The sequence below is a fragment of the Tasmannia lanceolata genome, unplaced genomic scaffold (assembly GCF_043159265.1).
Source record: "Tasmannia lanceolata isolate RefF3 unplaced genomic scaffold, GAP_Taslan_0.1 ptg000037l, whole genome shotgun sequence".
NCBI lineage: Eukaryota > Viridiplantae > Streptophyta > Magnoliopsida > Canellales > Winteraceae > Tasmannia > Tasmannia lanceolata.
In genome coordinates this window covers 45,958,301-46,030,389 of record NW_027518714.1, presented here as the reverse complement: position 1 = coordinate 46,030,389, position 72,089 = coordinate 45,958,301, and the positions used below count along the sequence as shown (strand labels likewise).

At 38.8% G+C, this 72,089-nt stretch overlaps 2 protein-coding genes across 4 annotated transcripts; both read left to right on the top strand.

The window, feature by feature from the left end:
* The first annotated feature begins 22,011 nt into the window (after positions 1–22,011).
* On the top strand, positions 22,012–63,356 carry LOC143860544 (protein PECTIC ARABINOGALACTAN SYNTHESIS-RELATED-like). Its single transcript, XM_077371227.1, has 11 exons — positions 22,012–22,668; positions 24,007–24,057; positions 24,195–24,285; positions 37,087–37,163; positions 38,637–38,725; positions 52,241–52,360; positions 61,018–61,134; positions 61,320–61,463; positions 61,909–62,032; positions 62,113–62,304; positions 62,800–63,356. The coding sequence occupies exons 1-11, from the start codon at positions 22,375–22,377 to the stop codon at positions 63,157–63,159; spliced, it is 1,659 nt and encodes a 552-aa protein (XP_077227342.1). The 5' UTR covers positions 22,012–22,374; the 3' UTR covers positions 63,160–63,356.
* On the top strand, positions 28,581–31,664 carry LOC143860545 (uncharacterized). 3 transcript variants are annotated; one of them, XM_077371230.1, is made up of 3 exons: positions 28,581–30,763; positions 30,854–31,058; positions 31,155–31,664. In XM_077371230.1, exon 1 carries the CDS (start codon positions 29,493–29,495, stop codon positions 30,600–30,602), a length of 1,110 nt encoding a protein of 369 aa, XP_077227345.1. In that variant the 5' UTR covers positions 28,581–29,492; the 3' UTR covers positions 30,603–30,763; positions 30,854–31,058; positions 31,155–31,664. The 3 variants fall into 3 exon arrangements, with proteins under 3 accessions (XP_077227345.1, XP_077227346.1, XP_077227344.1); XM_077371231.1 differs by having other exon boundaries at positions 30,854–31,067; XM_077371229.1 differs by lacking the exon at positions 31,155–31,664 and having other exon boundaries at positions 30,854–31,119.
* Positions 63,357–72,089: the final 8,733 nt, after the last annotated feature.

Sequence of the window (72,089 nt, the reverse complement as noted above, 5' to 3'; positions counted from 1 at the left end):
TTTGATTTGCATAACATCTAATGATACACAGAAAGCTACTATATTACTTACGTGGAATACACACACACACACACACACACACACACACATATATATATATATATATACATATATATATATATATACATATATATATATATATATATATATATATATATAAACACACTATATCTCATCCAATCCTTGTCAAGCATGTCTTTTATTCACTTAGTTTGCATAACAAAATATGCACACTGAAAGATATTATATCACTTATTGGAATACATATTTAACTTTCTTATCAATCATGTCTTTTATTAACTAGGTTTGCGTAACAAAATATGCACAAAAAAAGATACTGGATCACTTACTGGAATACATATATAACTTTCTTATTACTCATGTCTTTTATTAACTAAGTTTGCATAACAAAATATGCACACGGAAAGATACTGAATTACATACCAGAAAACACTTTGCCTTTTCCTTTTCTCTCACTTTCTTCTTTCTTTCTCCTCTTGTTACCATCCTACATATTAGGAGTCTCATATCAATGCCAAACCCATGTCATATGTATCATGCACAACCCATTCGAAGTGGAAAATCAGGATTCAAAACTCAAAACGTAAGTGTGAATTTTGCAAATACTTTTATACATCTTAAATGACAAAATCACAGAATATCTTGCACATAAAAGTTGTTACATGTAAAGTAAGAAATAACTTTCCAGTTATCATCTCCAGCCAATTCTCATTGGAAATAGCCGGAAAACACAAAATTCTGATCAGACACTAAACTGCCCTTTTTACATGAAATCTGAAATCTTAAGATACACATAACTTACTATCCTTTTTGAACTGGCCTTAGAACCAAACATAACAGTTATTATATGTACATTAAGCAACAACTTTACAGTTATCCACTCCAGCCATTTCCCACCGGAGATAGCCGAAAAAGTGACTTCTTCGATCAAATTTGAAAAGAGGGTTTTAAGTAAAAACTAAAATATTATAACTCATTTTTAACCTACAAAATCTTATAATCAAGCAAAGTGGTAAACATAAATGTTGTTTATTATAAATATATTAACAACTTCCTAGTTATATGCTTTGGCCAAATCTCACTGGAGATGGCTGAAAAAACTCAAAATTCTGATCAGACACATAAATTCAGGTTTATTATGAATACTGAAATCTTCAAGCTTAAATAACTTTTTATCCACTTGGAACTGGACTTATCACAAAACACAAAAGTTGTTCGATAAATTACTTCAAACAACTTTTATGTTGAACATCCGGCCAAATCTTTTTGGAGGTGGCTGGAAAACTCACCTTTCAGATCTGGTTCTTTAAAAGAGGGTTTAATACTTAACTGAAATCTAAGACTTAATGTATCTCTTTATAAACTCAAAACTAGGTAAAGTCACGAACATAAAAGTTAGTCCAAATATTAATACCAACAATTCTTATGTTCAAATCGCCGGCCAAATCACACCAGAGATGGCCGGAAAACATAGCAATTACCATTTTAATTCCTTTTTAAAACTGAAATCTTATAAATTATATATGTTATTCAATACTTCACTAAATTACAAATATGTTATATGAATTTGGATCTGCAGAAAAATATCTACAACTTTTATGTTTAATAGTTTGGCCAATTCTCGCCGAAAAATCTCAGAACAATCCAATCAGTTACAAATAATAGGGAATTTTCGGATTTCAATTTTTTACCTTAAGTTTTCTTCCACTTTTCCGTCTCCATTTCAATCCTTTCACCAAATCTTTTCAAAATCCTTTGATTTACACAAGTTAAATCCAATCACCAAGCTTCTCTCATCTTTCTTTCTTTTTCTCTCATTTTTCTTTGATTTTCTTGATTTTTTTCTTATCTTTTATATTAAACCTATAAAAGAGTTGTAGGGAGCTTGACATCTACTAACTAGATGTAAAGTCTGCTCATAACCATCTCACCCAGCTCAGCTGGGCTGAGAATCCTCTGGAATTCACCAATTTACCCATGTTCATCTATAGTAATGACATTCATTTCTCTTGATGTTGTACTTTGGGTTAGGGGAAACACAAAATTTGGTTATTTCATGTCTCTTAAAGCTATGAAGTATGGGCGAATGCCCAGAAAGTAGCCAACTAGGCATACCCAAAACTTGTCACAACAATACAGATAGAATGACACTAATTCAATGGCTAATGTTATTAATTAAGAGATTGTCAACCATCATAGCCTATTTTTAATAATAATCCAGCAAATGCCAGCCCTCGTACCCTCACCTAACAAAGAATGTAGTCTGAACCTCGGTGGTAAGCATAGGACTCTCTTCAAGGATCTAATTAGAAAATATGTCATCAAGCCCCACATGATCTAATGGGTTTCATAAATCTTCCCATGGCTACGCACTATAGGACTTTGTCACTCTTATTCCATTGTTCAGTATAGTTTTCCCCAAAAATTCATTCATCTTCTTATACGACTTATGTCGCTCACCAAAATATTTGCTTGACTCTTTGCGAGCCTATAACAAAATGGAGAAAATTTATAAGAATGTATATCATAATTCTTTTCCATCAATTAATGGTACATTCAGATTGTACTACCGCAATGTTGGTGTTGTAGACTTCTTGATTAACAAATTCTTTTCTCTACATTATCCCAAGTAAATCCACTTTAGCTAACAAAGTCTATTGATCTAGTTGTAGGTCGCTTTTTGGATCTTCACCCAGTGTTTCAGATTTTCTTTCTCGAGTTCTAACCTTAATTGATGGTTAACTCCATTGACTACTAATCGTTTAGCTAGTCCTTAGTTTTTTGGAAACTTGCGGGATTCGGAGAAAATAATTTCCAGTAATCTTGAAATCATTTTATCTAGTTCCTAATATTTTGCTCACTTTAGTTGATATTTTTTTCTTTTTTATGGACTTTCCTTGTTTGTAGGCTAATACTTTACCATATTTCTATTTTGTAGGAATTTTGCGTTTAGAGTTTATTTTTGGAGAATGTATGGATGTTTTTGGGTGAGTTTTAAAAAAGATTGAATAAAAGTTCTACCTTCACGTTTTGGCACACGTGAGAATTTTATACTTTTCTTATTTTGTCTACTTGTTCTTGGTTTGTGGTGGATTGTTTGTGTTTTTGGGTTGCACCATATTGGTATAAGAGCACATAGTTCCTACGGTTGGCGGCAAATCGATCATGCCACCAAAAAGAAGAGATACTCGCACTCTTCTGATGGCAGAGGTTGAAGCAAGAGAAGAACTACTAATGCTTCAAAGACGAGTTGAAGACTTTGACGGCCATGATTTTTCACTTGGAAACGTATGCCCATGAGGAAGAAACCAAAGAGGAAGATGAAACCCACCCGAACCCTCCCCATGACAGAGTGCGGATTGAGGTTCCAGTGAACCAGCGTGAAAGAGACTGCCGCAGTTTGGAATCCGAACTGAGAATAGAGATGCTCGAGTCCCATGATAAATTGTCTGCGAAAGAGTTATTGGATTGGTTATGCCTGGTAGAAAGAATTTTTGAGTTCAAAGGGGTTCCAAACCACTAGCAGGTCCAACTTGAGGATTTGAAGCTGAGGGGGCAAGCTTTAGCATGGTGGATATAACTAGAATTGATACAGTATTGTCGAGAGAAGTACAAAATCAATACCTGCGAGAAGAAATACTCGTAAGCCAGAAGGGGCCGGTTCTTGAGAAGCAAAATCAACAAGGAACGTTGTGAGGAGTACTCCGAATCCATACCCAAATCATATTGCACCAGTGCCTATGGAACGAACCCAATCAAGGTGGAAGCCACGTGAAGGGAGTGAACATGCTAAAATTCGATCAGGTCCCTCTACATCAATCCAGTGCTTCAAGTGCGGGGAATCTAATCATATGCCATCAGACTGTCGAAAATGAGTCAAGAGGGCAAGCAATTGCTTATCGACGCAAACGATGAAGACTAAGGTGATCCCTCTTTGATGAGTACAAGGATGAGGAGAAAGTAGTAGAACTACAAAGAGATGTTGAGGAAGCCATTTCAGCTCAAGACAATTCTAACGACTCGCTCAGAAATAAAATTTTCCATACTACGTGTACGATGATTGAAAAAATTTGCTCGTTGGTGATCGATAATAGGAGTTGTGAGAACCACTTATCGGAGTCTGCCACGACCAAGTTACTGATCGACGTCACAGACCACTCAAATCCCTATAAGCTCTCATGGTTAAAATGAGGAAGCAAGGTAAATGTTTAAAAATGCTTCCTTATGAATTCTTCAATTAGTAAATATTATTGTACTATCGTATTGTGTGACGTAGTATGTATGGACGTATGCCATATCTTATTGGGTTGCACGTGGCAGTATGATCAGGGTGTCGTGCGCGATGGGCACAAAAACACTTACACCCTTTGGAAAGATAATTTAAATATTGTGCTTATTCCATCGGGTGAAGTTGATCCCAAGCTAAAATTACAAGGAGTTCCAGCCTATTATCCATGCCTCGATTCATCGATGAAATGAAAGAGTCAGGAGCTCTGCAAGTTTTTCTTTGCAAGGAGAATCTATGGGGTGCTCCAACCCGGTCTAACGATGCCTGTAGGCACCCCCATTTTGCTACGCTTTAAAAAGCGAAATGTTTGGTTGGTCTATCAAATCCCAAGTCACTCTTCTGCATTAGGTTAAGCATTCTCGCATTTTAGGAAGAATTTCATCTCATTTTAAGTGTTTTAATGTTGGTTCGCAATCCCGAAGGTCTCTAGGAGGTTCCATTAGTCTCCAGTTGATGGTATCTTATGTTTGCAATCAAGTGTGAAAACATGCTATTTTTGAAATTTCTCAGGGTTTTTCCCAGTTCTATCATTTTCTGCATCTTAGGAGTATTTTGGTCATTTCCTATATGTCCCAGATTATCCCAAAAGTTTATTTGAAATGATTTCAAGTATTTTGGAAAACCGGCTCATTTTAGAATTTCTCAAGGTTTCTATCTTTCTTGGAAATTTTGTGTTCTAAAGGCATTTGGGCATTTTTCAAGAAATTCCAAATTGTTCTGTTTGATGTCATCCATCATCTTAAGTGAACTTTATTACTTTATATTTTTGAAGTTTCCCTCATACTTGCTATTTTTAACTTCGCCCTTAAAGGGGTATTTCGGCTCAAGGCCATTTTGGTCACTTTTTGATATGTGTTTATCAAACGAGGTCATTTTGGACAAAAAAATAATTTCCAAGGGGTGAATGAGGTTAGGCCATGTGTGTAGGACCCACCATGTGCATCACATGGTGTGGGCCCACCATTATAAATTTTGAATTCTTTGAAATGGATTGGATTTCATAAAAAATGAGAAAGAGAAAAGGCTAATATGATCATATCACTAAAACGACCAAAACGTTTTAACCACTAGTCCAAAAAATTTGTACTTGTACTTATTGGAAACATCTCGAGAAGGGCTATAATTTTTTAGTTCACAACTTTTCATGATTCTTCCACAAAATAAGTAAAAAATGAGCTTTAAAATCAGGTAGTGCCATTTGGATGGGAATTCCAGCCAACAAAAATTGTCATAACTCTTTAACCGATTTGCCAAATTTAAAGAGTAAATATGCGTTGGAAAGATCTTTGAAAGGGCTACAACTTTTTAGTTTGTAACTTTTTGTGATTCTTCCATTAAATAGGTCAAAATGAGCTTTAAAGTTGGACAGTGCTTTTTGGACGAGAATCACCATGATATCTTGCATTGTTTTTTATTTTATTTTGGAAACTACAATATTTAGAAATGCAAAATAGAATGCCTTGGTCATTAAGATAGCGTTTTGTATGGAATTTGGAAACAATTACAATTAGGAAACAAAAGGAAAAGGAAGCCAATAGAAAAAATTAGAAAGAAAACTAGAATGACAACTCTCACATGGGAAATTGCCATTCTTATTTTTTGCCCTAACTTTCTTTATAAAAGGAGATCAAAACAACCTTTTAGGGACTCTTGGATTTTCGTCCACCCTTTCTCCCCTAAAAAAAAATTTGTTCCTCTTTGTGTGGAGGAGTTCACCATATTTCTTTGAATTCAAGTGGAGTTAGCATATCTCTTTTATCTCTTTTCGATTATTATTCGGAGCGGCTCATCTCTTCGTCAAATTTGGGTTTTCTTTTGCTTATCAAAAGGCTTATCAAAGCGTATATCTCGGATTACAAGCCTTAGAGACCTCGAATTTGCGATCAAAGGTTAGTTCTTCAACCCTTTTTAGAGTAGAACTAGTAACATGTTTAGGGGTGTCTTTTTTCTTATTTTTTCATGGTTTTTTTTAGAGAATTCATGAGATATTGTCTTGCATGATCATAATATGATTTATGATGAGCCAATTCATATTATTACTGATTTTGATTGAAGAATAACCGTTTTACATATAGAAAATAGGATGTTCAATGAATTAGGGTTTCAATTGATCTTTGAGTTGATTTTCAAAGTAACTAGTTCAGAACTAAGGGTTTTTTCTAAGATTATATTTTCTGAGTTTTAATTGAGTTAAAAGAACATTATAAATCCAAAAATTTCAATAAAATTCTTTCATCATTATGATTTAAAAATTCATTTAAAAAATACCTAGAAAAAGATATTTGTCGAATAAAAATTCGTTTACATGTCAAAATAATTCACAATTTGATGAAGTTTTATTGTCAGTAGAATTTTTCTATTTGAAGATCATTCAAAAATTTTGAAAGGATTTTGTGTTTATTTATTATTTTTACTGGATTTTTAATGAAAATTAATTATTTTCCACATGTGTAAAATAGATGTTACGAAATGAACTCCTCGGAAGCTGAAATTCTATAATGAGATGGATTGTCCTAGAAGAATCATATTATGAATTTTTTGGAAATTTTTGTGCGTGATATAATATTTTTAGGGATTTTTATTTGAATTGGCCAGAACATAAATAAATCTATTAAAAATAGTAAATTTCATAAATAATGTGTGAAATGTCTACTATGGTTTACCATTATTATGAACATATTCCAGTATTAATTTGGATCAATTTAAATGATTTTACTATAGTTTGCTTTAGAACTTCAATAAATTGCTTAAATTTATAAAAATCTTTACAAATCACATAAAATTCGTAAAATCATGAAAAATTTCAGAACTTCACAAAATTCTAGAAACATTATAATCCTCATGTTTCTTAGATATAAATTGTTAAAACTCATTAAAAATCTTCACAACTTGCTAAATTGGTCAAAATCCTAGTCTGGGTGAAGTTACCCTTAGAGCCATAGAATACATTAATTTCTAGGTGATAGGAACCCTTTAAAAGATAAAAATCACTAACTTAATAATTTGGGTTGGAAAAACCCAAATTCAAATCAACTTTGGAACCGTCTCATTTAAGCCTTTAGAGCCCTCTTTAGGAACACTTACGACACGTTAAGTTCTAGGACTTAGGGAGTCCTAGAGTTAGGAGTCCAGTTAGCCTCATCACGGTCGGTTGCTATTATTAGCAACTGATCCATATATTAGGATTCACTAGTTAACCCATTTTCTTTATAGGATATGCCTAGTTAACCTAGGATGTAGGGCCAACTTGCATTAGTTTAGGGAGTATCTTGCATTTAGATAGGATCATATAGCATCTTAGATGGAGTCATAGGTTAATAAATAGTAATCAACTTGAACTAATTAATCTCTCTCATAAACTTTCGAAATAATCTGTCCAGTCTAGATCGGTGTCCTAGATGAGTTAGACATGTAGCTTAGTTTATGCCACCGAACTACATTGACTTTAATCCCAGTGAGGCTTCGGTACATAGCCAACTTGGATGGCATTCCAAGCTCAAATCGACCCTACTCACAATCTAGTAGGGTTTTAGGATTTTATTTTGTTTATTTCTTTATCATTTTTTGAACCCTTAATTGAATTGATTAAAACACTTAGGACTTCCCCAAAATTAGATTTTAGGAGAATTCTCACATAGATTGGACCAAACTGAATCAAGAGAATCAAAAGATGCATCTAGGAATCACATTGAAATTAGATCATCTAGGATGTATGTCCCGTAGTTTGACATCAAGAGAGTTTAAATGAGCATTTTAAAAGAAATTCAAGAGAGTTAACTTTTGGAATTGAAGACCGGATTTGTAAGCCCAAGGGTTCCCCAAGGATTCCCCATGGGTTCATTCAATCACCTTGTTTTGATGATTAACAAACACAAATTGATTAGTCGTTTATGGACTGATCAGTTGCCTTGAGTGTTGTGTCTTAGACAGGAACTTGACATGCTTGACATGTCATATCGTCATTACACAATGCAACACAACACATGCTTGAGGATCAACATGCAAAGGAGCTTGAACACATTGGTGGCATCATCCTTGGAAGATGTTAAAGCAAGGAGCTCAAGTGAAGATCCCACAAGCAATCCAAGAACCACATTGAAGATCAAATGAAGATTGGCTCAAGAGTTCATTCAAGAGAGTGTTCAAAAGGGTAGTATGTATCACCTTTCTCTCTTGTGTTTTCTCTTGATCAAGGCACATCTTAAAACCCCTAAAATATGTTTTTCAAAGAGACTAACACACCCTTTAAGGACTTAAATGGATAAGTGAATGGCCATGGTGGTGTACCAACATGTTGGGACCCATATGGCATTCAACACAAGAAAGAACAAAACAGAGTTCCGAAGCAACAACCTGGACCAGCAACTAAATCCTATCAAAACTTATTTCAAATATTTTTAAATATTTTTGAAAATATTTTTAACAGATAGCTCTCATTTTTCTCATATCCGTAGAGTATAAGAACGTCAAAATCCGACGAGAAATGAGGGAGATATGAATTTTACAAGTTAGGAACATCCTGCTGGAAAACCAGTCTCGGAGCTCCGAGAATTTTCTCGGAACTCCGAGAAATCTCTCGGAGCTCCGAGAAAACAGTCAGGGACAAAAAATTATAGCCGTTGCGGCTACAACGGCTAGTGGATTTTTTGACCCTAAAAGTACCACTTTGCCCCTCAAACGGTCATATTGAGTTGGGAACCTATATATACAAGTTGTATGGTTTCAAAACATCAAGATGAACATTGTCCAACTCTAAAAAACCCTAGAAACACACTTGCAATCATTTTTGGGTTAATTTCTCTCAACCAAACTCATTGTGCCTTGATTAGTGAAAATCATTTGAGATTGGTTTAGGCTTAAACTTGTTTATTTCTTAGAGAACATTGTGAGAGCTTCATTGTGCATTGTAGCCTACTTAGAGGCAAAGCTATCTATCTTCTTCGGAAAACGCTTAGATCTCGGCGGTGTAGGAGAGACAAGAAAGGTGGAAGGGCATCCGGTGTTAATTCCCTTGGGTGGAGCGCTTAGAACTCGGCGAAGTAGGAGAGTCATTGTAAAGGTGGAAGGGCATCCTCATTTAATTCCCTTAGAGTGTAAAAGCCTCGGAGCCGGGCGTCGTGGAGGTTTCAATAGTGGAAATCCTCAAGTGCGACCTTGAGTAGAGTGGAGTAGGCCGTTTGCCGAACCACTATAAATCTTTGTGTCACTTGTGTGATTGGTATTTCTCTCACTCCCTCTCACTCTCTTATTTATTTGTGCTTGCATTTTTACATATTTAGAATTGAGTGAGTAGTTAGCATCTTGATTTTAATTAAATAATCTTAACCTTGCTAACTAGGCTATTAAATCACCTAATTAAGTTTGCTAATCAAAAAGGGTTTTGAACTTATATTAATTTGTATTATTGTTTTAAGTTCAACCATTTCAAACTTAATTAAACAAGGGATAAAACTAGGGTGAAATTAGTAAAAGTTTTTAAAAGGTAAAAGTTTTATAAACATCCTATTCACCCCCCCTCTAGGTTGCCAAACCGAGTCACCCCTCGGATTTCAATTGGTATCAGAGCTTGGGCTCTTGATTAAGACCCTAACCGGTTAAGAGTTAAAAGATCAAACTTTTTGGCAACTTAAAATATGGGATCTAGACTACCTATTTTGGATGGTTCGGATTATGGATCATGGTTGATCCATATGAAGACGTACTTAAAAGGTCTAGATAAAGATATGTTAAAGATAATTGAAAATGGTTTTGATTTAAATGTTAAATCTAAAAGATCAAATGATTATGATAAAAAATTATCTTTACTAAATACAAAAGCCCTAATTGCAATATGTTGTGCATTACCACCTAACATTTATGAAAATGTATCCTCTTGTAAAAATGCTAAAAATATTTTGGACTCTATTGAAAATCTTCAAAATCAAAACATGTGCTTAATGGGATTATCTAATGTAGACCCCTTGGATAATGCCGAATTCACACTTGAAGAACTTGTTGAAAATGTCCAAGAATTACATAAGAAACTTGAGGATCAACTAGCTAAAAATTCAAACTTGAAAAACAATTTAGCTAGTATTCACAAGGAGTTTAGGTCACTAGAAATAGATCATGCACATCTTAGTGAAGAAAATGAAAATTTTAAAAAAGATTTTATTGAACTAAGTAATACCATTGCTTCACTAAGAGAGGAAAATCAACTCCTTAAAGAAGAAGAAGAGAAAATCAAAATGTTTTCATCTCTTGAATCAATGAATTTTAAAACGAAAATCAATGATTTGATAATTAAGAATGAAACATTAAAGTTGGATAATCATAAGTTACAAGAGAATGTAAAATTCAATTGCCATCATTATCACTCTTGTAATTCATCATGTTCATCCCGTCCATCTACCTACCCTTATGCATCTTGTGACTATTGTGATAGATTTGGACATTACAAATCTAAATGCATGTTTAGATTTGTAAAAAGTAGTAAGTTTATTTGGGTTAGAAAAGATAAATTAACTAGAACAAACTTGCTTGGAACCAACATGGTTTGGGTTCCAAAATCCCCTACTTGAATCACATCATATGATTAGTAGATTTAGGGGTAATGAGCTTAAAATGAAATATCTTTTGATAGATTTGTTTGTGTAGATACCATGTACTTATTCTTGTTTGATTCTCATGTATCTATACGTTCTACTCTAAGTGCACACACTATGATTTAGATCTTATTGCACTTAGTATTCATCCACATTCATGCCACTATAGAATTTAATGTGAAAACCATAATTTGATCCTAATAGAATATACAACCACATCACTTGCCCATGTGTTCAAATTAAATCTACAAGTATATCCCTAGCATTTGAACCCATATTGGTAGTTGCTAGTAATTACATTAAATGATCACATCTTTCTAGCAAAACCAAAGGAAACTCATAGGTTTAAGACTTGAACCTAAATGGTTTTAAAATCCTTGGTCTCTTCCCAAAATTCATAAAAGGATATAATTTGTAAGGAAGTTGAAAATATGCCTAGATTCAATGTATCACTTGAAATGAAAATATCATAGGAATCTAGAATCATATTTGGGCATTTACTCACTTGAGTAAAATTAAAATTCACTATGGTGGTTGTGTACACTAGATTATGATGGGAACATATATCTCCCACACATCTTGGTTTTCAATGGGCTTATGCACTATGTGCTTAATGCCTTATCTTTACATTTGTGGTATGTGAATGTAGGAAGAAGATGTTTGGACCATGTACCTTATGTATCATGATCATTGTGTCCAAACATGGTAGACTATCCATGGAAGCTTTGATATAGATCATATCTTCCTCATGATTACCCATAGTGGTATACTCTCACTCATGAGCCATGGATGTCTCTCTTAGACATGGTTCTTTAATGTCCATTCTTCTATGTCTAAGTTCTATAGAATCAAGTCAAATTGGAATTCTTATATATATATTCTATAGATATCACCCCTTGGTTGATTATATCTACATGTATGAGATGTCAAACTTTAACTTAAAAGTCACTCAATTGGTGCCCTTAACCTTCTTAGATTCTAAGAGGGAGATGGTACACTCACCGTAATTAAAATATTTAACAAATTGGCATTGTGCCTACCTCTCAAACATGAATAGGTATACATTTACATGTGATCTCCCTGGCTAGTTATATATGTTGCATACTTAGGGAAGTAAAACTTAAATTTGAAAAATATTATATCACATTTAGGGGGAGCATGAGCCAAAGATTGAACATCTTTTGTGCTATGCTTGTTTATCATGATGAGCTAGACTATGACTATCATTTTATCATGATAAACCGACACTTGGAGAGTAAAGTGTCTTCGTAGCCCAAGGGTTGATCTAAAATCATTCATTTGAAGATCCTTAGAGTCTATGTTAGGACTACACTTTGGATTCATGCATTGCATGACTCTCTTTCAAAGGGGGAGCTTAAAGGTCAAGATTTGTCCTTAGTGGCTTATCATATGATACTCAATGTATATATCATTTGGATTATGATAAGTACACCCATTAGGAGCCATGATTGCTCCATATGTGGTTAGTTCGGGCTTGTCTTATGCTCCTAAATTGGTATCATCTAGCATGTGACTGTTTTAAGACAAAAAGCCCATAGCCTAGGACTTAAAGTCATATCTTTTAGGCTTTTAGACTTATCTTGGATGATCTAGATTGGTATCATCTATTCCAAGAATAAGTTTTGATGGCCAAGCATTCAATTGTCATATCTTTGGCCTATTGTGTAATGTCATACCTTGTTTTTATATAAGGCAAATGACAAATACAAAGGGGAGAGATTACCTTTGCTATATTCATGTTTAAAATGACTATAATGACTTGCTTATATAGTTCATTTTTTCATTCCCCACCTATACGTGCTTATATGTTCATACTTTAACAAAAAAAAAAAACAAAAAACAAAAAAAAAAAAACAAAAAAAAGGCTTAAATGTTCATCTTTTTGAATTTTGTGCTCAATCTTGAATATCTTTCTTGTTTCCCATTCATAGGAGAAAATTATACTTTGTAATCTTAATCTCTATGAATTTGATTGCTTATCATGTGTACTTTCACTTGAAAATTTGTATTTTCATGATAAGTTTCACTGTCATGCCATATATCCTAATAGTTAGCCATATTAGGATCAAATGTCCATTTCTATGCATGACAATTTAAGAATATATTTTTAACTTGAAATATATATATTCTTGCTTATCATGATGAGTCTATACTTACACATCACCTCATGATAAGATTCTAATAGGAATTTTAAAAACAAAAGGGGGCTTATCATGCTAAGTCTAAAACTTGCTTAATTTCTTTCATGATAAGTAAAATATAAGCTTTAACTTGCTAATCTATTACTATATTTTGGGTCATAGGGTAGATTTATATTGGAATTATATATATACTAAGATATACCCTAAAAAGTTGTGCTAAATTTGGAATGTCTCTTTGTTTTTCCAACATAGGCTTGATTTGTTTTGTGTCATTCCTTTCCTATGTTGATTATATCTTATCATGCCATATATACATTAATTTAATTGGTAAATCATGATAAGAAACTAGGGGGAGCATCATATTCTCATTGTATATCTTGATGCTTTATGTATTGTGCTTAAGTGCTTAATTCTTCCTTTTTGCTTATGCCAAAAGGGGGAGAATTTGTATAATTGATTAGATCCATTATCATATGCATTCTTGTATTATACCTTGTTGAATATATCTCATGCATATGTTGAGGGGGAGTAGTCATGATTAAATTCTCCATCTAATCCTCATAAGAGGTTCCTCCCACCTATCTAATCAATTTGGTTTGTCATCATCAAAAAGGGGGAGATTGTAAGCCCAAGGGTTCCCCAAGGATTCCCCATGGGTTCATTCAATCACCTTGTTTTGATGATTAACAAACACAAATTGATTAGTCGTTTATGGACTGATCAGTTGCCTTGAGTGTTGTGTCTTAGACAGGAACTTGACATGCTTGACATGTCATATCGTCATTACACAATGCAACACAACACATGCTTGAGGATCAACATGCAAAGGAGCTTGAACACATTGGTGGCATCATCCTTGGAAGATGTTAAAGCAAGGAGCTCAAGTGAAGATCCCACAAGCAATCCAAGAACCACATTGAAGATCAAATGAAGATTGGCTCAAGAGTTCATTCAAGAGAGTGTTCAAAAGGGTAGTATGTATCACCTTTCTCTCTTGTGTTTTCTCTTGATCAAGGCACATCTTAAAACCCCTAAAATATGTTTTTCAAAGAGACTAACACACCCTTTAAGGACTTAAATGGATAAGTGAATGGCCATGGTGGTGTACCAACATGTTGGGACCCATATGGCATTCAACACAAGAAAGAACAAAACAGAGTTCCGAAGCAACAACCTGGACCAGCAACTAAATCCTATCAAAACTTATTTCAAATATTTTTAAATATTTTTGAAAATATTTTTAACAGATAGCTCTCATTTTTCTCATATCCGTAGAGTATAAGAACGTCAAAATCCGACGAGAAATGAGGGAGATATGAATTTTACAAGTTAGGAACATCCTGCTGGAAAACCAGTCTCGGAGCTCCGAGAATTTTCTCGGAACTCCGAGCTCGGAACTCCGAGAAATCTCTCGGAGCTCCGAGAAAACAGTCAGGGACAAAAAATTATAGCCGTTGCGGCTACAACGGCTAGTGGATTTTTTGACCCTAAAAGTACCACTTTGCCCCTCAAACGGTCATATTGAGTTGGGAACCTATATATACAAGTTGTATGGTTTCAAAACATCAAGATGAACATTGTCCAACTCTAAAAAACCCTAGAAACACACTTGCAATCATTTTTGGGTTAATTTCTCTCAACCAAACTCATTGTGCCTTGATTAGTGAAAATCATTTGAGATTGGTTTAGGCTTAAACTTGTTTATTTCTTAGAGAACATTGTGAGAGCTTCATTGTGCATTGTAGCCTACTTAGAGGCAAAGCTATCTATCTTCTTCGGAAAACGCTTAGATCTCGGCGGTGTAGGAGAGACAAGAAAGGTGGAAGGGCATCCGGTGTTAATTCCCTTGGGTGGAGCGCTTAGAACTCGGCGAAGTAGGAGAGTCATTGTAAAGGTGGAAGGGCATCCTCATTTAATTCCCTTAGAGTGTAAAAGCCTCGGAGCCGGGCGTCGTGGAGGTTTCAATAGTGGAAATCCTCAAGTGCGACCTTGAGTAGAGTGGAGTAGGCCGTTTGCCGAACCACTATAAATCTTTGTGTCACTTGTGTGATTGGTATTTCTCTCACTCCCTCTCACTCTCTTATTTATTTGTGCTTGCATTTTTACATATTTAGAATTGAGTGAGTAGTTAGCATCTTGATTTTAATTAAATAATCTTAACCTTGCTAACTAGGCTATTAAATCACCTAATTAAGTTTGCTAATCAAAAAGGGTTTTGAACTTATATTAATTTGTATTATTGTTTTAAGTTCAACCATTTCAAACTTAATTAAACAAGGGATAAAACTAGGGTGAAATTAGTAAAAGTTTTTAAAAGGTAAAAGTTTTATAAACATCCTATTCACCCCCCCTCTAGGTTGCCAAACCGAGTCACCCCTCGGATTTCAGGATTACCGGGCGATAATGGTGCATATGGTGGTAATCCATCATACCTTCCATTCACGTAATCAGGTAACAGATCTAGACTTCTGAGATCGCTGATCATTGCAGTGACACTTATGGGTCCTAGGTCCCTTACCTAGGTGGCGACTCTGGTCGTTCTCTTTTGCGTGAAATTCGGATTGCTTTAGTGATCCCAAGTTAACGAAAAAGATGATTCATATCAATAATCAAAAAGCACACGCCATTCGCATGGGTACAAAGACCAAGAGAGGCGGGTCGTGCCCCTCTCGCAGGATCGGGTCCCACCATGCCCTTATTGGAAGAGTTTAAATATGTATTTCCTGATGAACTACCGTCAGAATTGTCACCCCTTCGAGAGATACAACATCAGATTGATCTGGTACTTGGTGCTAGTCTTTCCAATAAGGCTCACTATCGGGTGAGTCAGAGAGAACATGAAGAACGTAGGAGACAAGTCCCAGAGTTGATCGAGAAGGGATACATCCGAGAAAGATTGATTCCTTGTACAGTGCCTTCCTTACTCGTTCAAAAGAATGATGGAACATGGCGGATGTGTATAAACAGTCAGGCTATCAATAAGATCATAATTAAATATCGCTTTCCCATACCCTAGCTAGATGATCTTCTTGATTAGTTGGAGGGTGCCAGAGTGTTCTCTAAAATTGATCTCAAAAGCAGATATCATCAAATACAAATCCGATAAGGAGATGACTTGAAAACAGCCTTCAAAACAAGGGAAGGGTTGTACAAATGGATGCCGATGCCCTTTGGCTTTCCAACACCCGAAGTACTTTTATATGGTTCATGAACCATGTGCTTAAACCCTACATCGATAACTTTATTGTTGTTTACTTCGACAACATTCTCATTTATAGCACTTGTTTTGATACTCATTCATGACATTTACGCGAGATTTTGTGTACTTTCCGCACGGAAAAGCTTTTTGCTAACCTAAAGAAGTGCATTTTATGGTCAGATAGGGTCATACTCTTAGGCTATGAGGTGTCTGCGATAGAATTCGGTTGGACGAATCCAAAGTTCTTGCTATTGTCGATTGGCACACTCCTACAATTATTTTTGAGGTGCAAAGCTTTCATGGCGTAGCTTTTTTTAATCGGCAATTCATATGAGACTTCAGCAGCATAATGGCTCACATCACATATTGCATGAAAATGCATGGATCTTTTTTATTGGACTCCTGAAGCCGAACGAAGCTTCCAAGTGATCAAGGCCAAACTTTCGACAACCCTTCTACTTGCACTGATCGACTTCGAGCAATTATTTGAAGTATAGTGTGATGCGTAAAAGGTGGGCATCGGTGTTGTGTTGAGCCAAATCTCTCTCTCTCTCTCTCTCTCCCCCCCCCCCCCCCCCCCCACCATTTACTTCTAAGTTTTTTTATGAGTGTTTTACTTTACTTCTAAGTTTGCCCTTCTATTTCTTCTCTTATTTGTTAAAAATCACTTTACAGTTGCCTATTTTGAGAAATCATTTTGGTGTTAACAAAAGTCCCAAATAACCCTCTCATTCTCTCGCTTGATTTGGTAAAAATTCACCACATACTACGCTTTTTGAAATTGAGAGTGCTACAATTAGCCCTAGTAGTTTTTGATAAAGATACCCATCACAAATTCAAATACCCATGCTTTGAACTCACACACTCTATATTTATTAATGACACCCATTAAAGTTTTCCTAATTGGGGTCGGGTATTACAACAATAATCTCTCTGGCTTCAATATTTTAAAAGTTCTCATATTCAACCTTGGTTTCCATTCTAATTTCAATTCCTTCCTCAACTTCAAAGGTTAGTTTGGAACTTTGGATGCACAAAAAAGAGAGAAAGTAAAAGGGAAATAAGCTTTTTTCCTATTGTTGAGATATGCTTTGGGTTACCCGAACCTAATGAACCGACCGCTAGACCTGGCAAATGGGTGGGCCGGGTCGGGTTTCACCCAACCCGTACGGGTCTGGGTCATACAGGCCGGGTAAAAAATGACCCGAAATTTTATTCCCACACTATAATAGGATGATAAAAGCCGTCCATGTGGTGCACCGTAACGTAACGTAAATAGGTTGTGTCCAAAAAAACATTTCCATATGATGATCCTAGCCCTTTGATCTATGGAGGAATTGCATATTATTATTTATGGAAACCTCTATAGATTGGAGGACTTGGATAATCCTGTGGAAATGATTTTGGTGGGTGACCTATTTATGGTGTGTTCCATCACATAGACGGTTTTTGATCATTCTATAATGTGGTTAGTACAGTACTCTCTGAAAATTATGGTACTATAAGGGCTTACACTGTGTAAAATCTTGAACATTTGGGCACCCGCAGGTCCACTTGACCCGGCCCAGTTTTTATGGGTTGGGCTGGGCCAGGTCAAATTTTCAACGGGTCATGATTTAGTGACCTGGACCCGTAAATTACGGGCAGGCCGGGTGGACCCACGGGTCCGGGTCACTTTTTGCCAGGTCTACCGTCCACATAGGTTGGTTGGCCCAACAAGCTAAATGGATAAATTCCAATTAGTTGTGATGAGATGTGAGATTTCTCTTTTGGCTTATCTTGATGAGACATTAGAGTTAAAACTTGTGAGGGATTCTTAGACTCCAATGTAGATAGGGAACCTTAAGATCCTAGACTACTTAAAGGTAGTCATATTCTCTAGAAAATAATAGTATGAGATGTCCAATCTCTCAGCTTTCTCTCCCTCAAGTCCCCCCCTCTCTCTAGAGCAGTCATCCTTAGGCTCTTGGATTTGTGATCGTGAAGAACGAAGGAGCGACTCTAGTAGCCTCTCCTACGACATACAACAAGATCGTTACCATGTTGATTGTGATGTCAACGGGCTCGTAACATCAAGCCAAGATCCAAACTTACGCGTTTGGGTTGCGTACATAAGGTATGACTCGCTAACCTTTTATGTGCAAGGTGCTTAGTGATTGCTTATTTTATAATACATATGTACAATTGGGTATCGATTTATGAAATTTACTTGTCAGTCTACGATTGGTTTACGTGACATGTCCTCCCCATATATTTTCCTCTCGTTTTGGGAGGAAGAGGGTGAGAAAGTTTCTCTCATCTCTATAGAGATTTCCCTTGGTGCAATCATGTATTAGTTGTGCATACAAAATCATTTCCAAAGGACGATCCTAACCCTAGGATCTATAGAGTAACTGCATATTAAGTAAACCCCTATAGATAGGAGGGTTGAGATCATCCTATGGAAATGATTTTTTGCGCACAGTGTATTTATGTCGTGGCCCATCAAATGGACAGTTTGGATCATCTTATGGTGTAAGCCGTATAGTACTTTTTGAAAAACTAGTGGGACAACCCGTGCGGATGCACGGGGTCACAAAGGAAAAAGAAAAATAAATTCATAATATTAAGTATTTAAACTGGTAAAAAATAAAAAATTATTCATTCATCTTATGAACTATAATCCCTTAACCTTAAGACCCTTTTCGTTTGAGATTATGACAATCGAGGGCGAGCCCCCAACTGATTATTGGACTCATACTACATAATTTTGAGTACAATAATAGGTTTGGGTGCTCACCATCGTTATCATAATCTCAAACGAATAGGGCCTAAGTAAGAATTGTCTTCAAAAATTACAGAACCAACCTCCCTCTTAGAAAGTGCAGAAAAATATATAAGAAGGGTTCTTAATGCAGTCTTTTGAATATATGAGGAAAACTCTTAATGCAGTCTTTTGAATATATAAGAAGGTCCTAAGTAGAAACGAACTAAAAAAATGTAAATAAAAGCCAGCGAATAAGTGTAAAATCAGAGACAAAATTAAGAAGAAGGTGTCAATAACATCATGCAAATAGTTGAAAAAAAAGTAGAAAGTAACTAAGAAAACTATAAATAAAAGCATTGAAATGTGTATAAAATCATAATCCAATTGAAAAAAGATATAGATCAAACAAGTAACATCCAAATAATATTTTTCAAAATTTTTATTCGAATTTTAAAAATATTTCAATATTCTCACCAACTCTTGAAAAAGATCAAATGAATTGCAATAAATTAAACCTATTCTATTCATCAAAAAATCTTAAAAAAGATCAAACAAACTATGACCGCAGAAACCATCTCTTAGATGTTATTTGAATTGATCAAGGATAGTATTAGTAGGATTAGTAATCTAATTGAGATATTCCAACTCTGAAAAAGATCAAATGAATCGCAATGAATTAAACCTATTCAATTCATAAAAAAATCTCACCAACTAAAAAAAGATCAAACAAACTGCGATCTGCGACCGCAGAAACCATCTCCTAGATGTTATTGGAATTGATCAAGGATTGTATTAGTAGGATTAGTAATCTAAGTGAGATATTTTCTTAGAAATATAAATTTTCACCTCTTCATGTGGGAAAGATTGGCCGCGACACAAAGATCCAGACCGGATGTAGGTACAAAAGGGTGAAATGCAAATTCAAGTGAATTGGCAGAAATAATGTCTAGGGATGAAAACATGCACAAATAAGGGGCAGATGTGTTCTTCCAGTGGTTTTTTTTTTACATCATCCAATGGTTTTAGAACTGATGAGATTGGTGGTGGATGCTTGGAAAGAAAATAAGCCAATATCTCAAAATTATTAGTCGGTCCTAGAAAGCAAAAGCACAAACTTATATAATTGCCAGGGGAATGAATTTAGTGGGTTATGTAACAGTTAGGGGTGCAGCTCGGGTCAATTTTTTGGAATTCGGGTTGAGCTTTTACCTTAAAATCAGGTCGGGTTCAGGTTCGGGTTTGGGTTGATTCCTATTCATTTTTTAGCAAAAGCTCAACCCAACCCAAGTTGCACTTGTAGTAAGAATGTTGCCAATTTTGGATTAAGAGATGAATAGACGTAAGAGAGGGAGAGTTGCCAATTTGGAAAGAGATTATATATTGTCATATCGTCTTCTTCCTACAAATTGAAATTCAGTGGCGAAATTAGCACTATCTAGTGAAGCATTATCATCAACAACTGAGCATTATCATCAACAACTTCTTAAATTGAAAGTTAAAGAAATTCCCACAATAGATTAAAAAAACCAAGGCTAATTCAGGTTAAAAGGAACTTTGAAATAGGTTAAAAGAATGAGAGAATGGCCCATGTAAATCAAACCGTCAACTTCTTCTATTTTTTGTGTGATGATTATTGGGCTAGAGCTAGCTTTCATCTATTTTATCTATCTCAAAGGTGGGCCAGAGATATAGAGAGATGGGATGATGGTTTTGCAAAATAAGAAAAGGTATGAGGGAAGTGATGAAAAGGAATCTACTGAAAATCCTGGGATAGAAAGTGATTTTGTCTCGGAGAGAGAGAGAGAGAGAGAGAGAGAGAGAGAGAGAGAGAGAGATGAGTTGCCTAAAAAAATGCCTTTGTTTATCAAGAGATAATAAAAAGGAAGAGTGACCATTTTTAAGGCAAGAGAGCCCCAAATAAATAAAAAAAAGCAAGAAAGTAGGAAAACAAATCAGAATACGAAACCAATACGGTTTCTAATGTTTTGTTTGCGTCTTCTGACTTTGGGCGCCATGTTGGATATAACTAGGATGGGGAGGCTGTCCACGTCAGCGTGGTGAACGGTAAAACCCCCACCCTTCCACATTATAATAGATACTCAGACTATACAGTGCAAAGCAGTATAATACTTTTTGAAAAATACTGGACTATACTGGCTTACACCATATAAAAACCGGGCAAAATTATATGAAGAAAGGGCTTACAAACATGTACTCCTCAATCCTCATCAAGGTTTTTAATTTCGACCGAAATCCAAAATCTCGGACCGAAATCCGAAATCTCGGTCAACACCGAAACCGAAACGTTCCGAAACTGAAATTCCCCAAACGTACCAAGTTTCAAAATTTCGGTGAAATTTAAGATAAAATATTATTTTTTTACTCGTTTACAGAATTTCAGCCGAAATTACCGAAATTTTGGCCCAAAAAACGACATTTTGAGCGCCCGTTACTGGCTAAAATTTCGTTTTGGAAAGGCCTAAAATTATCTCCAAAACCTAAATTTAAAACCTTGCTCCTCATCATGGTTTTAAATTTCGACCGAGAAATTTCAGGTTTCGGTCGAGAACGAAACCGAAATTGGAAATACGGAAACCGAAATTGGAAATGCCGGAAATGGTAGTTTATTTGGGCTCGAAATTTCGAAATTTCAATAGAAAGTTCGTTTATCTGGAAATTTCGTCCGAAGTCCGAAATTTAAGGGATTTCACCCAAAAATCTCTAATTTTGATATTTATTTAATATTATTCTGAAAATTTCGGTGGAGATTTTCTATGAGATAAAATAGCGATAAAATAGCCATTAAATTGACCGAAATTTTGGTTTCGGTGGCGACCGAAATGCATTCCGAAACCTAAATTTGAAACCATGCTAATCATCCCATCCATCGGATCCAATAGCAGCTCACTTCTGAGAAGCTGCTGTTGGATTAAATATCAAGGGCAGTACTTCCATCATAGCACCTTTACATGTTTTAGCCCTTATATCATAAAATTTCTCTTAGTTTTACGCCCTCTTTTATAATGTAATTTCTCTAAAAACCCCATTCTCTATCTCTCTCACTCTAGAAATTCTTCTCGAAATCTTCTCACGAAAATTCTCTCTCCCATTCTAATATCACCTCTGCTGTAGTATTCGCCAACATAAATTCTCTCATTCAACTTCTGCCAATCTCTGCGGGTTCAGGAGGGTTTAGATCGCCAAGGGTTCAGGTGGTTTTGTATCGTCAAGGGAGTTCCGGTGGGTGTGCATATCAATTTCCCACTAACTAATTAATGGGTTGATTTCATCTTCACCGTTTTACTCAATCAAATCCCTCTCTCAGATGAGAACTTTCATCTGAACTCAGCTTCAGCTTACAAACAAACCCAAAAATGGCGGAGCTTCGGTATTCGAGTTGGATTGGGAGTAGGGCTTCATCTTCTCCAGTAAAACGAGAAGAAGACGTGCTGCCATTAGTTGGAGAAGATGAGACTGATGAACACGATCGCCATTCTCTTAGAGGCAGAGATAGGGCTTCTATTTGGCCCTTTTCTTTCTTCTTCAAGGATGATATTAGGGTTTCTCCTTCTCATTCCAATGACATTTCATACAAGATCTTTCTCGTATTGCTCTCCATTATCCTGTTTGCTGTTCTCATCTCTATTCCATCCATCTGGAATCGCCTTGTATGTTCTTTTCTCTCTTTATTTTTAAAATTTTTGTACATTTATATGTTTGCGTATTTAATTTACTTGAATTTTCTCCTGTTTTATATGAAATTTGAACAAATTTTCATGTTGAATGTAGGGGTTCTTAAACTGTCAAGATTATTTACTCAAATGGTTGAATGTGGGTTCTTTAATTTTCTATATTAATAGGTGCTGATAGGGATTTGGACTGGGTATTATGAGATATCTATTTTGAGAGGAAAAACCTATCAGTTTTTTTACCGTTCAAAAAAAGAAAGAAAGAGGGGACAAACCTGTCAGTTTATGAATCATATGATGTCTTTTGCACATATATTTAATTTTTTTAAGGGGGTGTGGGGCTTTGATGTTGTCGGTCCATTGTTTTAGTTCTCTCCCACTGTTTTCATTTTCATGAATGGAGGATTTGAAGTAGAAATCTCTAGATTCATCTCTTATGCTGGCAAAATTTTAGTGCTATTAGTTTGAGGAGTCTTGTCAATGGAGCAGAGTGTGGGTGTCATCTTTCGTCACACTTTGGTTGTTTTTCTGCTGTCTAAAGACTCCCCCGGTCAATCGTTGAGTCGCCTGGGTCAGCTCCCTTTTACCTTGGCCATTCTCCCTACTTGGCAAATCAAAATTTTTTTGACGTGCTTGAGTTAATGAAAAATTGACCATGACTTGCCCAAGTAGACTTCCTTTTACGCTGGCTGCGTTCTCATCTGAGTCCAAGTTTTGAAATATTAGTTTTTTTTTTTTAATTCCAGCTTTTGCTTCATTCTCTCTTTCTTCTGAACATATTACATTTTTTGGATTCTCCAACATAGCCCTTGTGTTGTTTTGTAATGTCAATGAGGCAATGACTAACATTAGTTAGGAGTAGGGGAAACTAATGAGAATGTGTCAGAGGCAATTGTCTTTCTTCCTTTTTATGTTGTTTGTTGTCAGCAAGTTTTGATTTACTCCTATTTATTTTACTTTTCATTACTATTAATAAAATCTAAAGGTCCAGCCCATGTCCTAGATTAATTCCGGTTTAAAAAAAAAATTACTTTAAGGGTATTTTGTACTTGCAGTTCATCTTTCTGTGAAAAAATGGTTGGGTAAAGTATTTTGTACTCGAGTTCAACTTGCACTTCATTTTGTACTCGCAGTTCACAATTATTTGTTCTTTGTAAACTGAACTTTTCTTCTTGTTTGTTCTTGCTTTATTTAGTAGCCAATGCCAACACTGAGGGAGATGAAACTATTGGGATGCCACACATTACTTTATATTTAATGCCTATAGTTTTTCTTTCCTTCCATTTACACAGACTAATTTTCATATATTTATGGTAGAATGCACCGTACTTATGCAGCAAAGATGGAATTGTTCTTCGTTGTCCACGTGTAAGTTCTTCACGAACGATCCTATTAATTATTTCTTATCACAATAAATTAACTTGATGGTTTCTCAATGATTTGATTGTTCCTCTTGAATCTTATTTTTTGCGTTAACTTCTTTTCTTATTTGATTATGTTTATAGGTGAAAGAGCCGCCTTCGCTTTGGGAGAACCCGTACTCTGCGACTACCTCATGGAAGCCATGTGCTGAGCGCCGTAACAGTGGAATTTCAGGTAAACTCCGATTTATCTTGAATAAAGTTTCATAATTTGGTACTGTACTCACTAATTATAATGGTCAAGTAGTTTTCGGTTGTTACATGCATGTACCACTATATAAATGATATAGGATTTCATTAATCGTAAAGTAGGGTGTGTAAGAAACTTATTAACTGAACTTGTGAAGGAGTTTTCTGCTCTTAAGGAAGCCACTTTTCTTTTTCTTCAGAAGTGTCCCGTCCTACTATGAACAAATTGAGGGAAATTCTCTTCCCACCCGTTTACCCAAACTAACTGTGCCGCTCAAAGATAGACCGCATTGTCCTCCCTATCGCCATTGGCCCCTAACAACGCGTGATAGCCTTGACCCCTCTGGGCCCTTTCCAACCTTTCCTCCCACCAAAGAGACTAGAGTTTCTTATAAGAACTTCCCCCTCTTCCTCTATAATTGCCCTTTGCCATCCCTTTACCCAAACTAACCGTCCCTCAAAGATAGGCCACCTTGTCCTCCCTATCACCATTGGCCCCTACCGACACGTGATAGGCTGGACCCCTCTACCAGCATTGGGCCCTGTCAACTTTTCCTCCCGTCAATGGGACTAGACTTTCTAATAAAAGCCACGCCTCCTCCCCTATCACCGTCCTAATGCTGGCCCTTCTTGAGATAATCTTCGCTTTACCTTTTTAATCATTTCTCCATGGACACATTTCTAACCCTCCCCCTTTCCTCTTTGCCTAATGATTATTGAATCTTATGTTTTGCCAGTTGGCTGTTAGCCATCTGAATGAACAACCACGATACTTCCACCAAATAATTCTCCACCTCTGATCTGAACTTCCCTATTCGAGAGTTACTTTTTATTCCAATATCTAAGCCCCTTACATCAACCTCTAACACTCTCCATACTATTTGAAAAGACTCTCGCTTCTTGGCAGGACATCCAATCTGTGTGTCTTCTTTCTTCCTTGTCATATTCTCTTTATATATGTATATGATATGTATAGTTATGGAATCTTTGTATAACTGATATCTTATGGTCTCCCTATATGATATTTGTAGAAAAGTTCTAGCTATGGTGCATTCCTGTTCTGAGATCTGCTTCCTTCTTTAGAACCTACTTTAGGTGCGCCCGCTTGAATTATTTTAGCATTTCTACTCTGCTTGTGCACCCAAATTGCTCCCGCTTACTCTGGTGCTCTGAATTAGTGTCCAACACAGACATACTTATCATGTCCAAGTTATAGAGGTTCAAGAAAAAAAGCATGCTACGTGGCTAACCACATACACTGTTGTATATTCAAGCTACCACTGGAGATATCATTTTCTTGAGCTCTTAGTAGGCATTTCTTCACTCCTAGTCTTTTACCAACAAGCAATACAGTGTCAAATTTTAGGAATTTCTGGTCCAATTTAAGCACGGCAATTAAAGTTTTTAAATTTCCACTTGCAAGTACATTGTATTGTTTCTCAGATTAGGATTTAAATGTTTATTGGCTGCAAGCTGCAAGTTTTGTTGAAAAAAAAAATCATATTTATACTGGTGTTATATATGTTGGAACATTAGGAAGCATAGTTCTTCCTTTGTTTTGCTATAGCTTATGGCATAGATCCGTAGCTCATTTGCATTATAGGATTTGGGAGGTTGCTACTCGATATTTGAAAGATTGAGAGCTGGAAAACAGTCGAAATTTAGGCTAGCTCTGTATTCACCTTCAACACCTGATTAGAAGGCTTCGTATTCCAAGTCATATTAGTATTACTCTGTATATCCTTCTGCAACAACGCTAGCCTTGTATCTGTCTTTTTTTAGCTCAGACTTGCATCCAACAACATTCTTGTTTGGAGGCCTAGATGTATTCTTACACATATCATTTTATATCAAACTCATTTCCTCTACAACGGCTTCCATCCACCTCTCATTCTTGATTTGTTGTTCTAGACTGGAGGTTTTGAGTATTTTGTTTCCACTTTGTGTTGCTCTCTTCTTTTTCAAACATATTTGCCATTCAGTTCGATCAATGCATCCAACTTGTGACAATCATCATATGATTTTCTTCACTTGACTATCTCAGGTTGTAATTGTTTGTGGCAATCCTGATTGATAGACATCTGAATTAAGAACTGAGATGGTCTTTCTGATTGTGGCCTTTGACATGGAGAATGCCAGTGAAGGCAAATACGATATCTATTATTTCCATGTATACTTCTTTGAAATGACATCCCTTCTTCTAGGAAAGTCCATTTAATCAATTGGCAGCAAGTATGCCAACCTAAAGTGGCAAGTGGTCTCGGATTAAAAAGTATTGCTGTCCAAAATGCTGCCCACTTGGTCAAGTGGTGGTGTAGACTCTTTTACTAGCAAGGAAGGTTACGGGCCACTTGCCACTTTTTAAGGTGGTGGAGACATACGCAGGGTAAGTAGATTACCCTCAAATGGTTTACCCGGAAATAGGTTACACCCTCATATATACGCTCACTGGAACACAGCCATAGGAAATCCAGGATAAGATAGATTGCTATCAGGTTTCCTTCCGAATCCGACAAGTGAGAAGGTCGGCTACTAGTGACGCTAACCAGCTTGCTCGATTGGGGGATGGACAGAGCCATTATTGAGTTTCTTATTTTCTCCCTCGTGTTTGGTTACATATATCTTGTTTGTATGTCTCTTCTACGCTTGTATCAACCACCACGGTCCCTTATTCTCTAATCTAATGAAACCACCACTATTCAGGAAAAAGAGAAAAACACATTCAACTTCAAGAAGATGCATGTTTTCTCTCAACCTCACCATTCTGTTGTGGGGTCTAGAGAACACGTTCAAATTCAAGAAGATGCATGTTTTTCTCTCAACCTCACCATTTTGTGGTGGGATCTTGACACATGACATTTGATGTTCAATTCCATGCTCAGTGAAATATGATGCAAGACCCCCATTCATATATTCACCTGCATTATCTAAGCAAGACTTTGATGTTAATGTCAAACTGAGTACAAACCAAGATGCAAGACCCTCATTCATATATTCACCTGCATTATCTAAGATAGTGCTTTTATTATCACTGTAAGAAGGTGAAGTACAAGGTTTTGCTGCAAGTTCTCAAATTTCACAATTCAAATCTACGGAAGAGCAACGCACCGAGCAAGACACTCAAGAAACAAACCTTCTAACACCAAAATAGTTAAATGACCGAACTGACTATGCCAAAGCACAAATTGATCTTTATTGGCATGACCGCATGACTACTACTACTGCATTGGAGCGTCTTGTAAACAGTAGCAGATTACTTGTCCAGAAGATAGGGACCACCATTCTCACGCATGCAATTAATTGTCCTCTTCTTCAGGTCCTGAAAAACACTGCTAGTTGGAAAAAAAATTATACCACAATTCAATTTTTTTCGGCATACTACTAACTGGCAAAAGATTTGTAATTAAGTTCAGAACATGTAATGTAAGGGTTGAAGATGGAGATGCAAGGAACAACCTTTCCTTTTCTGGATATGGAAGAAAAGGTCTTATCGGATGTCATAACCATATCCCTACACGAACAAACTCTTGGAGGAGAACAAAGATGGCGTACAGCGTACAGGTCATTTGATCGGGGGCTCCTAATTTGATGATCCAAGATGCGCTGGAGGAACCAAAAGATACAAGATATGCTCATGTGAAGTAACTGTGTTGGCAAATGTGAGGTGTATGCTACCGAATATCCTTCAAGTTGAGCTATCATGCGCCTTTGACTCTCAATATCTTTAGGGTTGTTATCATCTCCCTAGAGGGATTTGTTACATGACAAGATGGATCATTGGTTACAGACTATGTTGCATGGATTCTTTGCCCCCTATGCCGAATCCGTGTCGACAAGTGAATCAGACGTGGATTTGCGCGGGAGTCAAGGTTATAAATTTCGTTTCGTTTCGTCCGAAATTTCGGTCATTTCGTTCGAAATTGAACGAAATTTTGCCGAAATTGGCTATAACGACTACTTTGAACGGATTTTGCAGATTTTACAACAATGCCCCTGGAACGTCTCTTTTTGGTTTTTGACCATTTTAACCTCAAAATGTGACCGTTTATAGCTGTTGGGAAGGGTATTTTAGTCATTTTTAAATGCATAATCAATTAAAAACTCTATAAATAGCCTTTTCCCTACGTTCTTATCCTCCACCTTCACATAAGTGATTCTCCTTCTTTCTCTACTTTCACTTACATAATCTATTCTACTAAATTTCATACAAGTCTACCCGCTTCTTCAACTCAATCCAAGTCTATTTTGGAGTAAAGGGAAGGCATACATTCAACTTACCACTACAAGAAGTCAAGAACTATTTCCAAAGGCTTATTTCAAGTGAGTGAAGGCTAATTTTTTCTTCTCTTCAACTCAAGTTCAACCTCAAGGTTCTCTTTATTTCTTTCCATTTCCTTTCTTTTATTTCTTACTTCATTTGTCCCCTTCTACTTCATTTTGTTGTAATTTGTTTCAATTTTCTTTCTTCTAATTCATTTTTCCCCTTCTTCTACTTCATTTCAGAATGAGTGGGTCGGGCTCGGGACCTTCTGCAGGAGCATCCTCTATTGGTTCGGTACCCGCTAGATCGGATGACCCGGCATGGGCTTACAGTACATTGGTTCCGAGTCAAAAAAATAAAGTAACTTGCATATTCTGTGGCAAAGTCATATCGGGTGGAGGTATAACCCGCTTGAAAGAACATTTAGCGGCTGTTCCTGGTGAAGTAGCATCATACAAAAAAGTGACTGAAGATGTAAAATATCGAATGAAGCAACTTTTAGATGCAAAGAGAAAAGAAAGGGCTAGGATGAGCCTATCTAGAGCAGAGGTTGGAGGTTTTTATGGCACACCAGACGAAGAAGAAGAGCAGGATGAAGAAGACATTGGCACACAATTGCCTCAACGAAGAGGTAAGGAAGTTCTTGTAGAACCGAGTGGTACAAAAAGGAAGAAGAAGGGAATCACAGGAGGGATCAGGAATTTCTTTGCACCACGAACAACCCCTGGAGCCCAGCCAAGCATTAAAAGTGCTTTGGCTACTAAAGAAACAATGGATAGAGCAGACATGGAGGTAAGGAAGTTCTTGTAGAACCGAGTGGTACAAAAAGGAAGAAGAAGGGAATCACAGGAGGGATCAGGAATTTCTTTGCACCACGAACAACCCCTGGAGCCCAACCAAGCATTAAAAGTGCTTTGGCTACTAAAGAAACAATGGATAGAGCAGACATGGCGGTTGGCATGCTTTGCTACGATGCCAATCTCCCTTTCAACGTTGAGAATTCACCTTTCTGGCAACCTATGTTTGATGCTGTGAATGCCGTGGGTTCGGGTTATAAGGCACTTACTTATCATGCTTTAAAGGGTCCCATTTTGAAGAATACAATGAATGAGGTAAACAACTACTTGGTGGAGATTAAGATGTCATGGAGATACACTGGCTGTAGCATTATGGCAGATGGATGGACAGACACCAAACAACGTTCCCTAATCAACTTTTTGGTGTACTGCCCTAAAGGAGTCATATTCCTCAAATCCGTTGATGCATCTGGCATAGTGAAGAATGCCGATGAATTATACAATATCTTTGAAAAGATTGTCGGAGAGGTGAATCCGGAATATGTGGTGCAATTTTTAACTGACAGTGAGCCAAGTTACAAAGCTGCTGGGAAAAGACTAGAAGCCGCGTTTGGTACATTCTTCTGGACTCCGTGCGCAGCTTATTGCTTAGATCTCATCTTGGAGCATCTGTGCAAACCGACTGTATTTCCTCACATAGCAACCACAATTGAGAGGGCTCGAACGATTACAAAGTTCATCTACAACCATGGAAGCCTCTTGAATTTGATGAGGAAGGAGTTCACAGGTGGGAAGGAGTTGTGCCGCCCTGCTGCAACCAGATTTGCTACAAATTTCATTAGCATACAAAGTCTGGTGTTGAATCGGAAAGCACTTCAGCAGATGTTTGTGTCTGATGAGTATAGTACTAGTAGGTTTGTCCAACACCCACTGAGTGAAGGGGTAGTTAGTACTGTGTTGGATAAATCTTTTTGGGACCAATGCAAGTACATTCTAAACATCAGCGAGCCTTTAGTGAGAGTGCTGCGTTTGGTAGATCGGCAGGACAAACCGGCGATGGGTTACCTATATGAGGCCATGGATAAGGCCAAAGAGAACATCAAGGAGAGGTTGAAGAGAAAATCAGATTACAATCCCATCTGGAGGATCATCGACCAAAGATGGGATAAGCAACTCCACAGTCCCCTCCATGAAGCAGGATATTTTCTTAACCCTGCTCTCTCTTTTCACTCCTACCTTCTCTAGGCACAATGAAGTAACCAGAGGCTTGTTGGCATGCATCACTCGACTGGTACCTGATGAAGGTACACAAGACCTCATCACCAATCAGATTGAGGATTATCGAGAGGCTAAGGGTATGTTTGGAATGAAGCTTGCAATCCGCAACCGAACGAAGTTGGGACCAGGTATATTTGAGTTGTTTGTTTAATTAAGTATAATTCATTTTAACTTTCAGTTTCTCAACAAATAATGCTTTACTATTTATTACTTTACAGTTGCATGGTGGAATCAATTTGGAGGTGACGTGGAAGAATTACAGACCTTTGCGACCAGAATCCTCAGTCAGACCTGCAGTGCGACTGGGTGTGAAAGGAATTGGAGCACCTTCGAACACATTCACTCTGCAAAGAGAAATAGGTTGGAGCACCAGAGATTAGATGACTTGGTGTTTGTCCATTACAATCTTAAGTTTCGAGAAAGGTATACAACGTAATATAATGTTTTCAACTCTCACCTCATTACTTTAAGCTTTTAAGTTTAACCTTTGACATTAAACTTAATGTTTTCCTTTTGAAGGACTTGTTGAGGAAATCATCTACCACTAGTGACCCTTTGAGCATAGACCATCTGGATGTCATGATGGATTGGGTTGCAGAAGAAGAATATGTCATATTCACGCCGGAAGACATTGGGTGGAAAAATCTTGAAGCACCTACTGCTGTGGTTGGGGCCGGGGACGACGACGACCACGACGACTTTCTCATGCTTCTTGAAGAAGATGTCCCTACTGGTGGTCCAAGTGGTGATGACGGCGGCGACGACGATGAAGAAGAAGACATTGAGTATGATCATCCGGGTTATGATGACTGAGAGTTGTTGCTACTAGCTATTGTCTATGTTTCACTTTCATGTATATTTTTTTTTATGTTTTTCTATGTATCAGACTATCAGTTGGACTTGTGCAAGACTTTATGTGTTTAACTAATGAATATGCCTTTTGGGACACATATTTTGGACTATTTATTAGTTTTTTATCTTTTTCTATTGATTTTTTATTTATTTGGATTTTTCTCATATTTTTTAATATATTTTTTGTGTGAACGAAAAGTTTTGACCGAAATGCACCGAAATACCACCGAAATTTCGTTTCGGTGGCCGAAACGAAATGGCGACCGAAACGGAATTTACAACTATGCGCGGTACACACCCAGATTCTTGTCGTCGCCGTCTCCCACACGAATCTTGTTTTTTTGGGCGAATCTGACACTCGTTGTCTCTTTTAAAATACAAATCCTATATATCATCCCTTTAGACATGTTTTCTTAACTTTTTTTTTTTTTTAATAAAAGCACTATCCTCCTCTCAATAAAACCTTAGTGCCTTGACCATCCATCCTCGACCCCCTCCCTCCTACTCTCTTAATAAAAGCCCTAACGCCTCGATACACCATCCCCAAATTTTTTTAATGAATATATATATATATATATATATATATATATATATATATATATATATATATAATTAAGAGAAAACGGTTCCTACACACATGTGTAGATAAGTTATCTACACACTAGCTTAAAATACAGTGGGGGCAACATTATTTGGGTGATCCAAACCATTCATTTTTAAGGCCCTCACATAGATAGGGTGTCCACAAAAAATCAGATCCATAGGATTATCCTAACCATTCGAACTGTGGAGGCAAAAAATGGACTAATTTGTGAAGGTTTAAAGACATCCATTTTACCTCCACAAATCGTAGGGTTGGGATGATCCTATGGATCTGATTTTTTGTAGACACCCTATCTATGTGAGGGCCTTTAAAATGGATGGCTTGGATCACCCAAACAATGTGGGCCCCCACTGTATTTTAAGCTAGTGTGTAGAGAACTCTCTACACATATGTGTAGGAACCGTTTCCTCTATAATTAATTAATTTTTTAAAGGGATTTGCTAGGGACCATCACAGAAGACATTTCGAGGGACGGCTGTTGCATGAGAGAGAGCAGTCACATAGGCTCACTTTTCAACAGATTTTGTCATATTCATTTAATTCATCTGAGGTGGCTGCTCTCATGCAACAACCGGCTCTTGAAATGCCTTATGTGATGGTCCCTAGCAAATCCCTCTTTCAAACTTCTATTTTTTATTTTATTTAATAAAAATTATTGAATCCATGAATCCTACTTTTTTGGGTTTGCCGAATCCGACACCTTGAATCTGTGTTGGATCCCGACACACGAATCCTAATCCATGCAACACAGGCTACATATGTAGATAGAAGGCTTGTAGAGCTAGTGCTGGTTTCAGCGACAGTGTGTGCAACATAGATTCGATCTCTTGTTTAATTTGGTTGGTAGTTCATAAAAATCGCAACATGCCTCCTCATTTCAATATGCTCACAATGCTCACACTTTAGCTTATCCTTCTCATCTGAAGCTTTACTAACTCTTTACTCCTCCTCTATTGCATCTATGTGAAACTGTTGCAAGAGCTAATCCATTCTGTCCAAAATTATTCATCATGGTACTCTGCGTACTCTGCACTCTGTATGTAGGATCTCTACAGAGGATGGATCTGTATCTTGGGATGCTCATAATCTCGATTCAAGACGGCCAAGAACTCAATTATCCTTGTTTAGTCCACCAAATTTTTACATGTTGCTGTGGCAATAGGACGAACTGATGTGTATCACTTGTAATGGTTGTATTCCTCCTATTTGCTCCTCAAAGAAGCATCGTATGGCTAAGGCCATCTCCCGTGACAAAGATGAGATATCTGTTGTTGCAACTCAATACACTCTTGCAAAGTTTCCCACCTGCCGATTGAGTCCCTAACTTCCTTTACTGTTTTTAAGAACAGAAAACCTTTACCGATTGTCAGTTCCATAGTAGCAGCTATGACATCACAGTTAAGTTCTTGACCTCCTATTAATCATAAATGGGATCCTATTTATTTGGTTCTTGCATTCTTCCATTGATGTATTCCACCTTTCCTCGTCCACCAATAAACATACAGGCAAATTGTGTCCACTCCTTGCTTCCATCTAACTTTACTATGGTAATCACTAGGTCCAGGTTGTTATCACCATGATTACCCATGTAAGGCACATTCTCCACATTAGATATAGCATTAGACTGACCAACAGCACTACTATCAGACATACTGCTGATTTACTGATGTAGAAAGTATCTAATCATAATAGGAAATGAATGGGATGATGAAATAGGAATATAGAGCACATTGCAAGACCTAGCATCCTTCAGACAAATAATAATCAATTTCTCAGATATGGTTTGTTTGTTTTTGTCTAAAAAAATCATAACTGAAATTGTGGAAGTTTAACTATCCATACCATATTTTGATGAATTCGTCTGGATTTGTTTGTATCTTAGTTGTCAATTTCGTTTCGTTTTGGCCAAAATGGCCAAAACATGCCGGTTTCATTCAAAAGCTGTTAGAAAATGACCAAAATTTCATTTCGTTTCGTTTCGGATTTCGTCCGATTTCGGGAATTTTGGACGAAATTCACCGAAATCCGGAATTTCAGACAAAATTCACATGAAATTCACTGAATTATGGAATTTTCTCTCCTATCATAAACCTGAACCCAATTTAAGAGAATTGAGCAAATATAGAGAAGCCCCAACTAGTTTGGGACAAAGGCTTTGTTGAGTTGAGTTGAGTTGAGCAAATATAGAGAAGATTCTTGTGGGGTAGGGGTGACGAGAAGCGAGGTATTCCTTTAGTGAAATGGGAAAAAGGTGTGCTTGCCCCTTAAGGCGGGTGGATTGGGGATCAGGAAGATTAAAGAAGTAAATCAGTCTTTGTTGGGAAAGTGGTTATGGAGGAACGGAGAGGAAGAATCATCATTGTGGGCCAAGGTCGGATTGGGGATCAGGAAGATTAAAAGAAGTAAATCAGTCTTTGTTGGGTAAGTGGTTATGGAGGAACGGAGAGGAAGAATCATCATTGTGGGCCAAGGTAATTGATAGTAAATACGGGTCGTCAGTGGGAATCAATGGACCAATTTAGTCAGCAGGGCCACACGGTTTGGCATGATATTTTGAGTTTCTTACATCTCTTTTGTGCCAGAACTAGATTTAGAGTGCACGTTGGCGACCTTGTAAGGTTTTGGCTTGATAAATGGTGCTCCCTCCAACCTTTGAGGGAGTTATTCCCAGATTTATTTGTGGTAACCTCTTCTAAGAAAGCATTATCAAAGACTTCTTTGTGCGGGAAGATAATAGGGTTGTTTGGGTGCCTGCTTTCGGAAGAAACTTCTTTGATAGGGAACTTCATTTGGTGACCAGGCTGTCTGAGCTGTTAGAGAGGGATGCTATATTAAGCGGGATGGATCTGATGCAAGGGTTTGGATTTGGAATATGCCAGGGGAGTTTTCCGCCAAATCTTTTTATCATCACCTCGTGTCTTGTCCTGCTTCCCTTGCTATCGCTAGGGTTTGGTTGATCCCTGTTCCTCCAAGAGTCGGCTTTTTTGGTTGGGTTGCTGTTCGAAATCGAGTCAAGACGGATTTTTTAAGGGCCAGGAAGATGTTGATCGTTGATCATTGTGCGCTCTGCATTCAAGATGGGGAATCAGTAAATCATCTTTTTATTCACCGCAAGGTTGCTTGGGAGGTGTGGAGTAGAATCTTGGCAAGGTTTGGAATCTCATGGGTGTTCCCTAAGAATCTATAAGAGGCTTTGGAGTGTTGGCACATTCCTCATGGAGGAATAAAGGCAAGATATTTTGGAATATGTCTTTCCTTGCTGTTTTATGGGTGTTGTGGGAAGAGAGGAATGCTAGATTCTTTAAGTGGCATGCTAAAAGTTCCTCGTTTTTATCGTCTAAGGTGTTGGCTCTTTCTATAGTTTGGGCTAAGTCCCTTCCTAGCTTTAGATTTGTTTCTGCTTTTGAGTTGTGGAACGTTTGGCAGGAAGTTTATTGTAGTTCAGAGATGAGACCTTCAATTGTTCTGTTGTGCGAGGCTTCAGCTAGTGGATTTCTTAAATTTAATTTTGATGGTTCAGTATGGGAAACCCAAGGCCGGCCGGAATCGGGGGGTGTGCTTAGAGACAATGAGGGGGTGGTGAGATGAGTCTTCACAGGTCCTATTGGTGTAGCTGATTCCAATAAAGTGGAGATTCATGCAGTTCACCAAGGTTTGCAGCTTCTAGTGGGAGAAGATCTAAATCGAGTAGTGGTGGTGGGGACTCTCTCAATGTGATTCGATGGCTATCCGGATCCCATTTTTTCCCTTGGCGCTTTGCGGATCAATTTAATGAGATTAAAGACATTGTGGGAAACTATAACGTCTCCTTCCACCATATTAGCTATTAGGAGATCCGCCAACGGTGAGACGGACAAGCGTGCTAGAATCAGGGTTAATTTGGAGGCTTTGGAGCAATTCGATTTTCTTCCGCCTTGATTTTTTCCCTTTTTTGCTTTCATTCTCTTATTGTATAGCCTGTTTATATCCTCTTTGTACTATACTCTTGACCATCTCGGTCTCTTTTAATGAAAATTTTGACGATTAAAAAAAGAAGAAATAGAGAAAAACAGAAGCATAGGAGAAATGGATTTCGTATGGGGAAGAGCAACCCCACAATCAACCCCACAATCTCCTAAACAATATTAATGTAAAACCCAATCTTACTTAATTATAAGAATGCCACTAATAAACGACATTAGTCATGATTGCCCCCATCAACACAGAATTATGTCACGATGAGTCCACGATTGGACCCCTAGCAATATATTCTTCATCTCTTGGCTGTCATGTGTTGAGCTTGAAGCCTTGCTCTCCACGTTGAAACCCTTGATTCTCTAACTGAATAGTAATATTTCAATTCCTTTCTTAGCATAAAAATCTACATAATTCCCTTGGATGCCCCCCCAAACACACATACACATGAATTATTTGCTGTGTTCTGTGCCTAAAGAAATGGTCGACCTATCTGAGGATATATCAACCTTACAATTCCCTATATTTCTCCTGCAAAAAACAGCATGAATAATACTGCTTTGGCCTCTTGCACGGATTCTATTGCTATTTTGAAAGACGAAACACTAATTTCATTTGCATGCAACATCAAATGCTACATGCATAATCTAGTCATGCACTTCTTGCCCTCGCCTATGAGGCAAAGTTATACCATAAAAGCTTAATATCCTCAATGCTTCAATCTATGTTCACTTTGAATTGGTTGCCATTGACTTGCACTTGTTGTTATTTTAAAAGCTTCCGTAGATTACCTATTCGATTTAATTTTTTTATATATGATGCCTTCATTATGTTACCACTCTTTTTTTTTATTTGTTTGTTATGATAAGTATTAAAACACTTTTTTTTTTGCATTAGTTGAATGCTGGTTATGCTTGGCTTGATTGTATTTACGTTCTATGTTTTTTTACCTGAGGTTTTTTCTTGTTTTTTCGATCTCCTTCAATTTGCTTATTTCAATTTTTCTTAGCTGTCTAGTAACTTCTTGAAATATTGTGGCAGATCTTCCACCAGAAAATGAAACAACTGGCTATATATTGATCCATGCTGAGGGTGGCCTAAATCAGCAACGCATAGCTGTATGATTTCTGTTTTGCTTAATAACTTGGTTTGAGAAAGACCTCTTCTTTTTCTTTAGTTTATGCCTATGCGAAAATTATTCACCTTTTAGAAATTTTGATTTTGTTTATAATGCCTGTCTTGTGGATGTATCATTTATATTAGTTTTGATATGTGAAAACATTAAATAAAGGTCAAGATGAAACTAATTGACTCAGTAAGCAGTTTTATATGAAGTAGCTTTCTTGATTCATCTTTCCCTCTGAACCTGTCAATGAAGGATGATGGATCCCTTATTTTGCTTGGCCTGTAATTTTTAAGACTAAGGGTATTCCTGGAAGTTACCCTTTAATTACTTATGCTCTCTTTTGTCCTTTGTGGGCATTCTACTTTATTTTCCATCCATAACTGTTATATATGAGGGACAACTTCATATTCCATTGTATTAGTGATTATTCTGCACTTTCTTATTTTCTATTCATTCTCCTTACAATTTCTGTAGGATCCAATGTGAAGCATTCCTGAATGATCGTTTTTTTACAATGAAATGTTATTATTGGTTGGTCTTATGTAGGTCTTTTTGATAGTTTGCCAAGTTTTGATATCTTAAACTACCTATCCCCCAAGAGTAAGCTACAAAGAACATTGCTATTGAAGCCTCTCTATCACTATCTGCAACAAGCCTTATGCTTACCCTGCTTCACTGATATCACATTCATAGGTGTTGTTTCCTATTTCTTTTTATTTATCTTGGAATTGGTCTCAAAATTTAGATTTAATAGTTAATATTCTGAGGTGGCATTATTTAAGGTAGTTTCAGTTAGAGAATACCAAGAGACTTCTAAGATCTCTAATTCGATGGGTAGCTTTGCACGGGTAATAAAATGTGTTCCATTCATTTATTTAGAGAGGCAGCGTTAGAATTTGAATTTCCATGACACTTGAGTCGTGGATGATTCTTAAGAAAACTATTTGTTATTCTTGGGGATTAAGTTGGTGGCCACTTAGGGGCCGTTTGGATACGCGGATTTTAGAAACCTGGATTTCCTCGAAATTGTACATGGGAGACGAGAGTAGAAAGAGACCAGCCGTCGTTGTCTGATTTCTCGCCCTTCTTTTCAGCGGCAAGAGAGCAGCAGATCACCCCATGTTTCCAGGTTTTAGAAATCTCAGGATGCGGGAGAGATTTCTAGAACCGGATTTTCTTACTTAAAATCCCAGAAACGCCGTCAGCGCAGCATGCAGCAGCTTGATCATGAACTCTCTTTTACACTGTTTTCAACCTAAAACCTGGTTTGTAAAATCTGCGTGTCCATACGGCCCCTTAACTCTGTTCTGATTGTCCTGAAGTGAATTGTCAATTGTTTCCTTTCCCCATTCAGCTGTACACTGTAAATTATTTTCCTTTAATTGTGTTAATTCTCCATACAACAAGTCAAACAATGCAAGTTACTGTACAAACTTACTTTGCTTACGCTCTTGATTTCTTGCAGATATGCAATGCTGTTGCTGTGGCCAAAATTATGAATGCCACACTTATTTTGCCATTGTTGAAGCAAGACCAGATCTGGAAAGATCAAACGTAAGATCTCATGAGTCATGACTAAGCCTCCTTATGCTCTTAACCAAGTTTTTGATTTGACATTTTCTTGTTAATCAAATATGTTATTCGATTCCACATATGCACCGTGTTATAGAAGAATGGAGCCTATCATTGTTATGAAGAACAAACCAGTGAAGGGTGGATCTTTATTGAATTTTTTTGTTATAGCAAATTTTTTAGTCAGATTTTCTGTATATTTTTATACCAAACTTGAGTGAATACTATGTTTTCTTCTTCTAGTTTTGAGCATACCAAATATCTTCTAAAATTGAATGTCTCTAACGTAGATATCCAATGTCATAGTCAGCATGCTGACAAATTCAGAATTCTAGGCACGCTTCAAAACCTACACTCTCCCTCTACTTAAGAATTTATGTTGTATCTATCAAGTCCGTCCACGATTCCAGCACTGCACTTTTTTATATTTTCTTAATATGTATGTGATTCAAAGTATAACTTTAAATGGAGTTTCTTGTAGTCTAATTTAATGATTGTAAAGGATATGACTGTAAAGAAGATATCGAATTGAAAATGCTAACCAGTCTGTCTTCTTTTAGTAGTACAATGGCCAACATTATTGTTCAATCAGGGTGTCAAAATTATGTGGAAACAGGAAGATGTAGTGGGAATTTTTTGTCTATTAACTTTTCCTCAACTGAAGATAACTTACACTGGATGCTTTAGCTGATCGATTGATATTCTCCTATCCACCCCAAAGCTGTGGAGGTTTATGGATGGAGCTAACCGAGGTTAAAAAGCGATGGTATTTATCTTAGTGTTGCACAAATGGTGTTCCCTGCGGCTGATTTTGGATCACATTCTTGTTATTCTTGGATGGACGGCAAAAGATGCATCATATCAGCCTTAAATTCTAAAATTATTGGCTTGAGTTTTCAAGTATTAATAAAGAATTTGAGAAGTTGTGGCATAAGATTAAGGATGAACAGTTGTAGGGTTCAAGTTTATAAAATAACTTAGAAAATTAAAGAAAGGAATTGAATGGGAACGATTGTTCTGGGTCCTTAGCATTCCAAAATAAGACTTATTTTGAGATCAACCAACTCAACAAAGCAGGAAACACGCCTTTGTGTTTGTTAAGGAAGAAGATAATAACATAACTTTCTTTCATAGAGTGGCATATGCGAGAAGAAGAAATCAAATTATTCTCTTAGTGAAAGACGATAATCTTTTTTGTAGATAGTGCGTGAGTGGAAATTTGATTGTCGATTTCTTCAGATGGTTAGAGTCTAAAGATATTAATTGGTGTCTTGGTGTCCTAACCGTTATGAGTTAGAGTTTTATAAGGTTTCACAAGAAAGGGCTTCTTGGCTCTAATGAGAAATTTACAAGGAACTGAAGGAAGCAATTTCAATCAAGGTTTTAAATTTCGGTTTCGGTCGGCACGGAAATGGAAACATTTCAGTTTTGGTGGAGACCTTGTAAAATCATAGAAATGTATGGAAACCTTATAAAATCATAGAAATGAATCGGAATATGCCTGGATACTGAGATGCCCGGAGGCAAGTCTCCCCATCAGCTATCTCGGTCTACCATTAGCATATGGCCAAAAGAGTCACTCTGGGACCCGGTGGTGGAAAGAATTGAGAGAAAGCTTGCGACATGGAAAAGAAGGTATGTATTGTTAGGAGGGAGAATAACCTCATCAAGGCTGCACTTTCAAATATGCCTGTCAATTACATGTCTCTCTACAAGGTTCCGGTAATAGTTGCGAATCGTATTGAGAAGCTACAGAGAGATTTTCTCTGGGAGGGGAAAGAAAGTGCAAAAAGGCTCAAACATCTAATAAGATGGAAGAAGGTGTGTAAACCAAAGAAGAAGGGCGGGCTCGGTATTGGGGAAATACGGTTAAGAAACATCGCTTTGGTTGGTAAATGGCTATGGAGATTCTGGGTGGAAAAGGAAGCATTATGGCATAATGTTATTTGGGATAAATATGGAAGCGGATGGGGGGAGTGGCTTTGCCGGAATCCATCGGCCGGGAAGGGATCCGGGGCTTGGAAATCAATATGCTTCGCTCAAAAATTTGCACTGAATGTCAGATTTAGAGTAGGCAAAGGCTATTCTATTAGATTTTGGGAAGATCTTTGGTTGGGCAAATCTACGCTTGCCGAAGATTATCCGGATCTCTATCAATTGGCGCTAGCACAGGATGCCAGGGTAGCAGATTACTTGAAAAGGGGAAGTGGATCAGTGTAGAATTTCTGGGACATTTGGATGCGGCAGAACTTAAAAGATTCGGAAATTGAACACTATTCTACGCCTATCTTCATGCTACTGTTCGAAATTCGAGGAGGACAAGTGGGTCTGGACCCCTGATCCACAGGGCGGCTTCTACGTCAATTCCTTCTTTCGAAATCTAAGTGGAGAATGGTGGCACTGTCAGACGAGCGCGCATCTGGTGAAAGGCTGCCCCACCAAGAATCACTGCCTTCATGTGCACCCTGGCGCATCGGGGCATTAATACATCTGACCGATTGAAGAATAGAGGCTTCAATATGGCGAGTCACTGCCCATTATGCTGCTGTGTGGAAGAATCATTGGATCATTTATTCCTTCAGTGCTCTTTTGCTTATTGACTTTGGGTGGACATTATTAAATTCTTTGGAATGTCTTGGACTTTTCAAAAACAAATATCACAGGGTGTGGTAGACTGAGGAGAAGCATTCGATGGCTGTCTTGAGCAATCAATGTGGCTGTTCATACCCTATGCGATTGTTTGGCATTTATGGCTGGAAAGGAACAACAGAATCTTCAACGGCATGATGAAAGTTTGGTACCAAGTGGCGTTGGACATCAAAGTATCCATCATTACTTGGTTTAGGGCTAAGGGTGGTGGAGCTTATTCTATTGGGGGAATTCTCAGACGCTCGCTCGCGGTGATAAATGAATCGAAACCCAAATCACTTATATCACCAAAGTGGGCACCTCCTCTGGAAGGATGGATTAAGCTTAATTTTGATGGGAGTTCGATCGGTAATCAGGGTAAAACTGGCTTCGGAGGTGTTTTTCGCTACTCCGTTGGAGCGATTCTTATGTCATATTCCAGACCCGCTGGCACATGTTACGCGAATGAGGCTGAGGTGACGGCACTCCTATTTGGTCTCAAATGGCACGAAAAACACAATTTAGGACTGCTAATAGTGGAAGGCGATTCTACGAATGCAATTGCGTGGGCATCAAATCGTAATAGCTGGCCTTGGCGTCTTTCAAAGAAGATCGATGAGATTCAAGACTTGGTTCGAATCATCCATCCTCAGTTTACCCACATGAGAAGAACAGTGAATTCGATGGCGGATGAAATGGCAAGCGCGGATGTAGAATTACAATCACCTCGGATCGTGGTGGAGGGCCATCTGGGGAATATTTTTGGAATTTCTCCAGGAAGTAATGTATTAATTGGTTAGTCATAGGGGGCTAACCGTAAGATTGGCTATTCGGCTTTGGGGATATCTTGTCCCTTGTTGTAATGGGCATGTTACTGGAATAAAATTTCGTTATCTTTTGTATAAAAAAAAAAAAAAAACTCTGGGAAATGCTCTGAATAAGCACATACTAAGAAACCATCACATAAGCAGCAAAACCATTTATAATGGCTTAATAACGTCTGTTGAGAGTTAGAGAAGAGAATGAGAGAAAGAGAGTGAGTTGGAGAGTTACTTTGCCTCACTTATGTATTTATCTAATGAGAACAAGAGTACATAGACCATATTGCCCTTAGGCTCATATACACTTCTAATACTCCCCTTCAAGCTGGAATCTAGATATCATACATTCCTAGCTTGTTACAAATATCATTTAGCTTAGCTTTACTCAAGGACTTGGTAAAAACATCAGCTAACTAGTCCACTGATCGAGTGAAGGAAATGCATCTCCCCTTTTTGAATTCTCTGACATTGAAAATGATAGTCCACCCCTATGTGCTTAGTTCTCTCATGAAAGATAGGATTGGTAGCAATGTGAATAACAATTTTTTTTTTACAATAAAGTTGAGCTGGGGATGATGAAGGGAAACCACTCTCAGATAGGAGTGAGTGCAACCAGATGAGCACTCCACTCGTATGTGACATGGCTCGATATTCTGCTTCTGCGTATGACTTGGAAACTATGTCTTGTTTCTTACTTAGCCATGATATTAAGTTACCCCCAACAAAGGTACAATATCCAGTGGTGGATCTCCTATCTGCTGGTGACCCTGCCCAATCGGCATCACAAAATCCTTCCTACTTTTTATGTCCCATGCTTCTTGAATAATAGGCCTTTCCTTGGAGCGCTTTTCAAGTAGCGAAGGATCTGAATTGCGGCTGCCCAGTGGGAGGTACGTGGCGCGCTCATAAACTGGCCCCACTGCATAGGAGATATCTGGACGAGTAACTGTAAGATAAATAAGTTTCCAAACAAGTCATCGGTACCTGCCAGGGTTGTCAATCAAGTCTCCCTTTTCTGAAAGCAGCTTTGTATTTGGGTCCATGTGAACAATAGCTGGTTTCATTCCCATAGAACCAGTCTCATCCAACATATCTAGCATATACTTCCTCTGTGAGAGGGAGAGACTGCTACCAGAAGAAGCTACCTCAATCCCCCAAAAAATACCTCAGATGCCCAAGGTCTTTTGTGGAAAATTCTTTCTGCAGGAAGGCCTTCAGCCTCTGTATGCCAAATGCGTCACTCCCTGTAATAATGATGTCATCCACATAGACTATGAGAAGGACATGCCTATGTGGCATTATAATGACAACTAAAAACCGAGTGGTCAACTGTTTATTGCTTCATGCCAAATCGCCTGATAGCATCATTGAATCCCCAAACTACGCTCTAGGGGATTGTTTGAGCCCATATAAAGATTTTCGAAGTCTTGAAACTGAGGAGGTCGCTCCATATAGACCTCATCAGTTAGGTCGTCATGGAGAAAGACATTCTTGACATCAGATTGATATAAAGGACAGCATCGGCTGACAGCGAGGGAGATAAATACTCACAGACGAAATTTTGGCAACTGGGGAGAAAGTCTCTGTGTAGTCAACGCCAAATGTCTGTGTATACCCCTTGGCAATTAAGCGCGCCTTAAGGCGATCAACAGTCCAATCTGGTAAGTATTTGATGGCAAATACCCAATGACACCCAACTGGCTGAGCACCATGAGGTTGGGGGACCAAATCCCAAGTATGATTGGCTTGAAGAGGCCATCTCAACATTCATAGCAGCATGCCAACCGGGGTGAGGAAGAGCCTCGGGTACAAGCCTCAAAGAAACAGAAGACAAAGACGAAACAAAGCTATGAAACGAGGAGGTGAGATGATCATAAGATACAATAGATGAAATCGGATGTGCATTGCTATGGAATGCGTACGGGAAGCAATAGGAGAATCTAAAGGAATAGTAGGCGAGGGATGAAGAGTTACCTGGGAAGGACGTGTGATTTCCTGCTAAGAAGATGACTCCTCGGGCTGAGATGGAGGGAGAAGTGGTGGTCTCTGATCGGGCCTCTGACGTCGTTGATAGACTTTCAGGGGAGGTCGTGGAGGAGCAGAAGGCACTTGCAATGGAGAAGGAGGAGTACGAGGAACCGAAGGCTCCTGCAATGGAGAAGAAGATGACTCTATAGGATCAGGTAAAATAAGAGGAGGGAGAGGAGTCTGAGAGTGGGGCAGAACGTTACCGCTCTCAGCAAGAGCAGTAAAGAATGAGACTGACTCAAATAAGGTGACGTTAGCAGAAACAAAGAGGCGCCGCAACCGAGGGCTATAACAACTATAACCCTTCTGGGTGCAAGAGTACACCAGAAAGACACACCGCTCTGCTCGAGGAGCCAACTTATCTAGACCTGGTGAGAGGTTATCAATAAAACAAACACAACCAAAGACTCATGGAGTGAGGGGAAATGGATCCCCCTGAGGATGTAAAACCGAGAAGAGGGAGGCACCATCTTAAACAGAAGAGGAAAGCCGATTGGCTAGGAAACATGATGCAAGGATGGCATTGCTCCAATAGGGTTGAGCTGAGAAACATAGGTACTCTCCGGAGGCTCGATATGGGTGCGTATTGGGTGCGGGTGCGCCGGGGTACGCCCTGTGTGCGTACTGAGTACGCACCCAAACATGTGTACAAATACACTCGTACCGCGTACGCACCCAAACCCTACCTCTATAGATTGGAGGGTTGCGATCATCCTATGGAAATGATTTTGGGGGCGCAACCTATTTACTTTGTGGCCCATTAAATGGATGGTTTGGATCATCCTATGGTGTTGGTCGTACAACAACATTAAGGCCCAATCATAGGCCCCGCACATATTTTTCAAAATGAAGTGTACGGTCCACACCATAGTATGATCCAAGCCGTCCATTTGATGGGCAACAACGTAAATAGGTTGTGCCCCCAAAATCATTTCCATTGGATGATCGCAACCCTCCAATCTCTAGAGGTTTCCATAGTATGTTGTTTCGATTTGGATCAGAGGGCTAGGATTAGCCTATGGAAATGATATTTTGGGGCACAGCCTATTTACGTTGTGGCCCATCAAATGGACGGTTTGGATCATCCTATTGTGTGGGCCATCAGTTCATTTTGAAGTATGGGTGGGGCCTATGATTGGACCTTAATGTTGTTGTACGACCCACACCATAGGATGATCCAAATCATCCATTTAATGGGCCACAAAGTAAATAGGTTGCGCCTCAATTGCTGATGTTATTGTTATTTGAACTAGAACTTATGAAGTAATATTAGATTTTAGTGATGTTATTGTTATTTGATTGTTTTCCAATTAAATTGTTTGAATTCTTTAACAAAATATTTAATTCTTTAATTTTTATAAATATATAATAAAATATAAAAATATATTATATTCAGCGTCCCCCATTTCAACAAAAATTATATTCAACGTCCCCAACGTATCCGTATCCCTTTTTTTTAAATCGCGTATCCATGTACCCGTATCGTGTCATACTCGCACCCTGTATCTGCATCCGTGCTTCATAGGGGTTGAGGACCTGCATTTGAAATAGAAGGGTGCGGGCCATATTAAGAAGGTATCGTAGCTTCCTCTCGGCAACACCATTTTGCTGAGGTGTAGGTGCAAGAGGACTGATGAACAATGCCATAGGTGGATAAGAAATCGCGAAAGGCAGCAGAGAAGTACTCCCTAGCATTATTAGCGTGCAGACATTTAAGAGTATTAGCATATTGTGTAGTGATCTCAACTTGAAAGAAAAGCATTAAAGACCACAGAGCTGTCTTTAAGTTGAAATAACCAAGTCATATGGGAGAAATCATTCACAAAAATGACAAAATATTGACAACAAGAAAGAGACTTGGTCCGAGAGGGACCCCATATATCAGAATGCACTAACTCAAAAGGAGTAGGGACTCGATTAAGATCTCGGGATGGAAAGGACACACGACGGTGCTTCCCAAGCTCACATGATTCGCACTGGAAAAAAAGAATAGGACTTGGAATAGAGGATGATTGCTGAAGCTTTTGTAGTGAGGGATGACCTAGATGACAATGCCACTGATAAGGATTGACGGATGTATGCAAAACAGCAGGACTGGGGATATCTAGGCGATAGAGACCATCCACCACACGACCCGAAACAATCGTCTTCGTAGTTGATAGATCCTGAAAAACACAATAAGAAGGGAAGAAAGTGAAACAGAACAGTAAAGATGCTTTGTAATTTGGCTAACAGAAAGTAAATTAAACATGGACTGAGGAACACAAAGTATCGGGGATAAGGGCAGGCTAGAGTGAGGGGAAATAATACTAATACCAGATATAGGTGCAGTGGTCCCATTGGCCAAAGTAACGCTTTTAGAGGCAGAATGAAGAGGCTAAAAAGAACCGGAGGCAGTTACCCATCATATGGTTGGAGGCCCCTGAATCAATAATCCAATAGATGGAGGTAGTGAGAAGAGATGGTGAACTACCATGTTGGGCAAAAGAGGCAGCATGTGCTCAGCGGTGCGCACGCAGGCGCAAAAGCTCATCATAGTCGGCCTTCAAGACAAGGAAACAATCACCATGTGCTACTGGGCTAGCGGTGGTGGATGTAAAGCCATTAGGGAGGCCGCTAGATGTGCTTCAGGCAGAGCATGGGGGAATGAACCCCTAATGTAAGGCATAGCATGTAGCCATAGTATGCCCTGCTACTTGACAATGAGTGCAGTAAGGGCGTCCACGCCCACCAGCGACACGACCACCTGCAGAAGTACGACCACAAATACGGCCTAGACCTCTGGCACAACGACCACCGCCATTGCCAGAATAGTCACCAACAATATACTCGCCAAGAATAGAAGTATGAATAGAGGGGCACTAGACCCATGAGGCCGCATACAACGCGACGCTTGAGAGAGGGTCCTTGTGAGTGATGGAAGGGACCCGTCAAGAGGTACATAAATCATATGTGGGAAAGCAACCTCCACAGAAGAGGAATAACCAAAGACGATCGTTGAAGATGGAGGAGTCGATCCGAGAGTCTGAGTCGAACTAACATGAGGATCCCTGATGACAGAAATATAGAGAAAGTCTCAACCACAATGACGGCAGAGGATAAACAATAGAGAGGTGACGAATCACATGACGGGCCCGACTATGATACCGCGGCTCCGAGGGAGAGACATAGCAGAAATAGACATCTGAACACTATCCAGGATGAGAAGAGAGATGAGGAGATGAGATCAGAGGCACAACATCTCACTCAGACATTTCATCGAACACGTGGCGTGCATCACAACTCCGGAGAAGACTGAGAGAGGAAATAGACATAAGAGAGCTAGCAAGGTGTAGGAAGCTAGCAAATGAGATCGGAGCCGCGGGAAGAAGAAAGAAAATGGGAGAAGATGATTTAGGTCATGTTTGAAAAGATGAGTGTGAAAGAAAGGAACCCGAGGGTTAGATTAGGGTTTCAAGAGATGAACTCCTATAGAGGGTGGGAGAATGGTTTTCGGCAAAGGGGAAGGGGGGTTTCCGGCAACACGAGTGGAGGCAAGGGGCTTGGTGGGGGATGGACAGGGAGGAGAGTGGGGCAGCAAGGGGCATGGGAGGAGAGGGTGGTACGAGTGGCGTGGAGGGGCTTGAATGAGAGGAGAAGGGGCGTGGGAGGGGCTGGACAGGGAGGAGAGTGGGGCAGCAAGGGGCGTGGGAGGAGAGGGTGGTGCGAGTGGCGTGGGAGGGAGAAGGGGGCAGCAAGGGAGTGGGAGGAGAAGGGTGCAGCAAGGGGCGTGGGAGGAGAGGATGGTGCGAGTGAGGGCCGGAGAGGGTGGAGAAGGTGGTGTGAGTGGAGGGGATGGGTTAGGGTTAGGGTTTTGCTTGGGTTAGGGTAGAAGAAGAAGAAGAAGAGGAAGAGGGGTGTCCTCAGTGGTGGTCCCTAGGGAACCACAACCCTAGGGCTCTGACACCATGTTGAGAGTTAAAGAAGAGAAGAGAATGAGAGAGAGTGAGAGAGAGAGAGAGAGAGAGAGAGAGAGAGAGAGAGAGAGTTGGAGAGTGTTATTCCCCCTCACTTATGTATTTATATAATGAGAACAAGAGTACATAGACCATATTGCCCTTAGGCTCATATACATTTCTAACAACATCGAACACCTGTGACATGCATTGTCACGCATGTCTAGAAGAGTAATGACAATAAAGAAATATAATGTAATGAAGTATATCAAAGTACAATGACCAGTCTCCCCTTTGAGGACCTCAACTCTATGCCAATACCACATAGAGTTACGAGGTATTATTGGTCCCATGCCGTTCTCACATCCCATGCATAAGATACGGTTACTTTTTTGTGTGATTCAATGATGTTGCCAGCCAAATATCATTCTCTACATTAATGAAATGAAATGAAATGAAATGAAATGCAAAAAATAACATCTCTCCATTTTTTTTTGTCGTTCCGACCATTTGCGTTGAATTACGGGAATTTCAATCGAATTTTGAGAATTCAAATTTCGGGGAAATAATGACGTGAAAGGAAATCATGTTCATTTTGTTTCAGTGGGGATGGAAATGGAAACATTTTGGCTATTTCAAGGAAGTTTTGGGGAAATTTAAAACCATGAATGATTTCAATATAGGAAAGGGAAAAGCACTGGATTTTAATAATTTTTGTGGCATTCTATCAAGGACAAGGGTTCTTAGTTAAGTTATTTTTAAATCCTTGGATGAGTTCTATATGAGAGTCCATCTCATCCATGATAGATAAACATCGTTCAATGAAACTAGATTCATTTTCGTTTCTCTTAATCTTGGGAAGAATAGGTGTTCAGATGAGGACTACTTCGACCATATGATGACCAATGCTGAGTCACCTTCCAGACTTTTTCCGATTTCATTTCTTGTGGTGTCTTGCTCCAAACTGAGTTGTCTTCATCTCTACTTCCATTGTATGAGTGCTGCCACTCAAGTTTGCGTAGGTCATAATCACCTTTCCCCTGCTATTTGAAATGCATTGGCTACCGCTTCCCACTCAAAATATCCCCCCTTCATGTATTATGCCTCTGCTACATCCATCGAAGTTCAACTTTAGCCATCCACTGAGTGTTGCTATCCAAACATCTTTTACCCATTCAGATTTCTGACAAAAGCCGCAAGCATCCTTACAATTGTTAATTAATTGACAGGCCTTGAAACATCTGATGCTAGGATATGTTCGGATAATTTAATTATAAAACCCTTTAATACTGGTACGATACTAGTAAAATATTTGGAAAACACCTCGGTATTTCTTTTCTTTCAAATATTCCAAATCATAGAAACGAATGGATTCTTTAGAAGGCTTGGGGCCGTCAATTCCCCATTATGTGACACCACCATTGCTTAGAGCTCCTTAATTCTCCAAGGCAGGAATTTTTTTGCTTTAGTTTGACTTGGGTTAAAAAAAATCTCCAAACCTGAATAACCTATGTGTAGGCGTAAAGAAATAAAGTATGAATTCTACATTTTATTGCATTGTCACAGCATTTCCATGTCAGAGAAGATATGTTAAGATATGTTCCTAGATTCTTGTTTGTGGGATGCTATTATTTTTCGTTGAAGAGCTAGACACATGAATGCCATCGATTTAGGAGAAGGTATTGTTCTTCAGGTTGAGTGATTCTCGACCTCCTAATTGTTTGTCCTAAGCATATTATAAGCTGAATTTACTAAGAAACGACCACTGCAGTGGCAATCCATATAACCTCATTCATATACGAGGGAGGTATGGAAGTTACTTAGAAGTGATGGCTCTTCGATCGCTCTTTCTGAGGATTTGTGAAGGATTACAATGGTCCATCAAGACATGTTGGCATATCATTCCACATAATTTGGGTGTAGGCCTCACTTTACTAAGAAAGTAATGTTTGTTGAGATGTAGGGATATTTTGGTCCTATTGACTGGTTTTGGAATTTACTATGTGTAAGAGGGCATATTAGCCTTTTCATCATTGTTTACTTAATTGATGATCAATAAAAAGTAGTCTGGACTCTGGGGAGGGGAAGGACATAATCACAAACCCTAGTCCTATTCTTTTCGTCATTCTTCCTTCTTTCTCCTACAAACCTATCTTCTCGCAGGTTGATTACAACTTGGTATGAAAGCCTAAGAAAATTGATTGCCTTTCTCAAAGCAAGAGAGGTTTTGAAGGGTTTTAATGTCACGCAATTGTATTTCTAACATCAGTAGTTGTATGGTCAGGCTGGCCTGTCTGGGACGAATCAGGTATCAATCAAAAGAGAGTGATTTCTCCCGATTTGTGGTGATTTTTACTAACCGTTTGAGATGGTTTATGACCAGCTGGTTGGATTTTCCTAAAACTACAAATTTCTGTAAATCGGGTTGCTTCATTCATTTTTGGTCTCTTTGCATTTGTAAATGTGATCAGTTTTACTCTTTTATTTGTAATGATTGCAATGGAAGTGGTCTCAAGTTGATTTTTTAATAATTGAAGGTGCTATGCCATTTTTAATCCAATGGTTTATCACCCTAAGGAATGTTTGCTATTTTTTGAGCATTTTGGTCTGTGTACTATTATACGGTGAAGTGGAATTTTAGTTGATTTTTTTTCTTTCAGATTGTTGTGTGTAACAATCTCTAATATCCTTTTGTGAAGTTGTTTGGGGTTTACTTGGTGTGTACTAAGCCCCGGGAAAGTTACGGAAGAGTTTGAAAAAGAAAAGTGTATTTAATGTTTAGGAAGTTTATTGACTGTAGAATTTTTACAAACAATAATACTGAAGTAAATTCTTCTAATACCAGGGATCACGGAGTTTAAACACCCTGGGATCTTCTCTGAAAATCCAGGGAGTCATGATGAAATCCACTCATTGAGGGAGATTGACAGTCTCATCAAATGTGGTATAATCACCCCTTTCTCTCTCTCCCCTTCCTTGTCAACCACTACAAACTCAAGCATGATATCAAGGCCTTTATCTAGCACCACATGTCGTAACTTGTGTTATGTCATTTTGATTTTCTTTTTTTCTGCCAAACCCTGAAGGCAGTCATGAAATATCATCTATGCTTTCGTTGTGAGCACCAACATCATCAACTTGAACTGATACTTCGACCACAACCACTGCATAATTGCCATCAACCATAGTTTTAAAACTCCCCCATGTCTGCGTTGACTCACTCTAGTCGACTTCCTTTTACCTTGGCCGCGATCCGTATTTTGCCCTACAGAGTCACTAAACTCTTTTGACTCTCTCGAATTATGACTCTGTCAACCAAGTACTCAGCCGCATCAACCGAGTACTCTACCGTGTCATGCTGACTCGACTTGGATTTTTATCGGCTGCGTTCTGCGCCGCATCCGCATTTTCAAACACTGCCGCATCAGCTACTACTTCTGAGCCTCACTGCTACCCATCAAGCCCGTGCTCATTGGGCTGCCGTGCAGAGGAATCTTGTCCACTCCATTCAAACCCACTGCCTGCCTGAAAACCTCTTTTATAAAGCCACCTTTCAAGAAGATGTGAGCGGGTGCATGGGGATTGCAGTCAGGAATGATCTTAGATGTGTTTCCGGATAGGGTTTGTGTGACCGCATTCACCCCTTATCTTCCCGCCTGCCATCGATTGGGCAGCTGTTATCCTATGCAATTGGTATTTAACCCGTGCACTCTTCCGTAGAGTTTTAGCTGTGTTCTCCATGACCACTCTCTTGTGACCATTGTTGTTATGTCCCACTTCTCTGTCACAAAACCCTATTTGATCTGTTGGAGGTTGAGAGGTTGTAGCAATGATTTTATTCCTCTCTTTTTCTCTTTTGTCTCCATATTGTTGCTTTGATGTGCTTGATTTTCTTCTTTTTTTCTCTTTTGTCCCCATAGTGTATGTTTATCTTTTTGAAGCTTATGTTTTATCTTTGGAAGCATAGTAGCTGTTAGTTGGAACCAGTTAGTTCTTTGTTAGTTGTAACCCATCGAATTTGTCATTTCATTTGATAAGATTGTTCATCGCATGGACCCTCTTTCTGATTGTCATTTTATGGTCAGGAAATTCGAGGATATATTTGATGTAGATCATTTCATCGAGTATTTGAAGGATGATGTGCGCATTGTACGTGACATCCCTGACTGGTTTCCTGACAAAGCAGAGCTATTCACAAGTATAAGGTTTAGTATATTCACTTTCTTTGCGGTTTACTATAGTAATATTCCTATTCGAGAAGCGTATTATCTAATGGAAGTGGATTGTTGCTGCTGTTATTCTATAAAATGAAAGTCTTTTTGTGATCTTTGGTTATTGAAAAACAATGCTGATGTGGTCTGGGAGGTGAATTTTTTCACTGCTTTCATACCAAGTGTTGATTTACGATTTCAGTAATTATTGCCCTTGTGTAAGAGTTTATCTTATGCTTATGTCATTAATATTTAAGAGATCTATTGTGTACTTTCAACATATATAATAGAAGGCTCCCATACGAATTGTGTGGTTTCTAACATCTCTCTTCTCTTCTCCTTATTCTACTTCAACTTCTTTAATATTACTCATCAAAAAAAAAAAAAACTTCTTTAATATCTGTACATGGTATTCTACTCCCATACAATCGTCCACTTCCATGTGTCCTTTGGAGAGTGCATAAACTTACTAATGACACCAACGGGATCAAGACGAGTGATAGTCAAGTATATCAACTTACCTACAATCTCATGATATCAGCTTGGATCATCAAGAGGTTTGACGGCATTTGCGGATAGTTTGCATTTAACCTCCATGGATTGATCAAGGGAGATGATATTTTCACTCCCCCTGCATTACGTGCACACCCCCCTTATAACCTGATTTGACGTGAAAAGTGGGCAACTTTATGTCAAATCACGTTAGAAGGGGAGTGTGTAAGTAATGCAAGGGGGGTGAAAATATCATCACCCTTGATCAATAGGTTTTACATTTGAGTGTGTCGTTGGGTACATTCAGATTACCAATATTTCTTAGGAGATCGAGCAATGAGGAAAGTTGTGTCAACGTGGAAAGGTTTCCCACGGATTCACCTTAATTAAAGTTGACAATGGCACGTCTGAGCTCTTACACTTTAAGTTAAATTTTTTATCATTTAAAAAAAAATATTTCTTAGGAGATCTTAGGCATACTTCCTTTGTGGTAGGAAAACTAGAGAGGATTTGCTTCAGGCCATAGATAAATTTCTTGAGTCCATACTTTTGTGTCTCCCTTGAGATACAACGCCTGTACATGGACATAATACAAATCATTACAACACTTCTTTCCTACAATGTATATTTAGAGCGCTAAAACTATATTTTGAGAACCCCAAAACTTTATTCTTTTCAAAAATTTAGTCATCCACACTACTTTTCTAGTTTTCTTCTAGGGTGTGTATTAGGAAATAGTATTACTTTGAGCCATTTTGTTGATGTTAAGATCTGTCTGTCTCGATATTGGGAAGTTTATACAGCGTGTGGTCCTGTTCTCTTTCTAATGTGAAATCTTTTCTATAATTTCACTTTAGCAAAAAAAAAAATATCACTTTAGAAATTGTTGATAGATCAACATTAGATGGTCATGGAGAGAATAGAAAAGAAGAGGATGGAGAATACGGTGGAGAAGAGAAATTAGTTCTCTCTCCACACGTAAATAACATATATATATATATATATATATGTGTGTGTGTGTGTGTGTGTGTGTTGAGTAGGGTACATAGAAAGACCAAAATACCCCTCTTAAAAGGAGTAAATACAAATATCCACGCTCATCACTCCCCCTCAAGCTGGAGTGTATATATCATACATCCCCAGCTTGTTACATAAGTAATTAAGCCTTGCCCTATTGAGTGGTTTTGTGAACATGTCTGCTATTTGATCAGCTGACCTTGTGAACACAGTGGTAATCTCTCATTTTTGGATTCTGTGACGAATAAAGTGACAATCCACTTCTATATGCTTAGTTCTCTCGTGAAACACAGGATTCATGGCTATATAAATGGCAGACTTGTTGTCGCAATGGAGTGACGCAGGTGATTAGTAGGGTAACCCAATCTCTGACATAAAAGATCTCAACCAAATCAACTCGTATCCTGTATAGGCCATGGCTCTATATTCTGCCTCTGCACTTGATTTCGACATAACCTCTTGCCTCTTGCTTTTCCACGATACCAAATTGCCTCCAATAAAGGGGTACAATATCCACTCGTAGACCTTCTATCTGCAGGTGACCCTGCCCAATCTGCATTTGAATATCCTTCAACCCTCATATGGCCATGTTTCTTGAAGAAGAGTCCTTTACCAGGAGCTTTCTTTAGATACTTCACTATCTGAGTGACTGCCGACCAGTGAGATGTCCGTGGTGCACTCATTTACTGACTGACTGTGCTAACTGCATAAGAAATATCTAGACGTGTGACAGTCAAGTAGATCAATCTCCTAACCAATCGTCTATATCTACCTAGATCCTCTAGTAGCTCTCCCTGATCAGGAGAAAGCTTGACAATCGGGTCCATAGGCTTTGCTCCCAAAAGGCCAGTCTCCTCCAATATATCTAATGTGTACTTCCTTTGCGATAGAGATAGCCCTCCACGTGAATATGCTACCTCTATCCCTAGAAAGTACCGCAAACGGCCAAGGTCTTTAGTACTGAACTCTTTCTGAAGAGAAACCTTTAATCTTTGTATGCCTGCATTGTCGCTTCCTGTAACGATGTTGTCATCTACATACACAATTAGGAATATCCTGCCATCTTTACCCTGAGAGCTAAAAACCGAATGGTCTACAGCGCACTGTTTCAATCCAAATCGTATTATTGCCTAACTGAATCTCCCAAACCAAGCTCGGGGAGATTGCATAAGGCCATATAATGCCTTGTGTAACCTACAAACAACATTCTTCATCTCCCCTTGAGCAACATACCCAGGAGGTTGCTCCATGTACACTTCTTCCTGCAGATCACCATGTAAGAAAGCATTCTTGACTAGGGGTGCAACTTGGGCGGGCTCAACCCGAACCCGACGGGTTCAACCCTGAAAAAAGTCGGGTTGGGTCGAGTTTGGGTCGGGTTCGGGTTGAGGGCTTGGGCAACCCGACCCGAGTCAACCTAACATTTTTAATAATTTTTTAATTTTTTAAGCTTAAAATATCGGGTTGGGTCGGATTGAACTCGGGTCGGGTCGGGTTCGGGTTGGCAAAAAGGGTTCCTCAGGTCGGGTCGGGTTCGGGTTGGCCTCAACCTTTCCATCCCGACCTGACCCGAGTTGCAGCCCTATTCTTGACATCCAGCTGGTAGAGAGGCCAGGACATGTTGACTGCAAGAGAAATCAAAACGCGTATGGAGGGAATTTTAGCAACAGGAGAAAACGTATCCATGTAATCAATGCCATAAGTCTGTGTGTATCCCTTTGCAACCAATCTAGCTTTCAGTCGCTCAACTGCAGACAGATATTTAACTGTGAACACCCACCGACAGCCAACAACATGTGCCCCTGGACGTAGAGGAACCAACTGCCATGTATAATTCGATCGACCCATCTCTGCATCCATTGCCGCTCACCAACATGGATGAGCCAAAGCCTCTACAACCGAACGAGGAATGGAAATAGAAAATACTGAGGATAAAAAGGACATATAAGAAGGTGACATGCAAGAATAAGAAACTACACTGGAAATTGGATGATGAGTAGAATGTGAACGTGTATGAGAAGAAATAGGGGCATTATCAGAAGCAACAATTACCTCAGGAGCAAGGGGCGACCTAGCAGACTGTGGAGGAGCTGGCGGGCATTTGGTGTCATCTGCACATGAAGGAGGTAACGACTCCTTATCACAACGAGTATAAACTTGCAATGGCTTAGGTGGGACCACTTGTGAGGGAGGTGGGACCACAGGTGAGGGAGCTGGGGTAGGAAATAGTGACGACAACGGAATCTGAGACTCAGGTACAGGTGTAGAACCAGACTGGGTAAAATATGGGATATCCTCGAAGAATGAAACATCAGCAGACACGTAGGTATGACGAAGTTGAGGACTATAGCAACGATATCCCTTTTGAGTGCGAGAGTACCCCAAGAAGACACACTTGATAGCACGAGGAGCAAACTTATCGAGCCCCGGGGTAAGATCAACCGAAGACCCGCGGAAGTAAGGGAAATGGGTTAGCAGAAGGGTGTAAAACAGAGAATGGTGAACGATTATGTAAAACTGACGACAGAAGACGGTTCGCCAAGAAGCACAAGGTGAGAATCACATCAACCCAATACAACTTCGGAATGTGCATCTGTTGAAGAAGAGTCCGAGCCATATCAACGAGGTATCTAAGTTTCCTCTTTGCTACACCGTTTTGTTGAGAGGTATGAGCACATGAGGACTGATGAATAATGCCATGACTAGATAAAAATTCATGAAATCCATTAGAAACAGAAAAGTATTTACGGGCATTGTCGGTGCGCAAGCATTTTAAAGAACATGAGTACTGGTTAGTTATCTCAGCATAAAAAGAACGAAACACAGTAAATACTTCTGAACGATCTTTTATTACATATACCCATGACATCCTTGAAAAATCATCCACAAATACAATGAAATAGCGATAGCCAAATAAGGACGGAGTCCGACATGGACTCCAAACATCAGAATGAACTAATTCGAACGGACGCGAGACACGATTAACAGAACGCGACTGAAAGGAAACACGATTGTGTTTTCCATACTGACAGGAGTCACAATGAAAGAGACTAACTGGACTAGACACAATGGACGACTGTTGCAGACGATCTACTGGTGGGTGACCAAGACGGCAATGCCACTAGGGGTGTGAACGGATCGAATTCGGAGCGGATATGGCTATATCCGAATTCGATTACAGTATACACTATCTAAATTCGGATTTGACGGATATTTAATATCTATTACCGAATTCGTATCCGTCAGATATTGTTCGAATTCGGATATTATCCGTATCCGTTTATCCGGTAAATTCGAACATTTTATTGCAGCACTTTATCTTTTTTCTCCTACTTACTTGAATGAATTTTCCAAACCCTAAAACTAGACCTCTACATTCTCTTCACAAAATTAACTCTCAAACCCTAAAATATATGAGATCCTCTTCTTTCTTTTAAAACAAAGGCAGAGAGAGAGAGAGAGAGAGAGAGAGAGAGAGAGAGAGAGAGAGAGAGAGAGAGAGAGAGAGGGAGGCGATGGGGATGGATGATAGTGTTGGTAGTGGTCTTTAGGTTTTTCCTTTTTTTTTGTATATGATGGAATGGGTTTGGGTTATTTCGATGGAATGGGTTTAGGCTATTTTTGTTTTTATTTTATTTTTTCTAAGAAGAATATTTACTTTTCTTATAGAAACAAAAGATAGTGTGTCATTACTAAAAATAAATATTAATGATATTATTAATAATAAATAAAAAGGATTTACTTCTCGGATTCAGATGTTAAACGGATCGGATATACCATTTACCAGATTCGCATCCGCTAAGAGCCGGATATCTCATAAACGGATTCGGATAATATCCGCTTGAAACGATTCGGATAATATTCGCTTTAAACAGATTCGGATGCGGACGGTAATCGAATTTCCGAATATCCATTTACACCCCTAAATGCCACATAAAGGAGTCAACCGAAGTGCGTAGGTGAAATGTCACCATCAGCGGCAAAGTTCCATTCACCTCATGGCCTGAGCCAATCCTCCTCCTAGTTGCAAGGTCCTGAAAAACACAATAAGAGGGAAAGAAGGTCACAAAGTAGTTAAGGCGACGAGTTAACTGACTAACAAAAAGTAAGTTACAGGGAAAACTAGGAACACATAACACAGAGGAAAGAGATAGAGTAGGACCAAGGTGAGTGTCCCATGTACCAGAAATAGGGCACATCGCTCCATTAGCTAGAGTAACAGATGTAGAAGTAGATGAAGGTTGGAAAGGACTAAGGAGACTATTGTTACCAGTCATATGATGGGAGGCCCCTGAATCAATGAGCCATGAATTTGAGCGACTCAGAGAGTAAGATGGGTTGCTACTTTCGGATGCAAGAGTGGCAGCGGCCTGCTTCCCCTTTTCCTGTAAACGTAAGAGACTCATGCTCAGCCAGGGAAACCACCAGCGTATCAGAGGAAGTAGACGTGGAGGGGACAACTTTAGAGCTCTCAGTGGGAGCCCCATAAACATGGTGTGCAGCTCGGTGGGGTCGTAAATCCGGATACAAATCATAACAGAAATCACTAGTATGACCATCCATACCACAGTGTGTACAATAGCGGGATCCACAGCCACCGGCACCACGGCCTCCTCCTGAATCACTACCAAATCCTCGACCAGAACCACGGCGACCACGGCCACGACCCCCACGTGTACCGCGACTATAAACAGACTAAACAAAAAGAGCAGATCGCTCACTCGCAGAATCAGCAGGAACATCAACTCGAAGTGCACACTGAACACGATATAAAACCACATCCAGGGACGGTAAACTGCCCTCACCCACTATCAACTGGTGAATGGGAAGAAACTCTCTTCCTAGGCCATCCAGAAATTGAACCAACATGTAAATCTTCCTTCTGTTTGGCCAACACAACGGGGTCTGTAGAGGGCAGAAAATAGGAGTCAAGCTGCTCACACAATCCAACAAACTCGGAATAATACTCATACAGATCACTCTCCTCGCTTTGACAGGAGGAGGTCGGAATAAACATCACAAATCTTCGTAAGATTGTTAGTTCCTGAGTACAGTGTCTCTGCACGCAACCCGACAGCTCGTGATGATCCTAAGAACAACATATGACTGGAAATCCGAGGTTCCATACTCTGACACAGCAACGACTGAAGAAGTGCATCTTCCTGGCTCCACTTATCATAAGTGGAGTCCTTACGTGATGGTGGATCCGAGGTAATACAGCTCAACTTTGCCGGGCCACGGAGATAAAGCTTAACCGATTGACTCCATGCAGGGTAATTGGTTCCATAAAGTTTGATGGAAGTCACGGACGTAATAGGGAAAGGACCAGAAACAAAAACAGTGGACGAAGTAGGGGGCGTAGTCATGGTGAATATCCAGACAAAACCGTAGTACGATGATCCAATCAATAAGCCAACAATCCACCCACTATGTACCCAATCAACCAGATAACATAAACAGTCTTAGGCAAATCCATGCATAGAACCACCAATCACCATCAACATAAATATTACTAATCTCCAACAATAACAGCCACTATTGGACTCCAACAGTAACAACGACTCCACTACAATCAAGATGAATAATAATCACCTTCAAACTACAACCATATCAATAACAAAGACATCCAAAGAGGCTATTGCACACATGAACATACGATTCCGTGGCAGAAATAAGGAACAAACCACACACAAACACCATTAATATAGAAGAATCACCAAATAAATGTCCGGAATCAACCAAGAAATGATAAAGATCGAAGAGGACTGATTTAAATCATGAATATAAATGAGGGTATGGAGATGAAAGGGATATTATGGGCTGTTTTTGATGAAAAGAGATAAACTAGGGCAATAGAGTATGTATAGAAGGGGTTTAGATAGGGTTAAAAACTAGGGTTTGTGTGTGAGTGAAAAAACTAGGGTGAATGGCTTGGGCGGTTGCGTAGAGGGGTGGAAAAAATGGAGAAAAGTGAAGAAAGATGCGTATATGGTTCAGTTAGGGTTAGGTTTTGGAAAAAACCAAATCAAGGGTTTCGTAGGTGTAAACACTATCCTATAGGATAGATAGGATGAATCTAGGGTTCAAAGAGGTGAAAGAAAAATGAAAGAGAAATGGATAAAGGGTGCGGCTAGGGAACTCTTTGTCATGTGGCTAGGGTTAGGGTTAGGGTTGCGATTTTGAGTATGGTCTGACGAGGTCGTGTGATCTTTGTCTTCATGAAGGGAACTCTTGATCATCCTCCCCACTGATCATCTAACTTGGTGCTCTGATACCATGTTGATAGATCAACATTAGATGGTCATGGAGAGAATAGAAAAGAAGAGGATGGAGAATACGGTGGAGAAGAGAAATTAGTTCTCTCTCTCTCTCTCTCTATATATATATATATATATATCTCTCTCTCTCTTCTCTCTCTCTCTCTCTATATATATATATATATATATATATAGAGAGAGAGAGAGAGAGAGAGAGAGAGAGAGAGAGAGAGAGAGAGAGAGAGAATAGTGTTTGCTCAGATAGCTTATCTGAGCAGCTGCTTCAAAAACTCATGTGGCCCACATTTTTTGGGTGATCCAAAGCATTCATTTGAAAGGCCCTTCCATGGATAGGGTGTGTACCAAAAATCAGCCCTATAGGATCATCCTAACCCAATCAAAGGTGGAGGGGCAAATGGACAGACACTGTTTCTGACCATTTTTTCCCTTCACAAATGGCAGGGATAGGATGATCCTAAAGGGCTCATTTTTGGTACACACCCTATCCATGGAAGGGCCTCCCAAATGAATGCTTTGGATCACCCCAAAAATGTGGGGCCACATGAGTTTTTGAAGCAGCTGCTCAGATAAGCTATCTGAGCTGCTAAGCAGAAACACTTTTCTTATATATATATATATATATATATATATATATATATATATATATATATATATATATACATATGTGTGTGTGTGTGTGTGTGTGTGTGTGTGTGTGTGTGTGTGTGTGTTGAGTAGGGTACATAGAAAGACAAAAAATACCCCTCTTTAAAGGAGTAAATACAAATGTCCACTCTCAACAGAAATTATTGAAATAATGTGTACTATTAACCATTTTTTGCTGGGGCTGATTGTTTTTAAAGAATTTTCTTGTATTTATGGCAGGCGCACTGTAAAAAACATCCCAAAGTATGCTCCAGCACAATTCTATATTGACAATGTACTACCTCGGATCAAGGAGAAGAAGATAATGGCTCTAAAGCCTTTTGTTGATAGGTTGGGGTAAGTAAGGGATGCCATTGTTTTTGTATCCTGCCAGCTATTTCCATACCATTTTCTAACTTTTTCTCATTAAGGTAATTTGGAACTCCTGTCTGTATGTTACATCAACTCTCATGCTTCTTCGACATGTGTTGCAATAATTAGTCATTAATTAATATCTGTAATTTTCTCCTTTTTTTTTTCAGGTATGATAATGTTCCACCAGAAATTAATAGGTTAAGGTGCAGGGTGAACTATCATGCTCTGAAATTCCTACCCAAGGTCGAGGAAATGGCAAATCAACTAGCATCAAGAATGAGGAACCGCACGGGCAGTTCAAATCCTTACATGTAACTGACAGTGGTTCTCTTGCTTTAGTAGCTCATCTACTCGAAACCTATGTCACAAATATCGTTCTCGAGAATTTCTCGGCAAGGGAAAATCTCTCGATATATTCAATTTTTTGATTTTTTCGGGTTTATATTGGGAAAAACGATTAAAATAAAATTATTTAAAACTAGAAAATTTAAGAAAAAATACAAAATAAAAATATTGTAAAATTATCGAGATAATATCGTGATATTTTATGATAAAAAAATGAAAATATTGCTACATTTTTAAAATCTCGGAATTATTCTGGGATTTTGTCGTTTTATCAAAATGTTAGGATAAAAACACAATATTTTCAAAATCTCGGAGATATTTGTGACATAGCTCGAAACCAACCAGGATGACCATAGGAATCATTAGGCAAACTCTTACCATTGCTTAAAAAATTGCCTGTTTTTTTAATAGGGCACTTCATTTGAGATTTGAAAAGGGGATGGTGGGTCTTGCGTTCTGCGACTTTGTTGGGACAAGAGAGGAGAAAGCTATGATGGCAGCATATCGGCAGAAGGAATGGCCTCGCCGGTACAAGGTAACTCGAAACCGGTATCTTGTGGAAAACACTGAGTCAATAATAAATTTCGCTTGGTCTGATGTTAGCTTCGTCTGCAGAATGGATCTCATCTTTGGCAGCAGGCCCTACAAAAGAGAAAGGAAGGACGGTGCCCCCTTGAGCCTGCAGAAGTGGCTGTGATCCTTCGGGCTATGGGGTACCCTAAAGAAACACAAATTTATGTCGCTTCTGGACAGGTCTACGGAGGACATAACCGGATGGCGCCTCTCAGAAACATGTTCCCCAATTTGGTACTCTCTTCCTCCATTTATTTAGCTTTACTTAAAGGGTGCAGTTCTTGAAAGCATGAGAAAGTATTTAGTTGAACAACGACTACAAGACTAAGTTGTGTAAAGTTCTCTTTGTGATCTTAAAGCTATAGTGGAGGAAATTGAAATGAAATAGTAGCACATCTGTTTTTCATCTCCATTAACAACTTTCACTGGATATACTCTGTATTATTCCTACATCACTAAACTAACCTCTTAAGCCCAGTCATGGAAACCAAAGCAACAGATTGAGAAACCAGCAATTAGACTGTCAGATAAAATCCTTGATCACTTGAGAACAGTTAGTTACCCGTTGGCCTAAACCTGATTTTTCTTTTTATTTTCCCTGCAAACATCATTAAGATTAACCCACAAAGGCCTAATGACCTCAACGATTACAATCGTAGTTACATATTCTATCTTTGGATTGTCTAACATTTATGTTTCTTTCTTTGGATTGTTTTTTTGGCATTACAGGTGACCAAGGAAGAGTTAGCGAGCAAAGAGGAGCTGGATGGGTTCAGGAAGCACGTAACTAGCTTGGCGGCTCTCGACTTCTTGGTGTGCTTGAAATCAGATGTATTTGTGATGACCCATGGTGGTAACTTTGCGAAGCTCATAATCGGAGCTCGTCGGTACATGGGACACCGGCTGAAATCTATAAAGCCGGACAAAGGGGTGATGTCCAAGTCCTTTGGGGACCCCTACATGGGTTGGGCAACATTCGTGGAGGACGTGGTTGTGACCCATCAGACGCGCACTGGTTTGCCGGAAGAAACCTTCCCCAACTACGATCTTTGGGAGAATCCTCTCACTCCATGCATGTGTAAAACATGATCTCTCTCTCTCTCTCCAATTACTGTGAGGTGTTGTCAAAGGTGGAGCCAATTTTTCGCCTCCACTTAATCTAATGGACCTTGATCAACAGAAAAGAACTTAGAACCACAGTCATTAGATTGATGGAGAGATATAGTTATTTAGTGTATAAGTAAAATATAAATCAAGTCATAAAAAGATTGATAGAGAGGTATGCATATGTAGGTTGCATTCTGCAGCCATTCACGGCCGTCAAGAATGGTAATAGCTAGAAAATGAAGTTCGGCAATCAAATCCGGGAAGCCTGTTTCTCAATTTTCTATTTAAAGAAGGGCCAAATTATGCTAGAAAATGAGATTTTCTTATTTCTCTGTTCTGTTGCGCAACTTAACTGAGAAAAGGGAAAGACAAATGGGCACATTTCCATGGATTTGGGTTAAAATGGTCATTCTGTTGTAAAAGGTGAGAATCTATCCATCTGACGTGGAATCCGTATCCGCTGACGTGTTACGTCAAAATCATCGCTCATCTTTCCGCTTCCCAACAGCAGAAAAGGGCAAAAATCTCATGGATTCTATTTCGTCGGGGCTAAAAACCGGACATTGGACCCAACTATTTCAACCCTCTCCATCTTTCGTGTAGCCTAAAAAAGAGGTGACTGGATAGAGTTGGAAACCTTAAAAAGAGGCGTCCAAAGAATTGGAAGACTCCATCTTCTTCTACGGCAGACCAAAAAGCTACGGACGGCAAATCCATCTTCTACTGTGACTTCGGCTCGCTCTCTGATTCAACATGCCTGTCCTCTTCAACAACCTCTTCTTTATTATGTGTTCCTCCTTTGCTTCCTCTGAGATGGAGTTTCAAGAAATGATCTAGATGATATGGGTTTTGAAGAAATGATCCGGATGATATGGGTTTTGAAGAAATGATCCAGATGATGATCGTGTCGTGTTTGATCCAAACCCTAACTTTAACAAAGAAACCATTTGATGGTGGTGATGGAAGAAAATCCAAATCTAACTTCAAAGAAGAAACTATTTCACGGTGATGGTGGATCGTTTCTGATCAAAACCATAAGTTTAACAGGGAAAAAAAAAACAATTTGGTGGTTGTTATTTGCCCAAAACTTGGTGGTGGTTTTCTCAACAACAGAACACATTTTTTGTTATCGTTTTTCTTTTTCTTTTTCTTTTTCATTTCCTTTCCTTTTATTTTCTTTTTTGCCACGTCATTTCCCCGTGGATTCCGACTTAAGCATCGCAACAAACGGAGCCTAAGCGATTTGGAGTCGCTTCAAAAGATTCTTAAGATTCTTATCTCCTGGATATTTGGGAGAGAATCAGAAAGCCTTGCTCAACATCGTATAATATGAATCAAGACATAAAGTGCCATTAGAACTTTTTAGGTATATTTTGGTGAAGCTTCTTGCCAACAAATCACATTTAATCACTATAAATAGCTATTAATATAAATTCTCTGGAAATGTCGGTGGTGGGAGAATCCAGTACTAAAAACAATTTGCCCCTTTTTGAGGGGTCTGATCATTTTCTCATTGATAAAGGCTTACCGGCCATCGGCAAATGTGGCAGAGGTCACTGGGCGTGGATCGAAGCGTGTGGTGCTCCCCATTTCAAATTTTAAATTGCCCACCTACCCTCCTGTCCCCTCTGAGATCGTCCCTGTCTCATCAGAAAGTAGGGAGGCTAGGTTGAGGGGACCTGTGAGCCTGCCATTTGTAAGGAAATTAGTATTGGCTGGTCCACGTGGCACAAAAGGAAAGGCAGGTAGAAAAGATGTTGTAGACTCTTTTAGCCTTAAGTCAGCAAAGGAGCTGAAGGCTTTAAAATTAAAAATAGATTCCTTAAGGAAGGTAAGAAGGGTGCACGTTTGAGTAAAGGTAAATTCAGGAGAGGCCTTGGAAAGGATGCTCGTATCCTGGCTATCCGGGGTGGGCTGTCAGTACTTAATAGAAAGATTAAGTGTCTGTATCGAAAAAAGGAGGTTAGATAAAAAAAAACGTGATTCCGAAAATCATCACTACCTACGAATCCTACAAAACTCGCCTAGTTCAACTATGTCTGGCACTAATCGATAGGTGTTACTCTCTCCTCTTAAGAAACAATGGATGAAAGAAAGGGCACGAACTAGTCGAGATTTGGGATTGTCTCCTTCCCAGGCCACCTTGAATAGCGAGGAAGAACTTCACATGCCCCTTCGTAATTTGCCCATTTTGAACAAGATTTTAGAAAAGGAAAGGCGAACCCGAAGGCGTCTGTGGGAGGAGGAGAAACAACTGGCGATCTCAAGTTTGGAAATTAGGCGCGATACCCTGGGTGCTGACCCGGAGTGGGGGGAGGTTTCCCTAAGGTGGAAGATGGTCGGCGATTAATGGAGCTTAATGCGCCTAGTAGAAATGATAAAGGAAATGGTGTTTTGTTACCACCGTCTCTCGAGGAACCTGAGCACCCAAAATTGGAGGGTTATCGATTTCTTAGCAATGGGAGATGCTTTTGGGATCTCTTATCAGGAGGACTTAGGTAAGACCAGAGAAATGTTCCTTGCAATGCAAACTAGAGTCGTAGAGGAAAAATCGAAAAAGTCAAGGTGGTTGAAACAGAACCTGAATTGTGAGAGTAAGAGAACTTATCTCGAGAAGTTGCTACGATTTACTACTCGAGGGAGCCTGTATTGCCTATCAAAGATCTTATGTACTGAGAATCCGTTAGTTGTGGATTTGTCTACCCGATTTCTGGTGAACACTATTTAGACTTGAAGTTTCTGTTGATATAATTACAAGAGAATGGTTGGGAAGAGGACGGTTGCAGGAAGCCAGGACCTTAGTACAGGGGTGGTGGATTTTGTGATGTCGGTTTCAGTCCTATAGGTTGGGAGTAAGGTAACTTGCTAGAATGAATGTGTCGTACGTGTCAATCTCTGCATTAGGTAACCCAGATCCTAGATGTGTTAAGAAAAGATTTAGCTCCTCAATAGCTCGAGAGACCATGGTTTTTCGCTAGCCGAGGCACTTTGGGCTGGGAATCCTTCTTACTGTTACTAGTCAAGAAAGGAATAGACAAAGGAAGAGAGAAAAGATTTATGTACAAATTAGAATCATGTGTAGTTCAAGAATTTTGCGTAGTAAAATGAAGGGAAGGAATAGTTGGCTTTTTTGTAAGTTATTTTGGCTACTTTAAATTGGTATCGGGTATGCTCGTGCCATCTCAACCTAATATTTTGAATTGCAGGATCGGACTCCTGGTCCTGAATGCTTTCTGAATATTAATGAAATTTGTCATCTTTCAAAAAAAAAAAAAGCTATTAATATGATGTGTTTTGCTATAAAAGGTAATTTTATACTTGTTTTGAGAATGTTACAAATGTGAAATCACACCTGCTTCTCAAACCTAATAATCATAGGGAGACCGAGACTACCACAGATGGGGAGACCAACAATGAGAATGTACTGTGTGTGCAACAAAATTTTACTATTTTTTGTTGATTTTCCTAAACCTAAGGCATGCTCACGTCACTTGAGATTTTTTGTTGAGTACCCATTTGTCCAGTCCCCTGCTCCGTGGTAATCTCGGTCTCCCTAGCATTACTCATAATCATATTAGGGAAGGTGCTATAAAAGGTGTTTTTCACGTGTTTTGAGAAGTAGGGAGTAATTTCACATTTGTAACATCCTCAAAACAGGTGTAAAATTACCTTTTTTTTTTTTATGGGTGTGTAGAATTACCTTTTATTGCACCATAAAGAGGCACTCTTTAGCAAATCCTTTCTCATTGTAAGATGTTGCTTGCCTAAATCAACCCTTATTTAATTCTATTCTCTAAAAAGGATTTTTTTTTGTTGAAAATTGACAATTTTATTGATACTATGGAAATTACATTGGGGACCAGCGGTCCCAATGTGCAATACATAGAATCAATTATGGATGGCTAGGAGCATACTCCTAGACCAGTTAAAACCAGAGAAGAAAATCTACTAATTCATCCGCTACAGTGGGGACCACTCATTCATGCAATGTCCTCCTGCCGAGTCTTCATCACTCCCCCAAAGCTCCATAGCACTACCCTAAGGCCTCCATCCTACCAAGTCCAACGCAAGGTGCCAAAATTAGGGTCTCTCATGCAAGGCTTTCTTCAAAATAGACTTGTCATCACCATTTAGACAGTCATTTAGTTTGGTGATCTGTGCAAGCCATCAAAGCCCGAAGAGACTCAGCCATTCTATACTTAGTTAGGGTCTCTAGCAGATATGCAACCCCAAAAAACGAGATCAGGACTTCCAAAGGGTCGCTGATCGCCAAACATTCCTCCACCATATGGCAGTCCACCGCCTTAATGTGGAGACGTTTTTGTCTCCTTCCAATACAAAATCCAATCCCCAAGTTCCCAGTGAAGTCCCAGAACAAAATAGAGAGGGAGAGCTGACGACTTAGGGAAGCTGGCATTCCCGGTTCCTCAAGGAAAGCCGTTCAAAACTAGATAAAGAGGGCCTTTTAATAGCAAAGCGAGTATAGAGCCTTGGAACCTCCACTCCTAGGGAAGAGGGCTAGGAGTCTAACAATACGCCTCCGTAGCAACCAATAAATACAAAAATCAGTACATCCAGCTACTTTTAATTATCAAATCTTTTCAAACCCCGGGAACCACAGCTATAGCTTTAGTTATAGGTAGGGCCAAATATAGGAAGCCTAGAATAGAACTTTAAGAGTCTAAATAATCTACTAAATTTTTTCTCTCCACCCGTTTTTGTCTCTAAAAAGGATCTTTAATCACGTTCAACTTTGAAACGCGTGAGATCTCCTCCGCCCCGCCCCCCCCCCCCCCCCCCCCCCCCCAAAAGCAATATCTGGTGTAAGGCCTTACAAGGGTATTTGTCCTCAGAGGCTAAAGTTGAAGAAATTCATAACCTTGAAATCGAATCTTTCAAGGCCTCCAACTTGCGAAGCTGAAAGGATACACTAGAATCTGGATTGAATCAGATTCCAAGGTCGTTGGAAACTACAAATGTCGTGGAAGAAGCTCACAACCATGACCAGGATCAAAGACATCCTGGGCTCTTGGCCTCCCTCTCTTATTAGCACGTTTCCCACACTTGGAGAGAAGCAAACTCCGCTGCAGATTCTCTCTTTAAGCCTGATAATCCTTGCACTGGTTTTGATAGCCCCCTGGAGGATATCCCCCATGATCTTGCCGAAATTGCAACAAAGCTGTACTCAGCTGGAGCCTGCTATATGCGCATGGAATCTCTTTTTTTATATATCAATATATCTGGTTGGGGTCCTTGCCTAACCCCAGCTTGCCGGCCAAAAAAAAGTTACAACAATAAGGCCCTTGTACGGTGGAAGCACCATCTTGAGAAGCTGCTGTTGAATCAAATATCAAGGGTGGTACCCCTACGGTATTGTTGCAAGGCCATACACCATATAAAAATTCTATTTATATGAGTAGTTTGTCCATTTTCTCTGGGATAAGGGTATTTTAGTTATTTCCATGAGGTAGGGATTTTTGGTCATTTATGAATAAGAATATGTTGGTACTTTTTAAAAGATAGGTGCTTTGGTTATTTTTTATGAGGTATATGTATTTTAATTATTTTTCCATGAGACAAGTATTTTTACAAATTAATTCACGTGATTGAGGTATTTTGGTCATTTTATCTTAGATAGTGGTATTGTTTTTTTCATCTTTCACAATGTTCAGGTATGTTGGCCACTTTCTACTGGGAGAAATTATATGGTGTAAGCATGTAGCTCTATGAAATTGAGATAGGGAAATTTCGTCGAAAAATTACGCTTTATTTCTAAAATAATCGCCGACTGGCATTGAAATTTGGGTTGACGTCCAAGTGGTGTCGTCAGGGGCGATGCCACTTGAAAGGAAAGGGGGACAATTGCCCCCCTTAATGTTTTGGAAGAAAAAAAATATACCTTTATTTTTTAATTTTTTTTATACTTAACCCCCTTTTTAAAAAAATATGCCCCCCTTTCCAATCATCCCGAAGATAGAAAATAAGTTTAAAATTTTAATTTTACCATTTTTATCTCCCCGTGCAAAATTTACTATAATTTTTGCCCCCTTGTGCAAAATTTCAGAAAGAAATTTTTTCTATCATAATTTTAAGATAGAAAAAAAATTACTATAATTTTTGCCCCCCTTTGCAAAATTTCTGGCATCACCGCTGGGTGTCGTAAGGGAAAAAGACCAAAATACCCTCTTCTTCTTCTCTTAACTTTTTTTTTTCCATGTATACCATCGCCGATGACCAACTTGGAAGAGGAAGATAAAGAAGAAGAGGAAGAAAAACAAGATGAATAAGAAGAGGAAGAAAATATGAGGAAAAAGAAGAATCGATCCAAGTTGAATGTATTGTGAAAAACGATCAATTAAAAGTTTTTAATTCAAAAGGGTTAAGTATCTTAATCGATCCAAGCTGAATGTTAAACAATCTTTATAAGGTAAAGTAATCCCCCTTAACGATCAATCTCAATACAACAATGATATATTGGTGAAAATAATCCCCCTTAGGAGGTATTTAATTTTCAGTGTTATAAATTTTATAACATCAAAATAATCATTATAAGGTAAATTTTATAATTTTATATTTATAAATAGAGGAATGCTAAACTTAGGGGCGCCCTTGCAAAAATAGGGTGAAAAGGCACCCCATTGGCTGTAAAACGCCCATCCCTTGTAGCGTTTTCGTCCACTAGCCCAATTGGGCATAATTGGAAATATAAAAGATTTAGGGGTAAATTAGTCAAATCACTTCAAGCCTGGATTTTTTGGTATAAATACACATTAAACTCTCCTAATCCAGCAATTTTTCTCTAGAGAAAACCCTAGAAAGAGAGGAGATTTAAGGAGAAACCCTAGAAGGAGAAGAAAGGGCTACCGAGGGAAATTTCTACCGAAGAAAGTCCAGTTTTAAGGTAAGGTATTTTATTTTTGATCATCATTAATGATTATTAATGGCGAGTTTTGTTTAAAATCAGTAAGATCAGTAACATAATGATAAGATCTTCGATGTGTGACCCTACTTTTAGCATCGGCATCGATTCAGATGGATTTCCGATGTTCTTGGATTCGTTGGATCATTGATTGCAAAGAATCCTATGAACGATCGTGTAGGGTCACCTCAATGAAGAAAGAAGATTGGTATTGAATACATAGACTCTAGAGTGATTTTTCATGATGGAAATTAAAGGTTTTGGGGTGAAAAACCGACTAAATTTGGAGGACCCGCAAATCTGGAAAAATTCCAGTTGTGGTCACTTTTTGGAATTTGATTTCCGGGTTGATTTTAGGGGTTGTTTCGGGTTCCGATCGATCCTACAAAGTATGTTAAACACTGATTTGCTATTATTAATATTATTAGGTGTTGGATCGACACAATTTTGTGGATCTCGCATTTGTGGGAAAGATTAACTGAACTTTTGTTGGTAAGTACCTTATCTATACTATTTTTTGGTTTGGTAAGCAGGGGTTTGGCAAGGATCCCGACCAGAATTATATAAAGAAAAATGAGAGTTATATTCTAGAGTAGCAAACACCCAAGGAGTCGCACTTTACAATCACAAGAAGAGGAAGGGAGATGTCATCCCCGGTACAAGGACAATCAGTCTTAGAGAGAAAATCAACTGATGCATTGGCCTCTCTCTAGAAGTAGGAGATAATCCAAGTGTCGAAAGATCTAAGGATGTCCATGATCTTGGACCAGGTAGACAGTTTTTTTCGAACGACAGTTGAACTTCCCTTTAACTACATTGACAACCACTATTGAGACAGATTCTATCCATACTTAATTTATAGCATTTCTTAGCCTTTGCGAGAAGGAGCCCTTGATAGTAGATTTATTTTAGGATTGTTTTTTAATAAGAGACCGATAATACCCCGTCAGAGTTCCAGAGAATTCCTCCAATCCAGGTTGTGCAGTCCGTAAATGATGCATCAGTGTTCTCCTTAATAATTCCAGTTTCCAGTTTAATCCAGTAACAAGTCTTGGCCTCCTTATTGTTTGTAAAGAGAGGGATCTCAAACTGTTGGGCAATCTGCGCATTCCTGGGAGTGATTACTTCATTGGGAGAGTAATGCCAACATCGTATTTTAACTACTTGGATGATGGAGTGAAGGACATTTTGCTTGTGCTTTGGGGGATTACCATGGATCCGGGAGTTTCTTTCACTCCCTTATCTCTATACTAGGGTTTTCAAGACCATGTTGTTGTATATTGCATGTTATTTTGTATTCTTTATTACGTTCAAATGTGGTATTTGACATGTATTTATGAAATCAAAGTTTTTAGAACAAATCATGTTCTTGGCATATTATATTTCTGAAAATCGGATGAAGCATGAATACATGTTTCTGTGTTGGAAAAGTTTACCGAGTTGATTATACTGTTGATTCCATGGATTTGATTTTGGCCTTTGGGCCATGGTTTTGACCATGAGTATTATTAGGCCAGCTACATGCTTGGGAAAGCTCCCATGAAACCTTTGGTATCGTTAGCTCCCAGTGGGGCTGTGGCATTGGTACGTGGTCATGCACAATCAGTCGAATGCGCAATCTTGGGATAGTTCTCATGGTGCCTTGAGCATCTTTACCTACCAATTGGGGCTGTGGCACTAGCTGTGACCATGTTAGACTGATCAACTATCTGTTAGTGGTGCGGTGGCACTAATTGTAGTGAAGCCTAAGCGATATTATTGGTCGTTATATGATTCGGTGCATGTTGCATCACGATTTAACTTGCCATTTGAAAAAGTTATTCTATTTCTTTTTCCATGATAAATATTTTAGGATATGTTGGTGCTGAAAATATCCTGTTTTATATCCAGTTTTTATCATGTTTTACCGCATGTTTGATCCACCTGTTATAGTGGTTTGGTGCTTGCTAGGCGTTCGCTCATTCCAATATATCTATGTTTTTTCAAATCACGA

What these genes read in the sequence shown, in the direction of transcription:
- LOC143860544 (XM_077371227.1), top strand. Translation starts at nt 22,375, where the DNA reads ATGGCGGAGCTTCGGTATTCGAGTTGGATTGGGAGTAGGGCTTCATCT. An exon ending in CATCCATCTGGAATCGCCTT is followed by an intron (nt 22,669 to 24,006) that starts GTATGTTCTTTT and finishes TATTTATGGTAG; the next exon opens with AATGCACCGTACTTATGCAG. An exon ending in AATGGCCTCGCCGGTACAAG is followed by an intron (nt 62,033 to 62,112) that starts GTAACTCGAAAC and finishes CTTCGTCTGCAG; the next exon opens with AATGGATCTCATCTTTGGCA.
- LOC143860545 (XM_077371230.1), top strand. Translation starts at nt 29,493, where the DNA reads ATGGATAGAGCAGACATGGCGGTTGGCATGCTTTGCTACGATGCCAAT.